Source organism: Polyodon spathula, chromosome 1 (genome assembly GCF_017654505.1).
Source record: "Polyodon spathula isolate WHYD16114869_AA chromosome 1, ASM1765450v1, whole genome shotgun sequence".
NCBI classification, from domain to species: Eukaryota; Metazoa; Chordata; class Actinopteri; order Acipenseriformes; family Polyodontidae; genus Polyodon; species Polyodon spathula.
The window spans coordinates 91989887-92054650 of record NC_054534.1 but is presented as its reverse complement, the minus strand read 5'-3'; the positions used below and the strand labels follow the sequence as shown (position 1 = coordinate 92054650).

Genomic DNA, 64764 nt, shown 5'->3' with positions numbered 1-64764 from the left:
AAATAAATTCCATTTCTGTGTCCTGGGTCCATCTTAAAGGGGCAACGAAAGTGAAAAGTGCAAAGAATCTTCACTATATATATATATATATATATATATATATATATATATATATATATATATATATATATATATATATATATATATATAGACACACACACACAGTGCTCATCCTTTATAACACTATAGTGGAGAGCCATAGTTACAAGAACGTGCTATTTGTGTTTTGCCTTAACGAGTATAAAAGGATACTGTAATAGCAGTATGAAGCAAACGGGATTGTTCATATATCAAGATATATAATATATATATATATATATATATATATATATATATATATATATATATATATATATATATCTATATATATATATATATATATTGATGTTTTATGGCTTCTTTATGGCTGAAGAACTGTTTAGCTAACAATCAAATTAACAAACAATTTGGAATTGAAAATCAACTGAATCGTCTGACTGAAACGAAAGACTATAATATGTAGTAATGTCTGTAACTGTTTTTTGTGTATTGCAATGAGAAGACACTTTCCAGTCTTTCTCGCAAACAGTAGGGAATTAGCCAAAATAGCCTTGTTTTAACATTCTAATCAAGAGCATTATTTATATTCTCCACCATTTAAATCAATTCACATTAAACATTATTATCCACTAATCACATATCCAGTCATGAAAGGTTAATTTTTGAGCAGAGCCAGTGGTAGTTTACTTTTACTTTTCTCTTATTACAGTAGATATGCTTCATTTATAAGAAAAGTATGGAGATATTCAGGGTCAGCCAGGAAGCATAGGCTTCCTGTGCAGCTTCAGAATTTGTGTGAACACCTTCCTGCCTAAAAAAACATTCCATTACAGGTATAGAAGGTAGCATAGCTTATACAATAGCATGAAAGCTTGTGGATCATATAATATAGGTAGGCATATACACAGCTTGTACATAAATACATGTATAATCTTTGCATTCGGCATACTGTTATTCTCAAGACCAAACAGTTGAATGATGGTGATTTCTGACTGATAATTTTTTTACCTTTTACGTGTCTGAATATCTCGTTATTATTGGGTATCTTGTTATCTTGGTCTAGGTTTTTAATAAAGGTTAGAAACAAAATCACAAAGTCTTCTGTATCATTTGATACATAAATGCCTCAAGTAATATGGCAGTTCTTCAGCCACCTATTGTGCACTTCTATTCACTACAATATGATCAGTTTTATAGGAACTATATGGGGAAAATGTATTTTCATTTTATATATAATTTATATATATATATATGGTACCATACCATCAAGGTATTTGAAACAAACCATATGTTTTCAAATGTAAAGCCTGTTAACCTATAATTTAATTTAGGTTTTACTATACTGTTGTACATTTGATTTGTGGTGTACTATATGAACATCTCTTATTTGACTCACCACATATATATATATATTTTTTTAATACAGACCTTAAAGTCCACAGAACTTGCCATAAAACACCTATAGCTACAAACCTCAGTTATACTTGGAGAAAACTCACTAGCATTAAAACCATGACTCAAGATGGCTATCTCTGTACATTTTATTCTTCCTTTAGCTATCCATTAAATCCCCACAGCTGCTCATACGTATGATTGATTCAGGATGGACTTCGTGGCAGTTAATATAATTTGGGGTCAGGGATACAGTCACAAAGCATGCAGTGTTAAGTCATCATTTGTTTTATAGAAGCAAAACAAGCCATTAGGGTTACAAATCTATCCCTATTTTTGTTTCCTGACTGAAACATATTTACTGTTATGTTATATTAACATTTTACTTTAATTACTTTTTTAAAAAAAACTATTTTTGTGTAATGATCTTGATAAATACATTTTATGTACAGTATGGCGACAGTGGTATTAGAATTCCTTGAACAGGAGTGGTCTGAAAGGGACATTTGAATAGTAATAACATTTTATAAATCAATCAGGAAAATAATTCAGATGAAGGAGTAAATAAATGACTACTGAATCCGTTTTTTTTTTTTTAAACCATTATCTGTACATTTCAACTTGTGATATTTTTCTTCACTTGGGTTCCAGACCAATCCAATTGTTCAGTGTTCTGCTGCAGTTGTTCAACGAGGTAAGAAAGAATAACCCGAATCGTCAGTGTGCTCATATGCACATTTCACAGTCAGTTGTAAATGTCTTTGTTTTTGTTGATTTGGTGCTATTGAATTTGATGTTCATAAAAGGCAGGTGGCATGATAAATCCCCCTTTAAGTCCTGTCATTCAGTCTTGGGTCACTCTCAATCAGAGATCTTGCTAAATTACATATAGTGGGTGGCGTTGGGATGTGGCTACAGATAAAACCGAACGGACTCATTTAAATTGGAATTAGATCTACTGTGTATCAGCTGGTTTTATGGAATCAGATCTTGGACAGATAAACATGTGGTGGTCCAAGTTAGAGTACGTGAAACAAGCCATATATGTGTCTAAATGCATGCACTCCACATCATAAACAGACAGGTGGAAACCAGAGTGAGTGTGGAAGAACTGACCACAATTCTCAGGCATCATGTCAAGTGTCCATAATAAATCATTTACAGTATTTGTAGACACTTTACATCAAGTGTCCCTAATTACTGTGTATTTATATAGTAGTTACTTAGTACATAAATGTTTATTTACCCATAATCACAATGTCATTACGCATAGTTACAATGTACTTAACATGCAAATCTTTTTGCACAGTATATGCAAGTATGTAGGGATAGGGTTAGGATTAGAGTTATATCATGCACAAAGACTTACACATTAAGTACATTGGAACTATGCTTAATACAATTGTAATCATGTATAAGTACACATGGATTTACTAAGTAACTACTGTGTAAAGTGTTACCATTTATTTTGCATTACTGTGAAGCAGGTGCAGAGGCAAAGGCAGGTTTGTATGAGATGAAACAAACAGCTGTAACGAACCTGTATACAATTAATAACAAACACTTTCGTTGCAGGGACAGCATTTAAGTTGTTGTTCTGAGCAATTTCTTGTATGTTTTATGAGTTTAATGATTGTATTCTTCTCTGATAACTGGACTTTGTGCTTACAATAAGGATACACCACAGAACTTATCATCACCCCCTCTGCTGAAACAAAACCACAACACAACTTGAAGATGTGTGAGAAAATAGCAGAGGTATCATTGCTGAAGCTAAAAGCCACAAAGCATGCTGAAGCTGAATGTTGTAAGACGGTTTTTTTTTTTGTTTAGCAGTACTGTAGAAGGGTATAATAGGCTTGCTACGTTTCGATATCAATCGGTTAAACGTCAAATTCCCATAAAATGCGAGTTTTACTGAAATAAATTTATATAGGCTAAACGTCGGTAAAACCACTCGCTAGTTTTTATTTTCGTACCAAAAATAGCAATTTAGAAATCATCTATAGTTTGTTTTGTTTTTATACCTACTGTCTGTCCAGTCTCCGTTCCACTTGGAATGGCTAGGGGTCATTTCACCCAGTTCTGACAGATCTCATTGACTGAAGTAGCACCAGAATGTTCTCATTTGTTTAAATGACTGTCAATCATCAAAACCTGTGACGACTGTGCACTTTAATTTGCAGCTCAAGCGCTTGTCATTCAAAGCGCCTACTTTTATCGGGTTAAGGTGTAGACAGGCCTTTGTTAGGTATACGGTGACTAGTTTGATTTAAAAATGGGACACAAGAGGGAAACACTGAATGAGTATTGTGCACAAGACGTTTCAGCTGCAGGACGAAGCAGCCCGTCTGCCTTACCTTCCTTCCACTGTGATTCCAGATGTGCGGAAGAATAAGTGCAAGTTTTTGTTCAACTTATGTTTTGTTCTATGCACATTATTTTTACGCGTAAATGTGTACTATAAAATGTGTAATACACTTTTGTATGTTTATTTGAGACAATTGCTTTAATTTGTGTAGAATCTTTATCTTTAAGGTATAGCTCTGCTGTGACCAAACGTTATTTCAATTAGAATCTTGGTAACCATGGTTTTGCTGCATGTTGAATACGATAAAAGGGCTTCGCCAAATGAAACGATTCTCAAAGGCATAAAACGTCTTTTTTTTTTTTTTTTTTTTTTTTTTTTAAGCATAAAAGTCGATTTCACCCATTCTCTGCTTCAATTGAAAATAAAGGCTGAAAAAAAAAAAACTGGTAAATTCTTTCTAAAATGTCGATATTAATCAACGATTTGGCGTAATAATAATAATAATAATAATAATAATAATAATAATAATAATAATCAAGGCAGCTTCGTTTGCACGGAGTAGCATAGTCATTTGTCTCAGTCACACAGGTTAAGACGAAAGCTATCTCCACCGCCGCCTGAGGAAGAGAAGGGAGATCAAAAGGAAGTTATTGCAATGTACGACTTTTTGGCTAAAGAGCCTACCGACTTAACACTACAGCAAGGTCGAGAATACATAATGCTGCATAAACAAGATCAACACTGGTGGAAAGCAAGAGACGTTAAATATGGGCAAGGAAATGTCTAACATATTTTACCATATAGAATTAGCAAAGCACTGAAGGATAATTGTCCAATAGACCTTTTTTTTTTTTTTAAGCCAAATGTTTATATGTAACATAACAGCTGGAAATGTATATTATTCCAGTACTCTCAATTTATAAGCACATTATTTTATAAACCTGCCGAAAGATATTCGTAATTATTCATTGTGTTAAGTACAATGGATAGCACATGCTTAAAAATAATTAGCAATAAGCCAATGATTTGTAGAAATGGAAACGCCCTGATTCTGCATTTGTAAGGTGTGGCAGGACGACTTGTGGTAACGTACCAGACAGGTACTGCCAGTGGAACCGCTGGTGCGTATATTTTATTCAAACAATAAATCAAAAGGTTGTACAAAAACCACTGATCCCAGAGCGAAATACAAGGTTTGAACAAAACAAAATCTTGAAACACAAAACAAAACCATACATAGGTCAGGCTGGGCATTCACCTTCACTGATCCCTAACCAACTATCGTGCTGGTCCAATCAGCATGCGTTGCAATGGTAGTAATGTTTTCATTTATGTTTCTTTTCTTCCCTCACATTCCTCCTCCTTGGAACACCCACCCGATCAGCAAAAGCTGCCGGTTTTTATACATATGACAATCTCCAGATTAGCATTAAGTGAATCAAACTGGAGATGGTCACATTCTACAGATGAGTTTTTACTCTGCGTGGCTGGACAGCCAATTTATCAATACTCACCAAATGCCCACCACGCATTTGAGATGTCTGGCAGAAACGAGCAGCTAACAATCGCCTGTGCCAGACCACATATAACAATACAATAATTCACCCCAGAATAAATGCCAAACAATACTTTTCAAATCTTAACAATACATTCACCAGCAACCCATTATTTTAAATAAACTCACAGTTACATATTAACCAGCAGGGCTTTGCCCTGGCCCTGTTTACACGCAGGGCTCTGCCTGCCACGGAAGGAAATACAAGTGCAAGTTGAATGGAGTAAAGGAAAATGCCATACCTACTGTACATGTCTTTGCAAATTGAGCTAAAAATGTGTTACATTTAGAAAATAAGTCATGTTGGTAGTTATCCACTAAAAAAATGTTTAGCCATACAAACTTCCAATAGATTCATTTAAATGTCTATAGTTTATATTATACGTTGCACTTGTTGTAGTTAACAGAATATATCAGGCATCCTGTGTATAACATACATGATTGAACAGCCAGGTCCTAAACATGCATCTTTTGTATAGAAACCCAGCCAAAAATCACACACACACACACACACATATATATATATATATATATATAATACTGGTGTGCTTTACATTTTCTAGGCATGAAGGCTACATCCCAAGCAGTTATGTAACAGAGAAAAATAATATGGAGGTGCATGGGTAAGTACATATTTTCAAGGCTAAGTTTACATTGCTGTCAGTGATTGTGCTATGAAATCATAACATTTGTTGATTGTCTAACTCCTAGGTGGTACTGTAAAAACTTAACAAGGACTAAAGCAGAGCAACTTCTTCGACAAGAGGTACCAGAAACACTTCTGACAATTTAATATGCATCATATTGAAGGCAATGCTTTGGATCTTGATCATAAGTAAGGCTTTAAAGAAGTTGAACGCACTCCACAGCATACAATATGGTCAGTACATACATGTACTGGTATGAGTGCTCAAAGTCAATTCAGTCAACTCTCATTATTACGAATTTCAAGGGGCCGGCAACAAAAATGGTCTTATCAGTAATTATTATTATCAGAAGTCTAAGCTAAATGCATGCTGTCAGTTTTTATTGAAGTTATAGGAACACTGAAATCAAATTTCAGTTACTGTACAGTACAATAAAAAAAAAAATATTACAAACTTTAAGTGCATTTTATTGAAAATACAGTTGTAAGTGAACTTTTAAAAAGTATGCATTGGAACTTGAAATCTGCATGTCCCATTCTGATCACAGCATTTCTAAACCACAAAAGCAAGGCATCCTGAACATCAGTGTACCAGTATTAAGCAAATCGGAAAAGCTGAAAACTTGTGTCCACAGTTTTGCTGTTAATAGGCCTGTATTATTATATCACTTTTTTTTTTTTTTGAATGGTTGAGAAAGGATTTGTGGGAATATTGAAATCTGCGTCAGCATCTTTCTTTTTATTGTACAGTGGTGCATTATCCACCGCTTTCAACATTATTTGTACAAACAGGACGTTTGTTTTAAGTGAATTCATATTATAAGAAGTCATTGTAGAAATGCCCTTGTATTAGGAAATGTGTTTGTTCCGAGTTCGTCTTAATAAGAACTGACTGTATAATGAAGCGGTATTTGTTTTCTTTGCACTCTGAACGGCATTATATCACAGTTAATGTCAGTCATCTATACAGTGTTTGTTGCAAAAAAAGCTCTTTATGTTTTCATTTCTCACAATAGCCGTTCATTAAAGCATAATGTGTTGAAACATGTGCTGCAGTGCATTAGATGAGACACAGCAGCGCAAGAGAAACAAACCTACTTTGATCAAAGCAGAGATTTTCAGTGCAATATTTGGTTCAGTCATTCAAATCTAATACATTTTAATAATGTATTTATGTAAATAGTATACAGCAGCTGCTTCCTGACTAAACCAGAGATGCATATTTAGAATAGAGCACTGCGTGGTATATCAGTTCCAAATGAATAACTTAATATGCAGTAAATATATAACTTTGGCTGAATCCACAATCATTTCTTCATATAATCTATTATTGTGTACTGTACATTATTCAGCATGAACCCACACTTATTTTAAAGTGTGACCAAAATACATTTCAGGACATGATTGTAAACATGTGCCAGTCGCTGTTCAATGCTGCCATCTAATCAGATCTGAGGGAAGTACATTTGACATGTTTGTTGACTGATGTACTATTATACACAGTATATGTATTTTAAGTATGTATATACAGTATGTATGCATTTTGTGAAAAACTGCTTAAGACTATTTACAAGCCATTACATTGAAATTAATTTATTGGGTGAGTTTTTCCTTTCTGTGCTAATGACAATTTGGAGTAAATAAAGGTGTCCAATATCTTTAAATGACTATCCCAGTGATTTGAAAAAAGTTGGTTAATGTTACAAGAGGTGAAAATGGGTAGCAAGATTTGGGGTTAATTAAATGTTTTTTAGCTGTTTCTGCTGGTCAGTTGATTGTTAGAAAGTCTTTAAAAAGTAAGCGTATGAACTAGTTTGGCCTCTAATGTTAATTAAAAGTACTGTACCAGCATATGTGACTGATTGTCATTGTCTTCTGTAGCAGAGTGGACTTCGGTGATATCAGACATTTTCAAATCAAGCAGAAGGGCTTGACACAGTTCTTTTTGGCTGAAAAACATGTTTTCAGCTCTATTCCAGAGGTCATCTACTATCATCAGCACAATGTAGCAGGTAAACCTGGCAGCTTGAATACATGCATCAGAGATATATAATTATTGCACATATTATAATACTTTATACCTCTATCATCTTGAAATACCATTCTATTTACCACCTGTGACAGGGGCAGGCTCTGTCACTTTATTTTTCTAGCTGTGTTTTCACTTTATTTTTGCACTGTTTTGTTGCCATCTCCTCTATACATTGTTTACACTCCTGTACTGTACCTTGCGTATTCAGGCAGAGTGAACTGTGCCTTAAATAAAACCAGCACGCCTGTGCAGCGTGTCAGTTTCTACATTTGGCTTCTTTCTTAAGTGAATAACCCACACCCATACCTCTCTGTTACACCATGTGATTCAAAATTAGATTTAGCATACAGTAGCAAAGATACAGCATGGTAAATGCATTATATTATTACCTGATCAGTCAGTACTGATAGTATCCTTGTGATAACAACACAGAATAGCAATGCATGTGAATTTGTCTTTTTCATTTGTTTGAATAACCACTTGAAGCAGTTGCAGGTAGCATACCTATAAAATGCTTTACAGAAATGGGATGCACAATTTTAAAAAAAAAGAAAACCATTGGTTCTATAGGGATTAAAGATAACCGTACTGAAGATAATATTCAGGTTCAGTTTTTTTTAAGTTTGTAAATTTGTTACAGCAAAGAACACAACATGTTGGCTATTTCTTCTCATTCATAACAAAGCTCATACCATTTGTTCAAATGTTTGCATATTGGCAATTCATACTACCCTAATCGTTGAAAGTACATTACACTGTTGTTTTTCAGGGCTTATCACTAGACTGCGGTATACTGTTGGGCCTATGGGACAATGTGTTCTAGCAACTGCTGGACTCAGTTATGGTGAGTTCAGTCAGGAAAATGGATGCGATAGAAAGAACAATATTTATTAAAGATTATAGATATTTTAACTACATCTTTGGCCTTTGGCCTCGCCCTTCAAGGTACATCTGTCCACAATTTAGTTTAGTGATAGTGGAGAGACTGATTGTAAGGAAGCCATGGGCAGGGGGGCAGGATAGTTGCCCTCCCCTTTAGACAAAGCCAAAAAACAGAGGGAGGCTGGGGAGGAGACAAACTCTGACAAATGGATTGAGGCAAGATATAAAGCCCTTTCTAGCTGATCATTGGACGTGTTGTTAATGGAATGACGAATGAGATACCAGCAATTTGACTGACAAATGTCTGGTAATCGAGGCTCCTAATATGGTTGATGTTTATAATCTAACTTAAAAGTGAGTTACCTGCCTAACAACATCTTTGCTAAATTTAAAAATTAACAAGTCACAATGAATTAATAATTGAAGTATCACAATACCTAATGATGCAAGCTATCATTTGAGCGCTATGTACTTTTTAATCAAAAAATACCTATAACGAAAATTAGATTTATTTTCTTTTTAAAATCTCTTCATTTATAACAGGGATGGCTCCTAGCAACTTGCCTGACTGTAACCAGTGACATATCACAGGTCTTCTTTTTTTTTTTTTTTTTTTTAGCACTAAATGTACACCACCTAAATTTCAAAATAAAATCAACAAAGAGGATAATGGAAGAACCAAAACTTTTGATGTTTATTATACACATTATTACCATTTTTTTTTTCTTCAGATAAATGGGAGATACACTCATCAGAGCTGTCCATTATGAAGGAGCTGGGTAGTGGACAGTTTGGGGTGGTACGGTTAAGAAAGTGAAGAGCACTTTGTAAAGTGGCAATCAAGACCATTAATGAAGGAGCCATGTCTGAAGAGGATTTCATTGAAGAAGCCAAAGTCATGACGTGAGAGCTATACAATATTGAAAACTTAATAAAATAAAAGTACTAAAACTGGTGGTAGGGATTTAAAGTTTATAAAAAGAAAATATATATTTTGTTTATGACAACAACAAAAAATGAAATATTATATTTCTATTAAGTTTAGGAAATGTATACAATACTGTACTGCTGTTATCCAATTGTTATCCAAGTATACAATCAACAATACAACATAAACAGTATCATCATGTATAGCATGTATGCATCTTATTGTCCAGATCAGCTAATAATGTTGTAACAAAAGTTGACTACAAATTATAAATTCTATGTTTGTTTTTTGTGAATGGGGGGATTATTAATACCTTAATGCTTGCTAATGTATGTAATTGTGCCATTGTGTTTGCAGTAAGATATCCCATCCAAAGCTAGTGTCACAGTCACAGAGTTCTTGGAAAATGGATGCCTACTCAGTTACCGTCGACAGAGGCAAGGCTGCTTGAAGGAGGAGTTCATGCTGGCTATGTGTCAAGACGCATGTGCAGGGATGGAGTACCTGGAGATCAATGGGTTCATCCACAGAGACCTGTAAAGATTTAAACTAATAACACATTTCAGAAAACTAAAACACCACCCTGGAATATAGTGTTTTGAAATTTGAGATTAAACACTAAACATTCCAGTACATTGTTTTACATTATTTTGCATGCCTGTGTCTCATAAAGGTCAAATTCTTCCCTTTGCATTAAACATCACCTAGGTGTGCATTTGGAAAGACCAGCGAGATGTAATACACTTTTAAAGATACAAATTGGCAATAAAAGATTTAAATTGTACTGGATTAGAAGTGAATATTTACTGTAGCTCCATGGCATGTCTTGTGTTGATCCAGACTATCTAGTCTTGCAGTTTGAGGTACATACAGTGCCTGAATTATCTTAAGTATAACTTGGTAGAAATGAAGAATAGGTAGCAAAAACTATTTGCAAATACATTGTCATGGAATGTTCACAGCACATTATATGTATCCTGCGTCATTAGTTCTTGAGTTTTATTCTCAGGCTAAGATTAAGGTTATCTTGTTCATTACAAGCATAACCAATAGCTGATTAGCACTAATCTTGGCCAGCTCCTGTACAAGTGTCCACTGCTAATCATGGTCTAGAAACCAGCTGGAAGAATATGCAATGATTCATGACCTTCAGATAATACTAAGTGTATGACACTGGGTGAGTCATGCTAGCAGGGAGAATAATACAAGCATGGTTTTAATCAGTTTGATATGAGCTTTGAGGCACACATTGCACTGGCCTTTGCACTCCAGCAGAGTGAGGGAGAGAAATCGGCCAGGAATAATTCACCTGATTGCGCTTCAGCGACCGCTGCCTCAAGGGTTCAGTAGCTTGAAAACATCTGACAGGGTAGCCGTCTGCCATGTGGATGTGTGCATTCACTGCTGAGTGACAGGCAGGAGATCGAGACGGAGGTGGAAGTTGATAGGCCCAGCAGGCAAACAGAATTTATTTACATATTAAATCAACACACTGAACAGCTCACGTGACACTACCAGCAATGGTAGTACACGGAGCACTTACAACACAGTGCTACGAAAACTATTTACAATATACATTTACACAAAAACCTCTCTTCATGTGCACGGCTCCTCCTGTGCCACAGTGCTGTATACACTTAAATTAGCATTGGGTAATTTACACAGTAACAAAAAGCATAGGTTTACAAAAAAAATCAAACACATGGGTGATGTTGCTGCAGAGTTTGATCATGGTGGATAAACGGTAGGCCGGATCGGATATGTGACAACAGATTTTTGTATTAGTCAAATATTTTATGATTTTTTTTTTGTTCTTCACATCAGGCAGCAAGAAATTGTTTAGTCAGTGAGAAGCAAGTGGTGAAGGTGTGTGATTTCAGAATGAAGAGGTAGGCACTCTACAGCTTTCACAACATCACATTATCATCATCTATAAGTCATTAACAAATCAAAAAAATAATAATTAGGTTAACATCTAAATATTCTGTATCTACATATATACTATTACCGTCATAAAATACATATGGAGCTTCAACAGAGATTTGGGCTGCTTTCAGAGACAATTCCTATAGTCATCATTGTTATGTACATTTACTGTAGACAGTTATTAGTTTTTTGGGTTTTTATTGTAAGGGGTATTGATTCAGTTGAAGAGATGTGCTTTCACTGTGGTCAAAAATAAATATGAATAATTGTTGTTGTGACTGTTTGTAAATTGCTTCTAAGTTAATACTGAACTACAAATCACACAATAGCGTACTAGGCAATGCACATATATAGTAGTACATGTTAGAACACATTAACTATAGTGTAAATGCATGTGACTGTTTTACCTGTATTTCAAAGTGCATCCAATTACTTATTGTGGGTCCCTATTAGCATCAGAGTGCAATTATTTAGTCAAATGAATTGTGCAGTTATCATTGGTTTGGTATTTGAAAGATCTTGCTCAATCATACCAACATAGTACAACTGTATACTGACTTTTTACGTATTCTTTTCATGAATGGTGTAAGTTAACAGACCATTGTGCAACTGAATCCAATTCAAACTGCTTAGACTGTTTCCCAAATGAACACTGGCATGGGGGAAACCAGTTTCTCGTTTTCATTTTTCAATCATGGCATCCTAAATGTCTCATATAAAATGTGCCTGTCTGAGCCTCTCTTTTTAGGTATGTCCTTGACAACCAATGCATTAGCTCTACCAGCTCGAAGTTCCCAGTAAAATGGTCTCTGCCTGAAGTCTTCCATTGCAACAAGTACAGCAGCAAATCAGATGTGTGGTCATTTGGTAAGTGAGTCTATACAATCAGGGAAAACTCAAGAGCGAAATCTAATGGGAAGTACTTACAAAATGTATTTTTCTTGCACTAATGTATGCCAAAGGAGTCTGAAGGACCACTCTGATTGGCTGTCGACAAGATGAGTTACCTGGGACCCCCTTTAACACCTGTAATAATTTCGTGGTATTTATAAGAACTACTTGTTCACAGATTGAGATAATTATCTTAATGTATTCAACCTTTGCATAAAAGCAAAAATTTCTTGTAAATCCCACTGACATTTGCCCAAATTTGAAGCAAAAGAAAATATGAAAATTATTTACTGAGAGAAATAAAACCATTGTTATGGTTTACAACAAACAAGAAAAAATGTACTGATGGGAGGGTGCAGTTAAATTACAGTTGTGAGTAGTATTTTGTTTAAAACCATCACAGTTCTTTTATGCCTTTTCCTTTCTTGGATACAATGCACTACTGTATGTATATATGACAAGGGTTTTGGAGATTTCACGGTACAGGTGCAAGGGTTGTGTGTAGGAAGAACCTCAGTAATTGAAATAGGAAAGAGGACAGGGTTACCTTTGGCTCACAGAGAGCCGTCCAGGCGGAGGTGAGACCGGACCGATTGGCCTCCTGGGATGCAAGAGTTACTTCCCCCAAGGGGAACCCAGAATGAGAAGAGAATGGTAAAACTGAAAGAGAGTTAGGTTAGATTTGGCTGGGGGTCCTCTCTGGCTCGTGGAGAACCTTTCTGGTGGAGGATGAGGCCAGCGTGGCTGGGCCTCTAAGGTTGGGAAGTGAGCTTCAATTGCCCCTAAAAGAGGACCCCCGGCTCCCCACAACTGAACCACTAATACAAAGTAAAGAATTAGAAGTTAATTAATAATAGATAGATAGATAGATCTTTTTTTAATCTAAAGACTAATCTCATTGCTCAGTGAGATAGCCCACACTCCAGGCATGCTAGCAATAATGTGTTGGGCCGAATATATATCAGGGAGAGAACAAATATAAGACTCCACTGCAGTGGAAGACTATTGAATGCCAGCTCGGTGAGTTTTGAGTTCCCAAGGAGAGATGTAGATTATCATTTGCGTGAACAAGGAAATATAGAATGAAATCTAGACTGGAGGGTGCAGGGGCCATGTATTCTTGAGCAGATGTGAGGATTGCGAAGGGATGAATTTAGTTGAATATTAGATCACTGAATTGTCTGAACCAAGAGGCCTGTAGACGAGAAAGAGGATTGGCAGCATTATTAGTGATACCTGGAGTTTCAAACTTGCAGGATAAAGTTATTGGTAACAGAAACCTAGACGAGCCAGCGGAGGAGTTGCATGATGAGGGGATCAGTGTAGTCTGAGGTGGCAGGTCCAGCAATGTCGAGGGTAGATGGGTAAGTGGTGTGTTCAGATGAAAGGGAAGCAGCAGGATGTACAGATTTCTTCAAAAATGTTTTGCTTGGATTTTGAGTTGAAGGATGTCCAGAAGGAGAAATGCAGTCACCAATCGATAATTCAGATTCTGAAGAGAAAGAGAAGTGTGGTGGTTGGGAAGCCATTTATATCTAAATGGATAATCTTGGATTTAAGTGATTGAGTAGGAGTCTGCAAGGCTGTGTAGCAATACACAAACGAAAAAAGCACGACAGAGAATAAGGGCATGACAGGGTTTAAATAGGGAGATTGGCAAATATTTTGGCAGGACAGAACAGTGCAGGAGACCAAGCTCCAGCCCCTGAACCAAATGATGGTTACAATAACACTTTCCATAGTATTCCTTTAGGGGTATTAATGTGGGAAATCTTCACAGAAGGCAGAACTCCATTTGAGAATAAATCAAACTCTGAGATTGTGGATGAAATCACTCAAGGACACAGGCTTTACCGACCTCACATGGCCTCCCAGACGATATACAAAGTCATGTACAGCTGCTGGCATGAGGTTGTAATTTCTATTCAATTACTAAGTTAGTCCCATTGGGAACACCTGAGTGCAATTCAGAGCTACTGTAAAATGTTTCTCTGTACCATAATATACAAGACGTGACTTTTTAAAGACTTTTTGTAGCCTTTGCAGATTCTGTATTTACTGTCAGCTTAAGGTTTTCTTATGAAAGTTTCTGATTGTTACAGCTGTGTTTGTAGCTAATAGCAAGAACTAAGTGTTACTTTTATAGTTCTGTTTTAAAATTGTGAACATGGAACTGTTTTGGATTGCATTTGACATTTCTTTTCTGTCTGTCATTGTACTACACCTTACACACACATACAGGGAGCTTTATATCGCTCTAACATATAATTTAATCTTTCAAACACATCAGGCAATTTACTGTGACTGATTTAGCTATGGGTTCCAGAAATGTGTACTATTTTGTTTGAATGCTTTTCAGAACCCGAAAAGTCATTCATTATTTGCTGAGCTACTGGGGGAAATCAAAGTAATCTCTGAAAATGATTAGAAGAAGAAGAAGAAGAAGAAGAATCAACTGTCAATTTCAACACACCAAGCATTAATGTGAACAATTACTTTTCAGAGAAACATTATTTCTAATAGTGATGAAATATTGAGTAACAGTTTGCTGTAAAGTGTAACATATGCAATGTAATAACACATGTACTGTAGGTAAATTGACTTGGCAAATCAGCTTACCTTAGGAATACATTTTATTTACAGTGCCTTTATAATTATAACATCTTCTCAAGCAAGAAACTATTACAACCACATGCACATACTTAATGCTAATATTGTAAAAAAATATATTGGGCTCTGTTCATTGAAATCACTAAAATTGGATTGTGGCAGGCTGGCGAGTGGAAAGAGGCCCAGAGACAGACTGCAGTTCAAAAAAATAACTATTTTATTATAAATAAACACAAAAATGAAAGGGCACAAGGGCCAAAACAAAACAATTTAAACACAAAAAAGATAAAAAGCAAAACTTACAAAAATAACAGTTTCCAGGCTGGGCAATGCCTTCACTGGATTCAAACTTTCTAAACAACCAAAAAAAAAAACACCCAACCTGCTTCCTCAGCTCCCTCTCCAAATGAGAAGCAGAGGCCTCCTTTTATATCAGGTGGCTGGGCATTGATTGATCGTTAATCAACCTAATCAACTAATCAACCCCAGCCACCTGAACATAATAAACCCAGGCAGGTAGGGGAAGTTAACCCCATCCCTGCCAATTTAAAAGGCAGAGCTTTGCTCTGCCACATGGATCCTCTCTGATTTTCTTTTTTTTACATATATTTACATGCTCTGTTAGATATTTTGTCAATATAACCTTGGTAATAAGTATTTCAGTAGTGGCAGTATTATGATCTGCAACTGTTTAGATCAACTGAATAGAGGTGTTACAACAGAAACAAATAACTATTGCACTAATAATACAAAATGTTATTACAATTATAATGGCCACCTTTGAATTTTCAGAGGGCAGTCTGGGACATGTTACCATGCCAATGTAGTGAAGGTGTACAGCTATTGCCAACAGTTTTACACCACTCTATAGAAATAACTAATTTTGTCGACTGAAACCTGCTGAATAATTTTACGTTAACATATTGAGTTGCATACCGCTTTATAGTTTTCCATTTGCTTAACTGACAAAAATTGAAAAATTTGACATTTTAAAATCTATTGTGAAATACTGTACTACTATCATGACTCCCAGTTGATTTTTGCAATATAATTTTGTAGTTTCTTTGATTACATAATGTGAAATAAAATAGCTGAATTATTTTAATGTTTTTTTTTTTTTTTTGTTTTTTTTTAATTATGTCTCAATCCTAAAATTCTAGGTGATGCAAAGCGTTTGAACAGAACTGTTTAGTAGCTCCTGCATAGGTAAAAACATCTCAAAGAACTGCAGTTTACTGCGCTCTCTTTCATAGTAACTTCATTACAAAATATGAAAGAAAAACACTGATATAACCTATAAATAGGTGTATATGCATTGGAGTGTACATCTTTATAAATATGTGCAATAAGAACAAAATATAGCACACTGTAGTTAGTTAGAAAGTAAACTAAACCATTTTTTTGTATTCCACCACAAACTGTCAGTACATCCTTTACTGGAAAGGGTTTATGTGCAATAGCTGACTCTTTTTTTATGTTAGTTTATCATAATTCATGTATTGGTAATTGTAATCAATGTCTCCATACCACAAAGCTGGTCTTTGTAGTCATTAAAAAAAGCAATTTAGATATAAAAGACTGTTTACTTGAGTGTCATTGTGATTTGTTCAACTTAGTTGATTGCGTTGGCAGCTGATATGTAAGACATATTTGATTTTTTGTTTACCACATACCATTACCGAACAGCTACAGCAGATTTGCAATGTTCTCCATTCTGATTTAAAACAATCACTCTAGGCTACCAATTTTTTCAGATGTCTCTTGAAAACCCTTCCCATGAAAATGAAATAAATTTTAATAAACATTGAAAAAGAAAAAGAACTCATAAAGACTGCAAAAATAAAGCATTATACATTTAAAAAAAATCTAAGCCATGTCCGATTCAGAAACGTGTTGCAGAGGAAATACCAACTTCCTGTTACTGCATATCACAAATCATCACCTCCGCCTCATTTTTACCTTATAAGTAACGTAGATTAAAAAAATACAGTGAATGTGAAACAGATTTTGGTAAGAGCTACTTGCAGTGACCAACAGATACATATTTGTTTTATACGTTTATGGAAATATGTTTAATCATCACTTGTACAGAAAGAAGTTCACAATAGACGTCAGACCGGACCCCACAAGACCAGTTCTCTTAGTACTGTATCTAATGTGGTGGCTCATAGACTGACAACTAAAAATGAACACAAGCTCTCTTACAGTGTGGTCATAAGAACATAACAAAGTTTACAAACGAGAGGAGGCCATTCGGCCCGTCTTGCTCGTTTGGTTGTTAGTAGCTTATTGATCCCAGAATCTCATCAAGCAGCTTCTTGAAGGATCCCAGGGTGTCAGCTTCAACAACATTACTGGGGTGTTGATTCCAGATCCTCACGATTCTCTGTGTAAAGAAGTGCCTCCTATTTTCTGTTCTGAATGCCCCTTTGTGTAATCTCCATTTGTGACCCCTGGTCGTTGTTTCTTTTTTCAGGTCGAAAAAGTCCCTTGGGTCGACATTGTCAATACCTTTTAGAATTTTGAATGCTTGAATTAGGTCGCCGCATAGTCCTCTTTGTTCAAGACTGAATAGATTCAATTCTTTTAGCCTGCTTGCATATGACATGCCTTTTAAACCTGGAATAATTCTGGTTGCTCTTCTTTGCACTCTTTCTAGAGCAGCAATATCCTTTTTGTAGCGAGGTGACCAGAACTGAACACAATATTCAAGATGAGGTCTTACTAATGCATTGTACAGTTTTAACATTACTTCCCTTGATTTAAATTCAACACTTTTGCTCAGCTGTATGAATTTGCTTTTGTTGTATTAAATATCAGTCTATGTACACCTTAGTGCACCCTATTTAAATGGCAAACTATACCTCTTTGATCTTAGCACTCCCAACTCATTTCAGCTAAGTCAGAGGTATAAGGTTAGTGCATTAATTCTGTATGCCTCCTGAAGAGTTTTCCAATGTCAGGGAAATTATGAAGTTATTCAAATGATTGAACTGCAGCGTGCTTTGTAACTGCTGATCAGCTGACAGTGCTATTAAATTTTAATTTGAGAGTCTACTAATTAGGTATGAGAGAAAAACAAATAACTGAAAGGTTGTGCTTAAGCATTACAAACGCTAATCAGTTCTAGTTTGATATGGTTAATAAACCCACCAGCCTGTTTTGTTTGTGTTGCTATGACAGAGAGTGCTCATAAAAACTGCAAGAAGAAAACAATTCTGAAGGCTACAGTGTCTAGTATCTTATTCTGAACAACGGGATTTGGGTTCACGTTTGCACTTAGGGGTGACAAGCAATTAATAGTCAATTCAGAACAGGTCATGGCAGAATATAGAGTTATCACTACATATCTACTAGTGATGCCTTGTAGTAAATACTTACCACTACAGTCCAGTGTGCCTTTGTTGCATTAACAGTACCATTGTGCTCACGTTTCACTGATATATACAGGTAGTGGACAACATAATGGAAACAGCTGGGTAAATGAGGGACACTAAGTATATTGAAAACAAGGGCTTCCATACAGGTGTGGCTCATGCGTTAATTAAGCAAATAACATCCCAGCATGCTTAGGGTCATGTATGAAAATGTTGGACAGCCTGGTTTCCTATAATTATGGCTAGCATGGCTGCAAGAGGAGACCTCATTGACTTTGAAAGAGGGTGATTGTTGGGGCGCGTTTGGCAGGAGCTTCAGTGACCAAGACAGCTCAACTTGTTGTTGTTTCATGAGCAATGATGTCTAAGGTGATGTCGGCATGGAACTCCAAGGGAAAGCCATTATCAGCAAAGGGCAACAGTGGGCAGAAGCGCATAATCCAGGATCATGATATCTGTGCATTAATTTGAAGTGCAAGGCAAACCAGACGAGTAACTGCAGATCAATTGACTGCAAATCAAAAATGGTCTGCCGAGAACTCCACAGAGCGGGATACCATAGAAGGGTTGCAATGCACAAACCGCTCATCACACCTGGCAATACACGTTTGCAAGTCCAGTGGTGCAAAGAACACAGGCAATGGACTACTGAGCAGTGGAGAAATGTGATATGGTCAGATGAATCATCCTCCATCATGATCTCGACAAACGGCCAAGTGCACGTGTGGCACCAACTCTACAGCCCTGAGTGCTTGGTTCCAACAGTGAAGGGTTCTGGTGGTTCTGTAATGTTGTGTGGTGCATTTTCCTGGCATGGTTTGGGCGCACTCATTCCCTTAGAAAACAAGATCAATGTTAATTGCTACTTAATGGTACTGAGCCCTCATCCACAGAGCATGTGTGGTCACCCAATGGTTTGATGAGCATGTCACTGATGTTATCCATATGTCATGGCCTTCTCAGTCACCAGATCTGAACCCAATCGAGCATTTATGGGATATCCTGAAATGACACCTGAGTTAGTGTTTTCCACCTCCATCAACCAGGTGTGAGATGATTGACTTTCTTGTTGAAGAATGATGCCGCATCCCTCCTGCTGAATTCTAGAGACTGGTAGACTCTATACTATGGCGCATACAGGCCGTACTGGTGGCCTAACACCCTATTAAGTGATTTTACATTGGTGTTTCCATTTGTTGTCCATTACCTGTATCTCTGTATATAAGGTGTACAGTATGTTTTACTTTATTACTGCATGTTTTCATTTTTTGTATCTGTGAATGTATCCATAGAAATATATAATTTGAAATCATTTTTATAAAGAATGATTGCTACAACTAATTAGGGAGCATTGTCTAAAGTAATTTCTTTCCAAAGGCTATTCAAAGGAAGAAAACCACAACCAAGTACTTATTATAAAATGGCTCCAGTGTATTGAACAAATGAAGAAGAAAAATACAATGGGCAGATTTAGTTCTCATTCATGTAAAAAAAGATTTTCAGAACCATAAACACGTTGGGTTCTAGTTCTAAAAGCAAAAGACTGTACAGTTATAGACCAGAGCAGTAGTACTAGAGAAATGTATATTACTAGTTTGGTATTTCAGAGGCGCGAAAGGTCCAAGGTATTGTTTAAGGGAAATTCACATTCTGAAGACGAGACCCCATATTTGGTCTTCTAAATGAACCATTAGCTTGTATCAGCAAAGAAGCACAGTTGTTATGGGCTGAAAGGACTTACCTTTAGCCAACATTCTCGCAGCAGTGTTCATAATCAGGGTGAAGGTGGATTTTAGAATACTGCATTGTTTGATTGAAATAATGGTATCATTTTATCATGTACAGTAACAAGAAGAATATAAGAACATAAGAAAGTTTACAAATGAGGAGGCCACCTTAACACCTTATATGGAACAGTATCAGTATTGGAAACAATTTAAAACTGATGCAACAAATATTAAACTCCATAATAAATAGTTGTATTATTAACTTTTTATTAACTCACAAAATATAAGCTCATTAATTTTTTGATGACATTTAAATGCATATAGAACACATACTGAGTAAAACAATGTATACCAACTAAATTAAACTATCTTTATTAATAGCTCCAAAAGGGACAATCTATTCCATGGGGTCTGGTGACTATGTAATTAGGCAGGCAGATCCCCTCTCAACAAACATGTAGCCTTTTGACTTTGCACACTTAATACTAGAAAGCCAAAATGTCAGTGCCTAACATGTTATAACAGATTTTCATCATCGAACACACTCAGCACATTACAATGCATTTTTTTTTTAATTTGGAAAAAGTAGTATACTCCAGTAAAAATGGTCTGCCCTGTAAATATAATGGTTTTTAAAAACAAAAAAGCATATGTGTATCAGTATGCAAAGCAGTGGTATTTATTTGCAGGCTTACAAGGTTAAAAATATGGGCAGGGTTAAAAAAACACAAGCAGATTCCTTCTTTTGTTCAATAAAACATACAGCATTTGAACAAGGCTAAAACACACATTTGCTATTCATGGATACTCTGTGGTAAAATGGCCATTTTATCTTTGTCTCTGTTGTAAGCCAACAGACCATTTGGCCCAATCAAGCCTTCTGATTTGCCTTCTGTTTGTTTTTCCAGGATTGACAGGGATGGGATGTCGCAATGGTCGTCCACAAGGGCAGTCTCCGCATTACCCTCAGGCCAGGCTTGGCCACTCCTGCCTTGAAAACTAACTGTCTCTGCAGAGCTGTATCGTTTCCTTTTGCATGTCCTGCACCACAGCTTGACGCAGCCGTGAAGCAGCACGATGGCAGTTATGATCAGGAGGATACTGCTGGTAAACCACACCACTGTAGCCAGGTCTAACGTCCTACTAGTGAGAACCACAGCGTCCTTGGTCAGTGTGTGAAAGATAGCACACTGGTCCCTGGAAGGCTGGGACCCCTGGCACGTGACACAGAGGATGTAGTTGGTTGATGGTTTAAGCCTTTGCAGAGTTAAAGAACTGCTACCCAGCGGAACGTTTTCCTCACGGTGAAAATTCTGCCTTGAAAAGCCTGACAAAATGCTGTTCCAATTTGGGCGATATATAAGCCTGTAGAGATTAGCTGGGCAGGCATAGGGATTGGGTGACCAGGAGACTGAAGCCGAGGTGAAGGAGATGTTCTTGATTTCAAGGTTCATCTTCTGCATTTTTTATTTTTTTCTAAAACACAGACAAACATAAGGATTATTTTTCAACACTGGGCTTGATCATTTTTATTTTGTATATAGATTATGCACAAAGTAGGTTTGACCACAAATGTAAACATTTATCTTCAGGAAAATATGTCTTAAAACACTAATAGCTTAGTATACACATGTTTCATTTAATTAAACATAATTCTATTATACTTAAATTAAGGGATGGTGAACAGAAAAAGATTGAATTCATATCTCATGATACAAGAGAGATTCCATTTGGATGACTTTTGACATCTCTATTTACAATTCAGTTCAGTTCCTTGTTTTCATCAGGCATAAAAACAAGCACAGTAATCATACATTCTCACAGAATACATGGGAAAACTGGATATTAAAGATCCAGTTATCTGTGGCTGAACACCAGCTGAGAAAGACAGATTTGACCTTAGGTAAGAAGAACTACAGTAAAACACACTGTACAGTTTGCACAGAAGAGTGGCGTAGCATATGAATCCACTCAATGTTCTCTAAGAGGCCATTCCATACTATATATTATGTCACCATGCCAATATAGCACAGCGCTGGTTGTATAATTTTGGAATCTGGACTGACAGTTGCAATTTTAAACATTTAACCTAATCCTAACCTTAACTAATAAGACATTCCTGAAAAACAGACAGATATAACACATTTATGTAACCCTTTAAATTATTGCCTGGTAAAACAGATATATCTCTTGCTTTGTCTTTTCGTGGCTTTACTTTTTTCTCCTGCATATTTCAAACCCACTCCTAAACTCTGACTGAATTCAGTTTCTGCTATTCCCTCTGTCAGCCTCTTTTTCTAGCATAGTTGTTACTATGGTAACATAAAGGCTAGATCTTACAGGCATTACACTTTCCCATGTCCATAATATTATCATTATAAAAAGAGTTTTACCAACAACAACAAAACATAAGTGTTTCTTTTAAACACAAATGTAAACACTGACAAAAAAGTCCTATAACCTAAACATTTTTCTCGTGGTTCATGCAAAGGTTTGTTGAAAGAGGACATGAGTGTTCTCCAAAAATCTGTGGCGGTGGTAAGCTCTGTCATTCAGGGGCCAATTAGTGCTCAGAAAGTGGATTTGTTTTGATTGGATGTTAGAAGAAAGCATGCAAAGCAATGCAGATAATGTACATGGTTACACGTTATTATCAATATCACCACTGTGTACTATTTGACACATGATCCATATTTCATATAAAGTCCATTATCATCAAATATCCCCCCCCCCCCCCCCCCCCCCCACACACACACACACAGAGAACATCCACCACCATCACCCCCAATGAATTAAGAATATAAAGACAGTATTGAGGTGTTTCATTATATTTCGTCTTTTTCATATTCAAATGTAATCCACATAAACTCAGACATAAACTGTCTATTTAACAGATACCATAGACACAGAGTAATGATACACATCTATTATTGTGATATTTGCATAATTTGCGGCTGCATCATTTAAATTATCATAATTGATATTAATTTTAGTTATCAGGGGAAATAAACCCTGTATTCTTTATGTTTTTTTATTTTAATTTTATTTTTATTGCATTGTTAAATACTACAGCCCATTCTGAACCACCATGGGTACTTGCACTGCTGTAGAAAGAGAAATTTATAAGAAAAGAGAGAGATATTTGCATAATTTGCGGCTGCATCATTTAAATTATCATAATTGATATTAATTTTAGTTATCAGGGGAAATAAACCCTGTATTCTTTATGTTTTTTTATTTTAATTTTATTTTTATTGCATTGTTAAATACTACAGCCCATTCTGAACCACCATGGGTACTTGCACTGCTGTAGAAAGAGAAAATATAAGGAAAAGAGAAGAGATTATGTAATTAATGTTACTTGCTCACCTCCACAATCCAGTGTTCGTCTGTGATCTTTAATAATTCTCTCACACGGGTAGAAACTACAGATGTTGCAGGAGATGAAAAATCCAAAATATTAATAATTTTATAACAGAGCTCTATTCATTTTTCCAGATGAAATATCATGCCACATCCTTTTTTTTCCCAAAACTGTACTGTAAGCAGACAGCTTTTGTGATGTGGAGGAGAGTATTTAAATATCCAACCACTGCCCATAGTGACGTCAGCTGCACAGAAATCAGCTCTTTTGAAAGAACAGTGGGGGAAGACTTCCAGAACCCATAATATATATTTTTTCAAAGGCTGTTCTGTGCAATATTGCATTAAAGTACCATATATTTCCTCATATATGCAGATTGATGACAGAGATTAGAAATGAGATGTTATTTTTAACACTAGATCCGCCTCTGTTATACTCATACCTAAAACGCTGCCAGCAGTCATTATGAAGGTTACATTTTAAACAACATCAGTATCAAACATCTGCACAACGAAATATTTAAATGAACACTTAAACATAAAAGGGTTTATTTTCTAACTTAACACATGTAAAGCACTACTTAAAAAATGAAAAATGATAAGATAGACATTTCAAAAGAAACTAGTGTGTAAACAGGTATATGTACATACAAACCTGTAAAAATTTTAAAATATATATTTTAAATGAAAGTAACATATTTTCTCTTCTGTGTATCACTCGGTGCAATACTGAATCCAGGTTTCTGCTGCAGCACTCTGCTGCTTTGCAGCTTTCTGCTTTTCTGCCGAAGCACTGTGGCTAACTACAAGATGAAATGTCCAGCTTGGTGCAGCGGCCCCGCTTCCATCAGGGACTGTACACCCAGACCAGCTCCCCCACAGTGATGCCCTGGTATCATAGTTCCTCTTCTGATGTTCCTGGCAAAACCGTGGGCCAACTCCAGGTGGTCCTGCAGCAGCCTGACATACTCCAGTCCGGGTGGCTTAGCGGAGGGGTCTGGTGGCTAGCTAAACACCATCTCAGCAGGTGTTCCTGGCCAACATCAAAAGCGCTGGGGTGCAGGAGGTGGAGTCCTGTACACTGGAGCAGCGCGCCAGGAGGACGAGGAGCAATTGGCTGTCCCAGTCACGTTAGTGAGTGTCGGAGGTGATGGCCACCTGGACCACGAGCAATGCTGTTTAACCTCCTGACCAAACCACTGCTCTGCGGGTGGAGGTGGGTCGTTTGCGTCTTGCTGATGTCAAGCCGTCGGCACATCTCCGCAAACACCCTTGACTCAAAGTTCCGCCCATGGCCACTGTGGAGCTACTGGGGGACTCCAAATGGGCTGAAAAACCCTGATCAGTAGCCACTCTTGAGGTCCATTGACGAGAACCATGTAGACCCTGCTACCAGGTCCAGGGACTCATCGATGCAGGGCAGGGGGTAGGAGTCCTTTTTGGTCACTTAATTCTGCCACCTGTTGTCAATGCAGAAGAGTCACTCTCTTTCTTGGGAACCATACAACTAGCGACGTCCAGTGGCTGTCTGACCTTCATTCAGCCATCTGTAGTCGACGCAGAAGAGTCAGTCTCTGTCTTTCTTCTTGGGAACCATACAACTAGTGATGTCCAGTCTGACAGCTCAATCAGGCCCATGTCCTGCATCTCCCTCAGTACCTACTTGGCAGCCGCTTGTCTGGCCTGGGTTATGCAGAGTGGTCGCAGCTTGATGGATGTGGCCTCCCCCACCTCAATGTGATGCTGTGCCAAATAAGCGCCACAGGCACAGCAGCGGGGTCACTAGGACGGCTACTTCTGCCTTGTCGAGGCCTCGAGTTGGTGCCTTTCCTTGTGGGAGGGGGGCCATTCTGTCATCAACTGCCCCCGCCCCGGAGCGGAGGAGGAAGGGCAACTGGAGGGCAGCTGGGAGGCTTACCTCAGCACTCTCGAGGCCTTGAACATGTGCCGTTTGCGGGGGGTGGGGCCACTTCATGGTCAACTTCCCCTTCCTCCAGGATGAAGAAGCCCCGCTGTCTCTAGTGCATGGGGAAGAGCTGCACCAGTTTCCAGCACGTGAGAGAGCTGCACCAGTCTCCATAGTGTGAGAGAGCCGCAAGTCTCCAGCATGTAAGGGAGAACCACACCAATCTTCAGAACGTGGGGGAGAGCCGCACAAGTTTCCAGTGACTGAGGGAGAGCCGCACCAGCCACCAGTGATAGACTACCTGCTGCTCCCGCCTCCACCGCTAGAGGGAGACTACCTGCTGCTCTCACCCCTGCCACAAGAGGGAGACTACCTGTTGCTCCCGTTATCAAATCCCAAGGATCAACTCCTACCTGAGCCTGCACTGCCCGTTGAGGTCATGTGTGCTGTGCACAAGGTGGGTACACTCCACCCCTGTGCATATTATGTTTTGTATTATTTTTTTATTTCTATTATTATTTAAATGCAGGACGAGCGAAGTGCCATCCGCCATTGTTTGTTATTGTTTTTTTGCTTGTGATTTAGTACATCTAATGAGAACACTGTTGGCTAGTAATTATTTAATTAGCTGACAGTTACGTGAATTTATTAAACTTGTGTAAAGTGTGTCTGAGGGGTTAATAAGATAATTGATAGGTAGTTAATCTCTCAGCCACCACTACAAGAAACCTGCAGCTTTTGCAGACAGGGGAGTGTGTTAGGCTGAGTTGCAGAGGGAAGTGTTGCATGTAAAACAAACTGCAAAGGAACAAATCGAATGCTACTTACTTTGAATCATCCTGAAAGTACTTATGTCCTTGTTCATTTGTGTTTGTTTATTTTGGCCAACGTGCCGTTTTCTTTTGTTATTTGAATGTGTGTTTATTATTTTGTAAATAAATACTGAATGCAGCCAGTGGCTTATTCAACCCGCCAGTACGTTGTTTGTTTGGATACATTTCCTGGTCTGACATTACCCCACAAGCCATTCTGCCACATATGCACATGTCATAACCTTATCTTTCTTTCTTCTAGCAAAATAACTGAATTGCAGATACCATTTATTATATACAAGCCATAGAATATAACATTCATAATATACCTTTAGAATAATTATTTTCAGTGATACACGATTAATTTCTGGGAAAAAAGTGTACAACATAGAAATTCAATATTATGATATTTAATATTTAATATTAATATAGGTTGTACATTTATAAAACTACAATATTATAAATAATACAAAAATTATGCATACATGACAGTATAAATATAAAGTTTGTTAACAAACATAGACAGCCCAATATTTAAAAACATTTTTTTTCTGTGTAATTTAGCATCAATGTCTGTCTCCCCTTGGTTCAGCAAGGTGTTGTTATACATTGACAATTTTTTTAGGTTTGGAGTCCACCTACCGCACAATAATGTTTGTACACAAGAATCCTAACAGGCTGACACAAACCTTGAGGTTTATATTAACCCACCTAACTATCACGACAGATTTTTACTGACCACCTAAATACTCAGATTTTATCTGCACTAATTTATTTTAGTTTCATCCGTGTAATATAAAATCAATTTTCAACACCCAATCGCCCTTTGACTGATTTGCTCTTCAATCACGGAACGCGGAAATTGAATTATTGGACAGTCCTCAGAAGAGCTGTGTCTTAGTGAAGTGTTATCCGAAACTCAAAAGGGAATGGGTTTTATGAGTGATTTGAATAGATTACGTTCTGACTATTAGATATTCATATACATTCACACTGACAGAAGACGTCTTATTATCATTGATTAGTACTCAACAAACATTATGGAAAAAGCATAATTTTAAAATATACATTTATTTCAGAGAAAATGTAATAAAAATGATGTGTTTGAGCAAAATATTTATAAAACAGGTACTCAATGTAATGTGCAAGCAAAAATGTATCTGGTGCCATATCAATCACATAAACAGTCATTTTATAAAGGGACCTTTTAGTGGCTATCTTCCAGCTGTTCTGTTTTACAACAATATATATTTTCATTCTCATGCACAATGCATTGGTTATCCATGTTTTCCAATAGATTGTGTTGTTGGTCATCAGGTCCTCTCGTTGTTACATGATAGCTGACCTTGTTAGTTGAAGTTGGTAGCAACTCCCAGGTAAAGTTAAAGTCTTTACAGGCTTGCAAGAGAAATATGCCAATGATTATGATGCAGAATCCACTGAGGTTGCCAACGATGTCTGCCACACTCATGCTGTTCCATTCTTTGAAAAGAATTACAGAACAAGTTATCACTACTGTGGTAAAAAACCCATAATACACTGGCGTCACTACTGACGTGTTGAAGGTATCCAGCGCTTTGTTGAGATAGTTGATCTGGGTGCTAACTGAAATCACCAATGTCGCTAGAAGAATATAGGCCAATGGGTCTTTGTATACTGGCTTTTCTTCAAGTAGCTCTTTGACAGCGAGACCAAGGCCCTTCACAGAAGATACAGAAAAGGCTCCAATCAGAGAGCAGATGGAGATGTAAATCAAGAGGTTGCTTTGTCCCTTTTTTGGAGCAATGACACACATCAATACCAATGAGACTGTGATTACAATGGTGGCGAAAACTATAAAACCTGTAAATAAAAGCAATGCATATATTTAATGCCCACACCTTTAAAACAGGTTATTCAAGCAAAAGAATATGCTATTATCCTACCAAAGCTTGAAGTGTACAGCATGTCTTTATTATGTAAGTTTCTGAATTTACTTGACTGCCTGCTTGCAATACCAACAGTCAAATATTCTGCACTCCATTTTAAAGTGGCTACACCTAGTTATATACTGACCTGTGTCTTTCAGCTTGATTTCCATGTCATGTAAGGTTTTTATATCTTCTTCTTGTGGAGCGTGGATTACCATTACTGTTGATCCCAGAAGACTCAGCATGCAGCCCAATTTACCATGAATACTGAGCTGCTCATCCAAGCAGTAGGAGGAAAGCACTGCACTGTTAAAAATAAACATTATACACATCACCCACTCGATATATCGCGGGTGTCAGGGTCCAATGTAAAGCTGCTATATATCGAGGGCTGCGATATAGCGAGAGACCCATAGAAAAACAAATAGGCTAACAAATAAATACTGTACAACCACTCCCTCGTTTTATCGGGTGTGTCAGGGTCCAGTATAAATCCTCTATGCACCATTTTTTTCATTTTTCATATAAAAAGCAGCACTATTCTTTAATTTGTACAGCGGAGGGTCATTGCTTCATCAACTACAGTCTCCAATTAATGTCATGAGTCTTCCTCGCCTTTCTCAAATGCACAAACCCGCTGTATTGAAAGAATCCATTCCCAGCAACATAGGAGGCTTGTTGCTAGGGAGCTGAAGTCACTGCCTTGTGGCTTTTGCTAGTGCATTCCTGCCACATGTGAACACCTTGTTGGCTAAAATAAAAACCGCTTCAGCAAACAGATATTTAATTTGCTTTGTGTTATTGTGCAATGTGTGTGTATATAACCGTATGACATTAACAGTATAGCGAGGGGCGATATAACAAGGGGTTGGTATATATATATATATATATATATATATATATATATATATATATATATATATATATATATATATATATACCTAAACCACAATGTGCATGTAGCACGTTTAAGCCATTTTTTATAGGGTCCAATAATTTGTGACAATATTAAACAGTGTCTCTGATTTTCACTGTGAAAGAATCAGTTGTTTCTAGATTTCAGTTTGAGTCATTAAAATAGCCCCCTTTCACAGTCTCCTAACAAAATGAGTGGATTTTTTAATAAAATAAATTGAATTGAACCTGTCTTGCCCACTCAAACTATCTGAACATCAACTCACATTTATAAATGTGTTCATACCTTACGAGAACGCTCAGTGCACCTAAGGGAGTGACCAGTGTAGCAGGTGCAAAGGCATAGGCAGCAAAGTTGGCTGCTTCTCCTGCTCCCACTGAAAAGAAAAAGGAAAGCCACTGAAGTGAATACAAATATATTATATATGGTTTGTCTTTAACAATAGGGGTCCTATGTATCACAGTATTTGCCTTTATATCTAAGTATTTTCACTTCATTTTTTCAACTTATTTGTATATGATCGTTTCTAGGTTAGTATATTGGATTTAGTCATATGAAACAATTTTCTATGATTAGCATGACATATCTATTTTTATAATTTGACTTTAATATCACAAAATAACAAGGTGTTGTTTTAAAAAACTAAATCACACACATTTATAGGGTTCAATTTATTTTAAAAGTATAAATCATTGTGCCGAAATAACATGAATGTGTTTTTTGTACACATTATATTATGTACACTATAAATCTGAACAGTAGGCATATACAGTAAACAGTACAGTAGTAAAATCAAATGAATACCTAGCGCACTTTGTATTTACTTTAGCCTATAGAGTACTGGTAACACAAAATAAATCATGCTGTTGCATTGTACACATTAAGTACAATATGGAAATAATAAAAGATTATTGTTAATTGAAACAAAATCATTTTAGTGCATGCTCTTCTTTACCACAGCCTTTTTAGTACACAAATGACATATGTTACAGTGTATGTGTGGCTGTAAATAAAACACATAGCCTACCTGCTACTTTTGTTTTCTGTTGGTACAGAAGTCAAACTTTCTTTCCTTTGCAAAAATCAATTGAACACTTCAAATGTGACTAAATCATATGATTCAAACCACTGGAGCCCACCTGTATTTTTGAAAGCTTCTTGCCCTTTTCCAACCAATCAATTTTAGTAAGTTTTACGATTTAGTACTCTACCTGTATCTGTTCTTTTGTTTTATTTTTCTGTTTATTTTCTATTCTTGTCTTGGTTGTCATATAGCAGATGTATTTTTTCCCAGTGTGTCTCTTTGGATCATGATATTCCCTCTGACCTAGCATCACACTTAATTAGTTATTATCATGTGACATATGTTGTGTCCGGCACATCCGAATGTAAGACATAACAGTATCTGTATTTGGGAGGGACTATTGTATTACATTCGAAAGACAAAAGAACATGCAAAAAAAACATATCTGCCTCTGAAACCCCCTGGAGGGCACCTTTCAAAAGAGAGGCGTGACACTCTTCCTTAAGTCACCAGACTTCTTGATAGAAAAAATGTCCAACATGGTGGCTGGAGCTGAGGGACTGTTAAATTGAAGCAGGGCTACAGAAACAGTACAACCAGCCATCTACGGTATGAAACTCTCGCGCCGTTCAACACAGCATCAATACATTAACCTGGAGATGATCTTCCTGAAACAGACCTTGTCTGTTTAAACCACAAATTTGGATTTACGTGAAATGGAATTTAAGCAAATATAATCTATAGTAATATTTTAAATTACAATTGTATTTTTTGTTATCTGTTTTAAACACTGCTTGGTGTTTATATTTTAATATGACAATGTACTTTTCTATGAACGTTATTCGCCTCTGTAGAGCTGGCAAGCTAAGTTCCCATTCATTAAATGCATCTTAAATATTGTATCATTTTCAATACATCTTTTCTACACAGTGTATTTATATATAAAAATAATACATCACTTGACATGACAATCGAAATGAACAAAATCACAACAAACATAATGATACATAGGGGCCAATATCTTTTAAGATTCAATTTTCTTGTGGAAATAACTCTTTTGTTCAATGTTTGTACCCTAATATTTAATTAACATTGTATAATATTGTCCTTTATGTAAGCTGCATCTCTACAGAAGGTGCCATTTTCTGTAGTTTTTACTAATAATAATGGAAAGCCACTGTTTGTGTAAATGCCATATTACACCTTATTCACACAGTTATTATCCACAACTTACTAGTAATAAGTCCAGCCCACCACATCCATTCCTTGAGGTAACCTAGACCCCCCAGTCCTGAAAAACAAACAAACAAACAAACAAACAACTCTCCACACCTAGCATAAATTACAGGACTGTTGCATTAATGTGTGTTACCTTTTTATTTATTTTACCTTGGTTTTTTACACTGGTTTTCTCCCCAGTTTGGCCCAATTATTATTTGTATCCTGGTTCACCGCTGCAACCCCCTGGCATCTCGGGAAATGAAGGCTGGAACACGCATCCTCTGAAACGTGTTCCTGCCAATCTGTCATTTTTTGCAGTGCTGGAAGACAACACAGATCTGCTGGCTCCACTGCAGAATCACAGGCACCCTATCGGCCACAGGGGTTGCTGATGCACGATGAATTGTGGATTCCCCTGACGACCTAAGCCCTCCGTGCCAGCCGCCCCCTAGGAACCCCTGGTCACAGTCGGCACTGACATAGTCTGGATTCGAACCTATGATCTCCAGGCTATAGGATGCATCCTTTACAACCTTTACTAGATGTGCCACTTGGGAGCCCCTGTGTGTGCTACCTTTTTGATTCAGGGTGGAACACTATTCTACTTTACTGTCTTTCTTTAAAGTGTCCAGTTATTTTACCCCTGATTTTCTCTCCAGTTTAGAAATTCCCCACAGTATGGTCTGCTGCAGCTTGATGAGAATTGGTCCCTGCTGTATTTTTCCTCCCTAACCCATGGAAGTGCCAGAGCCAATTTGACATTCTGTTTGTAATCCCCAGAGAGACTGGCGACTCCCCACAGCCAGGACGCGAACCTGCGCTGTACGACCCTGCACGCCACGCGGCTGTGGTTTTACCAGATGAGCCACTTGGGGACCCCAAAGTTACATTCTTTTTAACACAAGCAAAAAATACAATATGAAGTGATGGTTGTAATAAAACTAATTTGTACAAATGTAACATGCAAGTACTATTAGTTTTCTTAAGTAATTTTGCTGGAACATTTAGTAGGCATGGCAAATAACGATCTTAGTAGAAACAATAATGGGATTACACAGAACACACGTGAGATATTACTGAGAAATGCAGATGATTAAAATAATCATATTAACAAATCAGGAATGCTTACCTGCTCTAGTTGTTTCCCTTTTAGCCAACTGCAAGAGACCCTTCTTCTTGAGTATAAAGCTGCACCCAATAAAAACACTTGAGCTCATTGCTAGGACCAAGCCAATGTAGATGTTGTGGAATTTATCATTTGCTAGCAATGGTTTGTCCAGGTTGCTTCCATTTGAAATGTTCATTGCCTTCAGGACAGATACATTGGTAACTTGACACAGGGCTTGTGCAAAGGAGGCTGGGCAGGCAACAGATAAAATAGCTCCTGTGGAAAAAACAAAAAACAAAAGAATCAAATGCCAAGAATAGTATTGAAAATATACAAAGTACAGAGAACAATGTTTGTAATGTGAGTGTTGTTTATAATCTATTACAGCTATAATCTTTTGGATGGCTGTCTTTAATAGAAACCAAAACAACACAGGGAAGGTAGCCTTAATTTTTGTTTATTGGCTAGTTTTGGGTCAATGTTAAATGTTAGTTTTACTCTTTGTTTACTCAGTTTAACATGCAGTTTCTTTGGTAAGGTGAAAAACCCTCTGTGGCAAAGTGGTTTGTAGTGCACAGGTGCAGTGGTGATGCAGTGCTCAGGAATGATAGACACAAGACAGTTCATGGTGAAAAAGCAGCTCTTTATCTGCTGACAAATAATAACACCTGGCCCTACGCAATGCTGTGTATCACTCAGGCAAACCACGGGGTTCAGTCCCAAAATAATAATACAGTAAACAAGACACACACAACATTGTCCCAAGCCCAGAGTGAGTGCTCTTTGTGAAAGTGGTGGTTTACAGGTTTATTAGAGTACAATGGTGAAGTGGAGTCTGGGTTTAAATGCTGGTGGTTTAGCTACAGCTCCCGAGGGTTAGCCTTCTTTAAGGACAAGCACAGACAGTTAACAACAAACAAAACACTTAACACTCACAGTAATTAATCACTTACGTTTCCCAAATGGGCCCTTTCAGTAACCACATCAAAGGAACAGATTACATCGTCACATCCCCTATTATCAATCAATCAATCAATCTTTATTTTATATAGCATCTTTCATAGTGGACCGCCATCACAAAGCGCTTTACAAGATGCCGTAACAACAAGAAAATGCATAATACATTAAATACAGTGGAAAGTGTCTAATACATGACAGTAGCATAATACATGAAATAGTACATTAAATACAGTGGGAAGAGCATAATACTTGATAGTAAAACAATACATGAAATTGTAGCAACAACACAGCAGCTAATAGCAGATATCAGGCTAAAAGAGCATGGAAAGCAAGAGAGAACAGGTGTGTCTTGAGTTGATTTAAAGCAAGCAACGGTGGGGGAATCATGCACCAAAACTGGAAGAGAGTTCGAAAGAGTTGGAGTCGTGAAGCTAAACGAGCGTTCTCCAAGTGTGGTGCACTTATGCTTGCGGATAACAAGCAGGCCAGAGTCGGAGGACCTCAACTTGTGGGCAGGGACATAGTGTGTTAACAGGTTGAGGAGGTATTCGGGACCTGTGTGATGAAGGGCATTGTAGGTGAGCAGAAGAGTTATACCTTCAGTCACACCCCCTGTGATAGCTAGTTCAATCACATCTCCTCCAGTCCATGACTGACACATCGCTTACCGCATTAGGGCGATGACTTTGGGCATTGTGACTCTGCCCCTTTCCTGGACATCTGGCTCCCGAATTACCCTGAAATGAACTGCCAGACCATCCAGTACGAGGCACACTGTTCCTGTTATACAGGAGGGAGGTTGTTGACTAGGATTCATTTGCTCTCTGTCACACCCTCATATTTAGGTTACTGGATTATTAACAACTTTGAAATACTCAGGCTACTAACATCATACACTAGTTTTGCAATTAGTCAACAATACTAACTTTAACCCCTACTTATAATTTACTTTTGTGGAGCAATAATTGTTGTGATAGTTAGAAATGTATTTGACTTGGCCCATAAATGATCTTGAATTCGTGGAAAGTGGTTATCTTACAGTTCCCCGTGGTTACACCAGTCACCTAGCAGCAGTGTCTCCACAAACATTAAAGTCCTTGGAGGCTTCTTATGAAAATGTTATTTCAAGTACATCTCCCAACTAAAACCTTAATTAACAGCATTGACAAAGAATAACATGTCACCCTCCTTTACAGGAGGTCAAAAATGAATTCTACATGCCGTTTATTACACTACATTAAGCAAAGTGGTGGTTCAGGCAGGGAACTCACTTTTAATCAATCAATCAAATCAAACTTATTAAGTGTTGATAACCAGCAATCGAAATAGCAGTACCTTATCGCTATCAACATAATAACATCTCCAATGATGTGAAGGAAAGGCTTTCAATCTTACCTGATGCATTACCTTCCTGCTGTGAGTTAGAGTTTGCCTCCTCCTCCCAAGCCTCCACCTGTTTTTTTGGCTTCTTCTAAGGGGGAGAGCAGCTATCCTGCCCCTGCCCATGGCTTCCTACAGTCAGCCTCTCCACTTATCAGGAGAAAAATAATGGGCTTCCTCGAGGCGAGGCCAAAGATGTATGATACAGTATGTTAAATATGTTATCCAAGAACATATAACATGCATAAATGTGTTATCATGTTTAATCTGTAATAAATATTCTATCACATGAGTTCCCTGACTGAACTTTTGTCATATCAGTGACATACAATAACGTATTACATTTTGGAAATGGTTGAACATTCCTAACTATTCTGCAAAATAAACCACTCTGGTCTGTATAGGTGGCAGCTATTCCTAAAATTATCCGATAGTGAGGATTAAGAATAGGGCAGATGGGTAATTTCAGGAGTTGATATTTCAAGAAGTAAAACAAAGAGGGAACACTATCCCACCTACACCTGAAAGCGCTGGATGGATCTTGCACAGAGCAATCTGCATGGCAGTTTCTTGCATGAATACTGCAAATATTGTCTGTTAAGTGCTTGTAGCATACAAAATAATTCCATACGTTTTCCCAGCCATGCACATCAATGCAATAATACTAGAAAATAGACGAAAATACTTTTATATTTTATTTTAGAACATGATATCTGATCCAGAAATGGGTTTACTGTTAATGACCTTGTTTTTAGATTGTCTTGCAATTCCTTGGTCATTTCTCCTGGAGAGTAAAAGTGTCCCTATCCCTATAGGACCTTTGTCCTCTGTCAGTAACCAACCAGTTGCTCCCCCTAGTGACTGACATGCTTTGCAGCCGGTAGGATACATTGACCCAACAAAATATTTCTGGGGTGAAATGACCTAGGAAGTGAAGCAATAACAAACTTCATGCAAAGCAAGGCAAGAAAACTAAGAAGTTTCTTTTAAGAGTAGTTGCAGGGTTCTGAAAAAATATACCTTTAAACATCCCCACATGTTGATAAAACTGTTTAAATAACGCACCTGTAATTTTTCTTTTCATTGCTAACATCCTGACAACTTTTTAACGTATAACTTTAAAGTCTGTTTCAAAGCGCTTTTCAAAATGTCCGCTCTTGTGCACTGGGGTTTGAGATCTGTCGTCTAAATCACTGCAGGAAGAGTAATTTAAAAAAGATAACACATTTAACACATAACACATAGCAAGTTCTCCTGCTGGCTTTTCTGTTCTGTACCACATCATGTTATTACTGTGTTACCTGTTTAACAATGTGGGCAATGATCCTTACACTATCAGTGCGCTAGAGCGGACATTTTGAAAAGAGCTTTGAAACAGACTTTAAAGTTATAAGTGTACAAAATTGTCAGGATGTTAACAGTGAAAATGACAGCAACATTATTTAAACAGTTGTAAAACACATGGGGGTGTGTAACACTATAATTTTTTGGAACCCCACTATTTACTCTTTAAAATACTGTAGTACTCGATGTTGTGTTTTAAAATGAAATAAAATATGTCTTATTGCACATTTGAGGTCTATATAATGCATGAATGTAAACAACAGGTGAGATACAATTATTTTGTTAAAATTATTTGTGATTCGTAATCATAAATTAGTGTCTCACGATGTCCTGGAATGATAATGCATAGTGCTGGCGAAAAAAAACAATACTTCAAAACAGACTATATAAAGATAATTCATGTTAAACTTTAGAAATAGGGCTCTAAAATATACCTAAAGTACATCAATGGGATCATCTGAAGATATTTCCAGGGACGTCCTACTCCTACTGAGATACCAAGACCACAGTCTTCAGCACCTAATATCCCATCCAAAATATTCCCAACCTTGGTTAGTCAAGAGCATCCTCCAAATTTGTGTTCGCTGGTTAGAAATAATACACTGGGCACTGGGGCTAGGTTATGACTGCATCCATTCTATCATTAACTTATATTGTAAGTACATTCAACAAACCAGTGTCATGAACAAAAGGAAGAATGCACAATGCTGACATAAACACAGGTGCAGTTTCAATTAAAGTAGTTACTATGGCAGCACAGTCCTCCTTAAGCTAGCTCTTGTAAGCATACACCAATTATGTATCAGTAATAACTATCTCTTTGATATTCCCTAGCTTACACAGGGCTAAAAATATCAGATGACATTTTATTATTTTCCTTTATTCTGCCAAACAAAAACTTTGATATGAGGGACCGTTAAAAGTGCTTACAGTGGTCATACCACTTCCAAATACTTCCTTTGACACATTTAAGTTTCATGCATGACATCAAAGAACAACATTACAAGATTCTGAAATTGTGGTTTTGTAAAATGTGTTAAGAGGTTCTTGCACTGAAATTGGTACCTTAAATATTGTTCACCATAACTATAAAAACACTTAATAGTACAGTATGTAGTAAGACATGGAAAAATAGTCAAAGCATTTCTCAAATAAATTTATTAGGTTTCTTTTACTACATTGCATGGGTTTGATATCATAGTAGTAATACTAAAAGGAACGTAATACAATTATCTTACAAATGTTTTTCTGTCTTCAAACGTCAGATCATTGTGTGTATATATATATATATATATATATATATATATATATATATATATATATATATATATATACAGCTCTGGAAAAAATTATGAGACCACTGCAAAATTATCAGTTTCTCTGGTTTTACTATTTATAGGTATGTGTTTGGGTAAAATGAACATTTTTGTTTTATTCTATAAACTACTGACAACATTTATCCTAAATTCCAAATAAAAATATTGTCATTTAGAGCATTTATTTGCAGAAAATGACAACTGGTCAAAATAACAAAAAAGATGCAGTGTTGTCAGACCTCGAATAATGCAAAGAAAATAAGTTCATATTCATTTTTAAACAACACAATACTAATGTTTTAACTTAGGAAGAGTACAGAAATCAATATTTGGTGGAATAACCCTGATTTTCAATCACAGCTTTCATGCGTCTTGGCATGCTCTCCACCAGTCTTTCACATTGATGTTGAGTGACTTTATACCACTCCTGGCGCAAAAATTCAAGCAGCTCGGCTTTGTTTGATGGCTTGAGACCATCCATCTTCCTCTTGATCACATTCCAGAGGTTTTCAATGGGGTTCAGGTCTGGAGATTGGGCTGGCCATGACAGGGTCTTGATCTGGTGGTCCTCCATCCACGCCTTGATTGACCTGGCTGTGTGGCATGGAGCATCGTCCTGCTGGAAAAACCAATCCGCAGAGTTGGGGAACATTGTCAGAGCAGAAGGAAGCAAGTTTTCTTCTAGGACAACCTTGTACTTGGCTTGATTCATGCGTCCTTCACAAAGACAAATCTGCCCAATTCCATCCTTGCTGAAGCACCCACAGATCATCACCGATCCTCCACCACATTTCATAGTGGGTGCGAGACACTGTGGCTTGTAGGCCTCTCCAGGTCTCCGTCTAACCATTAGACAACCAGGTGTTGGGCAAAGCTGAAAATTGGACTCATCAGAGAAGATGACCTTACTCCAGTCCTCTACGGTCCAATCCTTATGGTCTTTTGCAAACCTCAGCCTGGCTCTTCTTTGCTTCTCATTGATGAAGGGCTTTTTTCTAGCTTTGCACGACTTCAGCCCTGCCCCTAGGAGCCTGTTTCGAACCGTCCTCGCCGTGCACTTCACCCCAGCTGCCGTTTGCCATTCTTTTTATAGGGCACTTGATGTCATCCTACGGTTGCTGAGTGACATTCGAATGAGTTGGCGGTCATCCCGGTCAGTGGAGAGTTGTTTTCCCCCTCTGCCGGTCTGTAGCTTTGTTGTCCCCAATGTGTGCTGCTTGACCTTGTTCTTATGAACCGCCGTCTTTGAAATTTTAAGGATGGAAGCAACCCGACGCTCACTGTATCCCTCTGCCACTAATGCCAGAATTGAACCCTTCTTTTCCTCACTCAAAACGTTCCTTTTCAACTCTTTGGGCATAGTCAATAGTTATTTTTTGATTCCAATTACTTTTGAGGTACTACTAGTACTGTTTTGCCATCCAGCTGGTCCTATTGCAAGAGGATAGTGATGACCACAGGAGTGGTTTTTATACTTTTCCTCGTTAAATAAGAATTGGTTCAGGTGATCCCCTAATCGGTACCTCATTCAGTAGAATGTGGTGGAATGGAATGGCTACCATACATGTAGAGATGCTGATTTAAGAAAAATTTGCAGTGGTCTCTTAATTTTTTCCTGCGCTGTATATATATATATATATATATATATATATATATATATATATATATATATATATATATATATATATATATATATACATACAGAGTTTTAATACCTCACTGACATCCGCTTTTGAGTTCTTGGGTGTTGAAGAGAAAGCTGGCGTGGTCGTGGTTAAATCAGGTTAATACATTTTAGGGCATTATTCCAAAGACACATACAAACTGATTTTTATAAAGGGTGAAGTTAAAAAAAGGGGGCAATGGGGGCTGGTTCAAACCTAAATGCCATAATTCGCTTTAACTGATTTTTCCATATTGTAACTTGTCAGAAGTTGTTTCATTGCATAAAACTAATTCGTAATATAAATGAAATATTGGGTAAGGATGAAAAGGGGAAATGTTGTCTTTTACATCTGCATTTTAGAAACTCACTGCTGTTAGTTTTTGCATTTTATTGAAATGCCCTGCATAGTTTTTCTCTTGATTGGTTGTTACTCTGACTGGTTACGGATTGAAACTTTTTATGGATCTACTTTTTTTGTGTATATATATATATATATATATATATATATATATATATATATATATATATATATATATATATATATATATATATATATATAAACACACACCACCCACTCGACATATCACAGGTGTCGGGGTCCAATATAAATCTGTTATATGTCGAGAAATGAACATTGCTAAGGGGGCTAAAACCAATTCCAAAATGTTTTTCCATTATTACAACAGCAAGAGAACATTCAAAGAGGAGGTTAAATGTTTAAGAGATACAAATGGCAAAATCGTAGATGAAGAAAAAAAATAGCAAATATATTAAATGATTACTTTTCACAAGTTTTTACAAAGGAAGATACGGACAACATGCCCCACATGTCATCCAGTTCCTATCCAGTTTTAAATAACTTTAGCATAACTGAGGCAGAAGTGTTAAAGGGACTAGGAGCTCTTAAAATAAACAAATCCCCTGGGCCGGATGAGATCCTCCCAATAGTACTCAAAGAAATGAAAGAAGTTATTTACAAACCGCTAACCAAGATCATGCAGCAGTCTCTTGACACAGGTGTGGTACCGACAGACTGGAAAATTGCAAACGTAATACCGATCCACAAAAAGGGAAACAAAACTGAGCCAGGTAACTACAGACCAGTAAGCCTGACTTCTATTATATGTAAACTTATGGAAACTATAATAAGATCCAAAATGGAAAATTACCTATATGGTAACAGGGTCCTGGGAGACAGTCAACATGGTTTTAGGAAAGGGAGATCATGTCTTGCTTGATTTTTTTGAGGATGCAACATCGATAATGGATAATTGCAAAGCATATGACATGGTTTATTTAGATTTCCAGAAAGCTTTTGACAAAGTCCCGCACAAAAGATTAATTCTCAAACTGAACGCAGTTGGGATTCAAGGAAACGCATGTACATGGATTAGGGAGTGGTTAACATGTAGAAAACAGAAAGTACTGATTAGAGGAAAAACCTCAGAATGGAGTGTGGTAACCAGTGGTGTACCACAGGGATCAGTATTAGGTCCTCTGCTATTCCTAATCTACATTAATGATTTAGATTCTGGTATAGTAAGCAAACTTGTTAAATTTGCAGACGACACAAAAATAGGAGGAGTGGCAAACACTGTTGCAGCAGCAAAGGTCATTCAAAATGATCTAGACAAGATTCAGAACTGGGCAGACACATGGCAAATGACATTTAATAGAGAAAAGTGTAAGGTACTGCACGCAGGAAATAAAAATGTACATTATAAATGTCATATGGGAGATACTGAAATTGGAGAAGGAATCTATGAAAAAGACCTAGGAGTTTTTGTTGACTCAGAAATGTCTTCATCTAGACAATGTGGGGAAGCTATAAAAAAGGCTAACAAGATGCTCGGATACATTGTGAAAAGTGTTGAATTTAAATCAAGGGAAGTAATGTTAAAACTGTACAATGCACTAGTAAGACCTCATCTTGAATATTGTGTGCAGTTCTGGGTCACCTCGCTATAAAAAAGATATTGCTGCTCTAGAAAGAGTGCAAAGAAGAGCGACCAGAATTATTCCGGGCTTAAAAGGCATGTCATATGCAGACAGGCTAAAAGAATTGAATCTGTTCAGTCTTGAACAAAGAAGACTATGCGGCGACCTAATTCAAGCATTCAAAATTCTAAATGGTATTGACAATGTCGACCCAAGGGACTTTTTTGACCTGAAAAAAAAAACAAGGACCAGGGGTCACAAATGGAGTTTAGCAAAGGGGCATTCAGAACAGAAAATAGGAGGCACTTTTTTACACAGAGAATTGTGAGGGTCTGGAATCAACTCCCCAGTAATGTTGTTGAAGCTGACACCCTGGGATCCTTCAAGAAGCTGCTTGATGAGATTCTGGGATCAATAAGCAACTGACAACCAAACGAGCAAGATGGGCCGAATGGCTTCCTCTCGTTTGTAAACTTTCTTATGTTCTTATGTTCGTATGAGGGCCGTGATATAGCGAGAGACCCATAAAAAAACATATTGGCCAACACAAATACTATACAACCACTCCCTTGTTTTATCGGGGGAAACCCACTTTTTCTCATTTTTCGTATAAAAAGCAGCAGGCCATTTATTTTATTTTTTTAAATTTAGTCATTGCCCATTATTTTTTTTTATTTTGTCCCAATTTGAAATGGGCAATTATTATTTATGCTCAGCTCACCGCTACCACCCCTGCGCTGACTCGGGAGGGCGAAGACTGACACACGCTGTCTTCTGAAATGTGTGCACTCAGCTTTACACACTGGGAGGGCAACGCAGCTCCTGGGCAGCTAACAGGCAAGCCCACAGGCGCCCGGCCAGACTACAGGGGTTGCTGGTGCGCGGTGAGCTGAGGACACCTGGCTGACCTAGACCTAGGGATATGTTTCTGTTGGATTTTTTTTTTTTTTTTTAAATTGTAGCAATGTTTGTTTATGTTATCTTTTATGTGTTCTTGGCATTTAAATAATAATTATACATTAATTAATAAAAACATGCCTGAGGGCAGTGTCTATTACTCATGTTTTCATTTACTAATGAAAAACGCAATTCGCCACATATGGATTCCCAATTCGCCTCATGTGGCTATGGCAACCTATTCGACACACGTGGCTAGTGGCACCAGGGAGCTACAGTAATGCAATGGCTGTTTTTAATACATACCCACCTCTGAGCTGCCACTGCCTCTACAGCCTCTTTATCACGAAAACTATCACAGAAACCGGTGCAGTCCGGATAACTACACTGGAACCTGAGGGCCCTATGGGTGTCAGTAAGTTTGGAGGAAAACACTTAACAGTGATAACATCCTAAACATTTATATCTGCAGACGTTACCTTCATATTCATGTCGCTGTGCCAGTAGCTCTTTTTTTTTTATTCTCCCTCGTTTCAGACGGCACTGCTACTCTCTTAATTATGGGGCATAGGTCCGCAGAGGTGTAATATTAATAAAACTATACGCAGAGTATAACCGCAACTTTACATTGTGTGGTATGCCTGTACAAATGCAATTTGACATACAGTTTTAGTTACGTTGTTTTTTTTAGAACAATAATTAGGTTGTAAAACCACATATTTTATTGTTTTATACAGTTTGAAATAAGACCGAGATAATCCGAGATAATGTAATCAATGTCATTTCAAACATTCTCAAATACAGTAACGAGTTAAAAGATAAAAAAAAAAAAAAGAAAAAAAAAATAGAATGGGTATGTTAGCTTTTTCTTTCTTTTGTTTTCATGACATTTTAACAATAATATCGTCCGCCCGCCCCAGGTATAATAAATAATAACTATGGATTGAATAATATTCATACTTGTAATTACCAATATATGTTTAATAATTAACGACACTTAAACAAAAAACACCTACCTTGTGTACACTGTTGATGTGCCTGGACTGCCAAAGGTTCTTCCATTTTATTTTCCAAGGTGATCTCCAACATCAAACTTCTTGCGTTTTATTTAAAAAGCTGCAATTGCCAGATCGCGTACTATAATTTCATTCCTTTACTGAAGTGATGTACAGAAACTAAAGGTAAGTGCAGGTCGGTGTAATTACTGACTCAGATGCACCTCTCTACAAGGTATTGTAAAGTCTTCATATTTTAAACTTACAGCTAAGCAAACCGTTTTTATTATTATTATTATTATTATTATTATTATTATTATTATTATTATTATTATTATTATTATTATTATTATTATTTAGCACTCGTTCCCTTTACCTGCTGTTGTAATCTGTCTCCCCACCCACTTTACTGTAGTGAAGGTGGTGCTGAAAAACACGCAGTCTTGCGTAGGATAATTATCGAACAGAGACACCCATTTAAAACAGTCAAGCCTAATTTAAAACAGGCAAATGAATGTCAGGCTCGTGGTTATATGTTTTTTTTTTATTATTATTATTATCATTTTTTTTCTCCAGGCAGATGTGTTAAGTTAATGTGCATGATTTGCATGACGCCAATGTTGTAAAACGAAGCCAGTGTGGTTTTTGATACCCTTACAAAATGCCATTATCTAAACAGTACGGCAGCCAGATGCAGCAGCAGTAGTACTGACTGTATGTCAAAAGTATTCTACAACATATTCTTCAGTTATGTTTTACAAATATCCCTTTCCATATGCACAATATAAATTTTAAAAATAGCACAACATTATATATGTGCCTCTACTGTTATTATGTTAACAGATTGTTTATAAATGTAAAACTTTGGTATGGATTTGAAATGCTAGTATTAGAGTTATTTTAACTGATGTATCCTTGTTGTTAAGATGAACTTTGCATGTTCTGTTTATGTTCTACCCCTTATGAAAATGAAATATATTTTAAAATATATTTTTTGCCTCCAAATATATTGCAAAATATATTACCAGACCATATATTTAACAGTCATTACAAAATATATAAACCAGCTGAAACAAAAAATATGTGTCAATATCATTGTTAAAATATATACATATATTGTAATGTAATATATAGCATATATTGTATAATATACAATATAATATATTGTCACGCTTGCTGCTGTCCTCTAGAGTAGGTTTCGGATCCATGCGATCTAGTTAAATAGAAGGCTTTATTGAGGGATCCTTAACCATTCAAATATGACAAAGGCATACATTTTGGTTTAATATTGACGATATTTAATTACAACTTTTAATTATTAATGTTTACCACTCTTGTTACAACAAAATATTTAAGAGTTTCACAATGTTTAATTAAAAAAATATGATAGCTATTCGTGGTGTAATTCAATATTTAAATGGAGACTTGAAGGAAATTAAAGAAACAGTACATTTTTTAATTAGTAGTTGAAGACAAAGTTACAATGAAGGCCAGCAAATATATCTGTGGTCAGGACAAAGACATTACTTCATGTTATCCAGAAATTCAAGCTAAGCCAGTTCATTGTATCTGGACATTACTGTATATGGCTTTTGAATTATGGGTTTTCTTTTGAAACATTGTTCTACTTCATTGTAGTTAATTCATTTAATTGCATCTAATAACAACTGGTGCAAAACATTTTTGAGTAATCTTGAAATTGATCTGTATTTTACAGGGACCACAGTAACAACAAAAAAACAGTGTATTACATGCACTGCCATATCTGTAAAAACAAAAAAGTTGCCTTAACAGCATTTATTTTAATCTGGACTGAAACAACAAAAATGTACTTGTATGAAAACCATTGCTTTACTTAAATATATTTTCAAATGGCAGCAAATAGTGTATGCAGTACAGGAAACACAATTCCATCACATGAGGAGCATTCTTCACATGAACTATTTCATCAAAGGACCCGAACATTTTGCTCTTCACAATGGAAGTTAGCTGCACCCCCACATACAAGCATTTTTGCATAGGCAGATCAATAACAAAATATTTCTGCTTAAGTAATTAAACTTCTATCACTATGAGAATATGGTTGCTTTTCTATTGCTATTATATGTGAAAATTTCACGTGTCAGATCATTTTTGGCTAGTAATGGAACAGTTGCTTTTCTGTACATTTAATTAAGGCATAAGGAGTATTTTGACCTTCCACAACAAGGAATCAACAGACACCATCTACTCTTCTATCCAGAAGCAATACAGTGTAGCTTTTGCACTTTCTTAAGTTTAAAGAGCCAGGATCACAGAGTTATAACCACCTGTGAGATGTATTGGACCTTGCTGCGATGTTTCCTATCATCTCGGATAGCTTGAAATAACAGTACTTTTGGGAGATTATGAACAGCTTCAGGCAACCCCAGCTTGACCCAGAAGGTTGGCTGCAGTGATTACATTCTTGCTCCCATCCCAGAATTAATGTCTTCATTCTTTCCTGTCAGACAGCAGCATGGTGCACCCAGATAAAAGGCAGTGAATGCATATATCCTCACTCGAGAGTTCCTCTGAGCTAAACAGCAAACAGTAGCCACATGGGCTGAGAGAGGACCATATTTCCTCTATGATGCCAAGCAATACAAATTCCTTCTGGCAATAGTTGTCAACTAAGATGCAATGGTAATATTATGTAATTCAAATACCAAGAAGACATTTTTGAGAGCACTGTTGATGCTGAGAGATTCTGAGTTGTGATGAAAAAGAAGAACAAAAGAAGAACATATTAGTTAAAATAAATCTTATAATTCATACCCATACCAACTTGGTCTTTAAAGAGTTAGTAGCGGGGCTCTGACAAATATAGTGTCATACATCCCCACATGTTGCAACAACTGTTTAAATAATGTACCTGTAATTTTTCTTTTTATTGTTATCATCCTGGCCAATTTTAAGACTTCTAACTTTAAAGTCTGTTTGTTAGCTCTTTTCAAAGTGGCCCCTCTAGTGCACTGCGGGTTGACATCGGTCCTCTAAATCACTTCAGGAAAAAAAAAAACCCCAAAAAAACAAGTGCTCTTACTTTTCTGTTCTGTACATATTGCCGTGCAATCACTATGCTTTCTACACTTTAGACTGATTTTACTGTGGTAAACTTTTTGAAGGTGACAAGATACTTTTTCAAAATATGCTTGTCTACTAGCATAAGAAGATTTATTTGTTTTTAATTCTTAGCACTTACACTTACCAAATGTGCAAAGGTTCAAAACCTATAGTTGGAAGACTAGGGCCCAGATATTTAAAGCGATGTGTAATCCTCTCTCAAAATTTGTGCCTAGTAAAAAAATGTGTGCTTTTGCACAAAAAATTATATTTTCCAACATGGCACATAACAGTTGCGCAAAGTTGGAAAATAGAAGTTTTTTTGTTCAATTCACAAATGTGTTTGTGCCTCGTAAAACCATCTGCACATTCATTACCAATATAGCAGAAATGCACAAGAGCTACGCGTGAATGTGCAGAATTGCACAACAATGGACTGTTAACAATACCCTGCCAAGCAGCTATCATAGGAGAGTACATACCAATATTCCTCAGATGAATCTACACTCAAATGTAACCTGTACATGGAATGCAGAATCAAAGCTCAATACGCATCAATAGCATTGGCACCCCCAAAGTTGCATGCCCACCCTCACAAATATATAAATAAGCTACTAAATGGAGAAATTAAACAATTGACCACAGGACAGTGTAGGCTATTCAGCATATAATTTAAATAAAAAATATTTTGAAACAACTTACTAACTGGATAAGTGTCAACATCAGGGAGACAGACAAAGTATCTATGTAGCATCAAACTGAAACGCGCCTGTCAGCCGGTATTCTGAGCAGCTCCGATCCGTGCTCCTTAAACTATACATAACCATATTTACAGTAGTGCAGACTGTAAACCAAACTCACAATGCTGAAAACACTACTCTATTCGGAAGCCCTGAAGATGGGAATCTCAGTATGGAGCCAGCCAAGAACGCTGCCTGTGGATGCAGCCTGCACATGTGTATCCCAAGCTGCTTGTTGAAGCTAACACCCTGGGATCCTTCAAGAAGCTGAGATGAAGTCGTCGTAAAATAGAGAGAGACCGTTACAGTGGGAGAGTAATGTAGTCCACATTTTTATGTCTTTCCGAGCGTCAGATGATATGCTCATGTGGGAATTTAATCTTGACTGTAGTAGAGAGTGTGAGGAGGCAAGAGATGAAGCTCCTACCCTGGGGAATGATGCGTAAAGTGAAGTTGAAATGGCCAAGCAGAGCTAGGAGGTCTTATTTCTTAGTGGAAGAAGAGAGCTGGAATGCCGCAATGAGGGAGCAAATACGTTGTAGTTTGACGGGTGGAAGTCTGGCTTCGAACTTTGATGTATCGAGTGTTGTGCCCAGGAATTCCATAGAATGGATGGGGCTAATGGTTTTACCCCAGTTTTCTGCCCAATTTAATGTGCCCAATTATTATCTGTATCCTTGGCTCACCGATTGCAACCCCCACACCGACTCAGGGAACGGAGACTGGAGCACGCGTCCTCCGAAACGTGCTCCTGCCAATCCTTCATTTGTCGCACTGCGGACCCACAGCGAGGCCACCAGACCTATAGTGCCGGAGGACAACACAGATCTGGTGGCACCACTGCAGAACCACAGGCACCCTATCGGCCACAGTGGTCACTGATGCGCGGTGAGCCGCAGATTCCCCTGCCGACCTAAGCCCTCCCTACCCAGGCAGTGCTCGGCCAATTTTGCGCCCCTAGGTACTCCTGGTCATGGTCGACTGTGACGTAGCCTGGACTCAAACTTGCGATCCCCAGGCTATAGGGAACATCCTGCACTCCACGTGGAGCCCCTTTACTGGATGTGCTACTTGGGATTTTGATTGGAGTGGAAACTATGAGCATCTTTGAATGTCATTTAGGACATACTGGACAGAGAGACTTGGAGTAGGCGTCACTGCAAAAACATCAGATGCGTAAGAATTTGCATGATGGATGATAGCAAACTGAGGAGTTGAAGTTATTGCAAACCTGTTTGTACCAGTGAACTTGATATTGCGACCGTATTTATCACAAGTTGAGGAACGATTTGGTGGAAATGTTGCGTATATGGGATTTGGAACTGATGATCTAGAACTGAAGTGTGGTGGGGAGGGTCGTGAGAGTGGTCTGAATTAAGTTGATGCCGCTTTTGGACAAAGGGAGGTAGAGTGAGCTGTAGATGCACAGACTCTGCAAGCATTGGCTCTCATTATGCTGAAAATGCGGTTGAAGAGATCCGGGTTGGGAGAAGACCAGTCAGCTGATAGGATTGTGGCGGCTTTAGCTGAGAAAGCCTTGTGATATTCATAAAACATGTTCCCCCCATAGCGAACAGAGAGCTCTACTATGTAGAACAGATACTTATTCCATTCTACACTATTTGCTAAAGTGTTTGGTACTGGTACTGGTACTGGTACTGGTACTGGTCCTGGAAGCCATAAAGTTGCTGGCAACTCTAGTTAGACATAAACTTGTTATAAATGAAAGAGCTATACAACAAAGGTGCAGCTGAGCTACTGTATTTTGCTTTTAGTTGCCATGGAGCTTTTTGTCAACAGTACTGCTACTAAAGTGTAAGCGTCAACAGTGAAGACATTACACCTGAACACAGTGAGTACCTCTGCTCTAAATAATGTTAAATTCAGATAAATGTAATGAATATAGCCATGAATTATAAAGAGAAAATTATTTAAGTCAACATACTTTTTAAAGCTATTTTTTACTGTTTATGACACTGCCGTAATTTGTACTATCAGGTAACTATTTGAACTACCATTAATATATGATCACATTTTTTTATTGTTCTGAACCAAATCTTTTCTTCAATCTACTATAAAAACAAAAACATTTATTTAGCTAATGGACATGATTTCTCACTGAACAGTGAACTTTACACATGACTGATTAGTACAGATGACACCATAATTACAGAAGAGAGGCCTTTGGAAATAGGAAACAGGTGGTGTGGCAACTATTGAAAAACAAAATTATTTACGGTGGAGCAGTCAAGAGAATAATTTTCTAATGTCAGAATGTATGCTGCTGGACTGCTTTTGTCATAGGATTGCCTTTGTTTAAATAAAAGTATATTACAGTACATTCCTGAAGCAGTATGGGTGTAGTGCATGCTGATCACATTTTATTGACGTTACTGTACAGTATGCACCTACTACAGTATGCATTCAGAAATATTTCACTGGGTCATCTTGCACCTAAATCTGTTCAATTTATTTTATGTTTAATTTAATCCCATTTGGAACATGTTATCACAGCCAGTGATAAGCAATTAAATATCTGCAAAGTGCATAATCTAGCAGTAATACTAGTGATGCTGCATTGCATTGAGCTCTGGAAGCAATTAGGAGTCTAAAGGATATACAACGGGCCTAAGTCATTACAGATTGTAATAGGCGTCAAGCAAGTAATTCAATGATGAGGTAAAACTTTGAGAACCTAAGGGGCATATTTTTTTAATTTACTCAAGTCTTTGTCTCCAAACACTTTAAAGTGGAAAAACAGTGTCAATAATGGACCAGGATAACAATTTTCAAATACGGCCCCATTAATGAACCCATTCATAATCTATCCTGAAGAGGGCAACCTAGCCAAGCATTAACATGGAATCAGCAAAGCATTGTGCTGTCAGGGGTACTTTAAATGATTAGTTCCATATCCCTACCCTTGGCATCCCCAACCTATCATAACTTTTAGCTATCATTTTATTATTCCAATTCTTATATTATTCCATCCAGATACATTTCTTCATAACAACAGTAATGCAGTTCACCTTAAGTATAAATACCTAGACTTATCATTCGCACAGTTGACACTATAGTATAACCTCGAGGTTTGGTGTATAATGGAAAAAGGACTAGCTATACTAATCTTCTATTCAAAACCATATACAAATATGTTGTTGTCAATGTGTAGTTAGACATATACTTCTCATGTTAGTTCATTTAATTACTTTACTCTGGGTCCAATTGTGTTTATGTATATGGTAACATAGACAAAATGCATTGACCTCCAGCAGAACTATGAACCTCAGAGGATTTAAAATATTATGGGCAGCTTTTTAAAGTCTTAATGAAATCTAATTAAAAGAGCCATGAGTCCTCATGCTAGGTACTGTACACCATTCAAGAGCAAAATCAAATTTGGAGAAAGTCCTGTGAATTCTGAATGCAGTTTACACATTAAAAACTGTCGACGAGCTTTGTTTTGGTTCTTTCATCTCGACCAAAAAAAACACAATCCTTATACTGTATTTAAATAGACCAAAAACTGAACTAAACATTATTGGTTAAAACTTTTAGAATTTGTGTATTAAGGTTATGAAAATCAAACACATAACAGTGCATGTGAGTCTGTAAAAATATGTAAAATGTCAGAGAGGGTCTTTTTAAAAGGATAATAGTATTAATATCAACCATTAATCAACATATACTGATTAATCATATTACTGCCATCCTAAACTGTATAGAACTGATGAATCTTGTTTCACAGTAATTTTAATGTATGTAGTAAAGTTGGTCAGTAAGCACCAGCTGGATTAATATACAATAAATAGAGGCAATATTTAAACAACACTTAAAAATACAGTAGGCTATATCTATAGTTTTCTACAGTAGAACATATATATGTTACTGATTCAAACAGGGATTAGTTTGGCATTTCTACTACAATGGGTATATGATATACACCCTTTGAACCTCTTGCATGTACAATGAATTCCAGAAAAGCTGAATGGTAGGTTGATGCTACCCTATTAGGCTAGTAAGTCAGGATAGCCAGGCCAACCTCTACAAGGTCCCTTTGAAACTTCACAAGGGCCACAAAGAGCTAGGAATACAGAATTGAATTACATTTTAACCTTATTTGTTATTAGTATTTCAGTGCAAAATGATTGGAGATGGTGAAAGAGCTGTGTGCAGATGGGAGGTTGATGGATTTTACTATCCAGGTACATGACACACTACACACCACAGCATATTTTATTAATTGTATTAATTTATTTCAAACTGGACCCTCTCACTTACTGAAGTAAACCACAATAAATACAGTGCTGTAATCATATTAAAATCATGTGAACTGCAAAATTACTGTGTAAATTTACCTTTGAATTTTGCCGCGTTCTGTAGACAGATATTTTCTATAAAAACATGTCAGATCATAGGTTTATTTGTAAAAGAAAAAATACTTTCTTCGTGAGTATAAATACAATTTGTGAAGAAAGTACAATTTGCTGGGGTATTCATGTTTTTCTTTTATTACACTGGTCAGTCAGGTGAGATCTGTATGTATTGTTTCCCATAATGTTGCAAAACTCTTATTTTACATACAATTTCAACTGAATATACTGTACTAACAATTAAAAAATATGAGAAACAGCTTTTACATGAAATAGAGCCACTCAACTTAAAATGATAACATGATTTAGTGAATTTGTTTTGTAGCAACGGTAACAGCTCTAAACCAACATGAAGTGTCTGTCTGCTTCGACATGGGAGTCAAGCAAGATACAGCAGTGTGCTTTGTCATTCCAGAGAGCATGTGTCATCCATCTTCTCGTCTCAAGGCTGGTATTCATTTTATAACCAAAAAAACTTGTCTGTTTACATTTCCTTTACCAGTGGATTGCATTTAATTAGCATTCTGTTAATGCATTATAAAGTATAGTATATGTATATATTGAATATATAACTGTGCTGAAAATTAACACCAATCTGTAATTTCCTGAAGGTTGGTGATTTTGTGCTTGTAAAAAAGATCTTTGGGAAAAGACTGCAACACGTGTGTTTCATCCCTGGGTTTACTGTTGGAAAGAAATTCAAAAGTGCATCATCAGTCCTGTACCCTGTTATGACATACAATTACAAAAAGGTACTGTTATCTAAAACAATACATTTTAATACACTCTTAATAAAAATGAATATACTGCACTATGATTTCTGTTGGCTGACTCTTTCTGCTATTATTTTCAGTACCATGTGACTCGCAGTGACATCATTAAAATCAGTCAGAAATCATACAGATTTATTCTGAAACAGAAGAATGAAGCTCAAAAGCTGGATCATGAAATGTAAGATGACAGTGATGGTATGGCTTACAGTCACCTACTATGTTATTGATACAAAAATGGGTTATTTATTTAATCTTGGAGTAATAGGCCTACTCCTCAAGCAATTAAGCTGAAAATGTCATTTACAGATCAGGATCTTTCATTTCTTCTGTAAGATTGAAAGACTCACCCCTGTATCTACTGTACAGCTGTAGGGGAAGAAAAAAAACAAAAAAACATGACGTTACCACAAATTAAGAAGTTTCAAGTTATAAATTTTTGCCAATAATGTTTAAATTCTCAACTGTAGTTAACTTTTCTTTCTTAAAAAAACTACAGGATGTTTGGACCAACACAATATATAGACAGACACGAGAATACAGCAAATAAAGGGAAAGTGGAGCATGAAGATGACTCTGAATTCAATGTTTACCCATCAGACAGGGATGAAAACGTGTCTCAGATGTCACAGAGAACGTCTTTATCTGGTTAGTAAATTGGATTGCATGGAGATATTTTTGTATATAGCGAAGAATGGAAATTAATACAAAAAATGAAGACAAAAAACGAGCAAGAACTGTTTTTAATTATTAAAGTCTTTTTTATAAACATTTATTCATTTAAACAGTCCTTTGAAAAATAATAATAAAAAGACAATAACCCTCTAAACAAGTAGCTAAATGTTTGCATTAAATCTCCCTCTTGAGGCTAATGAATTAATAATGCAAACATCAGCATAGGAACCTTATTTACCTCTCAACTAGAGAGCTTGCTCTTCAGTTGAATGATAAGACTTTGAACCATATAGTTTATGGTTTGTGTCCAGCCATGCAGTTCAATGGGCTGAGATCCTAATGTATTACAGGTTTCTTGAACTATATATAAACAAGATATATATTTCTTTCATTTTTAGGTTCTATTTATAGTATTGGTAGTTCACCGGATTATAAAACAAGTTATGTTCCAACCCCCTTACCCTCACCACCATCTTCACCTCCTCCTACACAAGATGCACCCACAGGATGTGAGCCACGTGACCCTGAAGACTCTAAAGCTGAGATAAGGGTACTGCCCCATCTATTCAGAATAGTTGAAATGATTTAGGATTTAGCCAAGGTACACCAGGGCTAATATCTATAATCTAAAAAAAAAAACCCTAAGCTTAGCTCTTGATAGTAAATGAGATATGGCTGCAAAATGATATAGCAATAAAACTATTTACTAAGCAATGAGGAGAAAGCTCAACTGTTAATTCAACACATTCAAAATGTTGAAGTTTTTTTTTACTTCCTGCTTAAGTTCTTTCACTGATTAATGTTTTTTGATTTTGCATGTAGTTTAAAAAATTAAAAGTAGAGTATGTCACATCTTGATGCAACGGTAAATATTAAATTAGTATCAAACAGTTATTGTAACATTTTACATTGTACATTTGGAAGGGTGGACAGAGGTACTGACTACTGTTGTTGTCAATTACTGTTTAAAATAATAATGCATTTTGTGGGAATTATGGCAGTTCATTTACTCCCGAAGATAATGATTGTTTTTCATATTTATGGATGACCTACGTATGATGACTCAACAGAACTATCTGCTAAACGTGTTAGAAGAACAGAAGAAACTAGTGGAAGCACAGAAAGAAGTGCTTCACAGACTTGACCAAGAAACCAGTCTCTGCCAAGCAGGTCAGACTTGTTGAGATGTCAGATGGCTAGAAACTAATGAATGATGCTTTTTGTGCCTAATTACATCTTAGCACCCTCTTTTAAATAGGGTGAATATTTCTATTGCATTTGAAGATGTCACTATCATCAGAGACGTCACTGATATATGTTGTCATGAACCTTCTACATTGAAATTCTAAAGAAAGGCTCAAAATTTCAAATCTATTTCCACGTTATGTTTGTTCCACTCAATGCCTTTGAAAACTCTCCTTCTGTAAGCATACTTTATTTACTTAAATGTATGTTGTAAGTCATATTAGTTACTTCAGGATTGTGTGTCATCGCTGCCATTCCACCAGGTAATATCTCTGTATGTATTAAATAAATAAAATAAAATAAAAATAAAAGGATATGTTTAATATTTGCACAGGTCTGACTTTGGATCAACATACATTTCCATTTAGTCCTGGGATGCAAGTTCTGGTACAAAACCCTGAAGATGGCTGGTATTTAAAAGGTACATATAGGATGTATGCTTTGAATAAGTGTCTATAGTGGTCTTAAAGAGACACTTATTATGGGAATGTATTATCAGAGTTATCTTCTCTAATGCATTGTTGTGGTTTTAATTCACCTCATATTCTCTTTCAGTTATCACATCTTAGCTCCTTTTTAAAAAACATTTAAAAAGCATTATTAAAAAAGAAAGGGACCATGACTGTATTGTTGATAAAATTGTATATAATAGCCTGCCTTACTGGAATCTGAAAATTGGAAAATAATGATAAATTCCCTTTGAGAATGTTTCCAATGGCTAACTTTAATAGGATTATGGAGAATTACAGAGAGCTGACATTGCAGTATGGGAGAAAAGATTAGAACTGGCCCAATAAGAATAATCCATGCTGTTACACTGCTATGCACTCAAGGTTACCCTGCTTAGAGAAGGGGAACCATTAGAAACACAGACGAAGATAAAGCTGATGGGGGTGTAAGGATCTCATATAAATGCTAGGGGATGCTTTTGAGAAACCTGCTAAACAGTCTTTGCAGCCCAATGGTCTGTGAATGACATGAAATACTGGGCCCTATTAACAAAGCTTTAAAGAATGTGTTCTTTTATGAATAAAATACAGATTGATATTCACAAACTGCCCTGTTGATGGCTTCTAGTATCAGTCTATAACTTTTTAATTGTTATGAAATTGTATTTTATTTCTAGAAAGGACTTTGAAAAAAGAAACCTACTTTGGCTAAGATTTATTTTGGTTAGTTAATATATAACATATGTATGTATGTACTTATTTAAACTCTGCTTATCAGTTCTGTGAGTTGTGTATTTATAAACTATAAAAAAGTGCTGTTTTTAAAAATACCCATTTCACTAATAGTTCGGAATCATTAGTCAAAACACCATTTTGTGCTTTACAAGTCACCGGGGGTTGACAACTTGTCTGTACACAAACACGCATATCTGTGGCAAGAGTTATCAATGTCCGTGACAGTGAATACGTCTAAGACACACACACACACACACACACACACACCTAATTATATAGAACTTACATTTAGTTTGTCTGTGGCCAAGATGTTGTTTTTTTTTGTTTTAAATGTCCGTCACCACTCGACATATGTAGTCACTATACACTGTAGTATGCAAATGTATTACCATTGTTATCCTTTATATACCTCCTGCACGAAAAACCTCAGGGTTTGAGACTTTAAATTTTCTGTCAGAAATTAGTGATATAGAACAATAAGCACCAGTGTGAAAATGTTAGTCCACTTTGTGCATTTTACCATTGGTGGCTATCAGTTCCTTTTCACATACTATTTCAAATTAATCGCATGTGTGACCTATTAAAGTCATCAATTAAATTAGACAATCTTTAAGTTGTATTTTAACAATTTTCAAAGATTTTCAGTTTCAATGGTTTGATTTCATATGCACAACAAATCATAACTACAGAAGCAAAGGGGTGTTCTAATAAATTTGCACATTACTGTAAACTATTTAGCTGCTAAGTTACTGAAATAGCTAGTAACAGGTAATAAACAAAAACAAACAAAGTAAATAAAGCATTAAGTTTCTGTATTTCTGTACACAAATGTGTAGTCATTTTAATCCTTTGAACGCCGGTCATAAATGCATATATGTTGTCTTACATTATTTGTGAATTACCATTCCAATTATCAATTACCAAGGAAAGCCTTTCACAAAAACATACATTTTTTTTAGGTGTACTACATACAGTATGCAGTATAATTTGGAATACCCTAACCAGACACAATCTAGATTGTTAATGGTGGATTGAATTGTTCTCATTCTGAGACTTCCATAACATTAAACATTCCCATAAGTAATACAAAAAAAAAAAAAAAAAAAAAAGTCCTTATTCCAAGCTGTGATCAGTTGGAATAATGAGATCAGTGCTCACAGAACTCTTCTGTTCATACCTGTGATAAGGTATCGCCACTAATTGACAGTTACAGAGTTGGGGGAGGGGGTGTTATATTAACAATATCAGCAGCTGTGGCCTAACTTTTCTTATGCTTTTTGTCAAGACACAGAACAATATTAGTAAGAATCTATTAGCTGAAACATGTTTCGGTCCGGTAAAATTGTCTACAGATCAACAAAAAAGAAAAACATATATTTCAACTAATAAATAGGCAGTTTTCTGTTTTAATAGTTATATGCCTAAAGAGTTTGAGAGAGGTTAAACAGTGTTTTGAAGCCATCTTTTGAAAAAGTTTATTTGCAAAATTTCTCCAAAACAGGATTTTTTAGAAAGTAGAATCACAATATAACGCTTGTGATGAGGTGACCCCGTGGTGCAATATATCTTGTAATAAACACAGGTAGGAGACTTCAATTGCAGTACAACAACACTTGTGGTGTTCTTTATTCCGTTCACAAATGTTGTAATAAAACAAAATAAACTAATCAAAAAGCTTATCTTCCTTAGAAGGTGCTAGCTATACTTTAACAAAACCATGAATGTGTTCAAGTTCACACAGAACATAAACAGCCACACAGACTACAGATAACCTCTTTACAATTGGTATGGTGGTATCTTAAACAACAGGTCTGTTTCATTAATTTCTCTCTCTCTCTCTCTCTCTCTCTCTCTCTCTCTCTCTCTCTCTCTCTCTCTCTCTCTCTCTCTCTCTCTCTCTCTCCTTATGTACTCCTTCCCTGATGAGTTCATCCGGTCCCTTTTTAAAGGGCTCACAATCACCCCAATTGTCGACACCTGTCAAAACAATTAAACAATTAGGCCATCTAAGCTGGTCACAAAACCCAAGGCCTTCTGGGCATGGGAGTTGTCTTTCCGACTACCCCTCCAGAGGAAGGATGGTGAAGTACAGAGCATAAGGCTCTCTGCATTCTCAGGCTTACATAGCAGACCTTACTGACTTTATTACAATATCTTTATAATTGAATCCATTGGATTTGTTGTATGTTGTAGGAATCATCATCAGTGAATTCAAGCATGGTGACTATTTGGTGGAATGTAATGACAATACAACCATAAAAACATCCCGAGTGCATATAGAAATGGGCCAAAAGGAAGAAAATAATATAAAGGTAAGCTACTTCAGGGAAGGTGTCTTTCAGAATAAAAACAAATTGGTTGAAACCCATCCACTGTACAGTACAGGAAAATATGTACTGTTTGATATTGTAGACCAGTGTGGTGTGAACATTATTTTACTTAACATGTTGTTATAAGCTTGCTAAAGCCTGTTTTGTTTTTAGCTTCCAGACCACGTTGGTCCTCACACATTTTTTGCATTCATAAATTGACAGAAAGTTTCTCTCCATTTCAGGAATGGGATCATGTGCTTTGTCTCTATCCCAGGGGTACTGGAAGATATTGCCCTGCAGTTGTGCTCAAAGTCATTTCACAGACAGAAGCTCAGGTATATATATATATATATGTCAGCTACACACTGTTTATGTGTATTGAACACCTGGATTGGTCTCGTTGGCTGAGCTGTAATCCTAAAAAAATGGTCACAGCAATAGTGCTGTTAAAATCTGCATGTACACTGTTCTGTACTGCTTGTTCAACACCTGGTTGTTGATGCCTTTCAGTTGTCACAGACCTCTGGGTAGTTATTTTCTGAGAGGTTTGATGTTGAGTAAAAACAGATGACACTACAGTACTGTGGGGCTTCATATCCCAGTTGCAGCCTGATACAGACAATATAATTAGTTTGGCACCCCTTTCAAACACTTCTATATATGAATTTGGACCAAATTTCACAACACTTGACACACCAAAACACTAAATCATGATGTGTAGACATAATCTAACAGATCCTTATTAATTATGTGATTGTATCCAACAATATTAGTAGCAATAAAGCAGTGTATTCTAGGAAGTGTTTTTCCTGCAGGTTTGGGATTAATAGCATTAATATTTAATGACCAGACAGTCCTAATAGTCCTTGTGACTGTTTTTAAGGTTCTGTTTTATGATAAAACAGAGGGACTTATCCCTCAAGAGGAGATTTATAGAATTGATAACAAACAAATGGAGCGGATCGTGAAAGAAATCACTTCTTATGAGTGTGGAATGTTTGGTCGTACTGTAGTTGCAAGAAAGGACAGCTGTGGAGTGTACAATATAGGTAAGACATTACTATTTTGCATTAAATTGCTGAAGTTCTGTGTAAAGTCGCATGACTTATTTGTACAAAAGTAAGTGTCCCAGAAAAGAAGAAACCAAGTTGTGTTATTCCTTAAATGAATTGTTGTTTTATTACCTGGTGTTGTAGACAGCATTCACCATTACACAATCCATCACTGAGCTTATTAATGGGTACATTTTGGGCCAAATGGACAAGAGGCAACTCTGTATAACCAATACAGTCATGCACTTCCTGTTAAGTATTTTGGAGGTGCAGGGACATCAGTAAAGTTAATTGCAAAGGTCCTCAGCCTGAGAACTGGCAATTGTCCAGTCACTTTCAGGCTAAAATCTTTTCTTACGCCCCAGATTGCTGAATTGGTTTAAGAAAAGGAATAGTCTTTAATACATTTTTTCTTTTCTTACTTCAGGTAAGATTATCAGGAGTGACTGGCATGGCCCACGATATCATCTAAAATGGACAGATGGATCACAATCTGTACAGGAAGCAGTCCATATCTTTGGTTGGTTTTCTCAACAACATGAATTAAAACCAGGGAGCCATGTTCTGGCTCTGGCCAGTGCCGAACCGACATCTTTCACTTACCTACCTGGAGTGGTCATTGACAGGGGTGAGAGGTTACTTGTCCAGTTTTGCAATGGTAAAAGGTATGTATAAAGTAGACTAAGAAAAAGTAACTTTTATGATTTTTTTACTAAATGTTGAGCCTAATGACTATAGGGGTCTATTTTAATAAATCAAACAGCCTAATAATACTAAAATGTCCAAAGGTGCTATACCTCTTTCCAGTGTATTATTTTATTGTCTTTAATGAAAAGTTGCCTGCATATTTTACCCTTTAGTATTTAGTTCTGCCACTGCTTAGATCATTAAAATTCCTGTACACCCCAGACATGCTAATCAAAATATACTGGATTAAAATGTTTATTTAGAGAAGCAAAATATGCATTGCATTAATGTTTAGCCAAAACTTAAATCATAAGTCAAACTGATTACAGCTTTTTAGACTCAAACTCAAGTTATGGAATTATTGTTGAACACTACATATTTTAAATCTCAAAAGTAGAAAAACAACGAGTGCCTTTGACTTTCACAGTTTTGGGTAGCATTTGCTCTTGTTCTATGTATTTGTGGCTGGAACTTTAATTATCTATTAAGAAATGACCTTATTAAAGCTCCAGCCACATTCCATGGATGGTGTATTTAACCCCATCCACACCAATTACACTTTAAGAGACCAGCCTTTCGCCAGTCTCAAATAATAAATACAATGACAGATGGCTTTCATCCACCCGCACACAAATACAATATAATACACAATAATAATAAATAATAATAATAATAATAATAATAATAATAATAATAATAAAAATAATAATAATAATAATAATAATAATAATACATAAATATGCACAAGGGGAGGGCACCCCGTCACACTACCGTAGCTCAAAAGCTATCTCCATATCAACCACTGCTCCTTGTTGTCTTGTTAACTTCCGAATTCAGTAACTGTACCTTCACATCACAATTTTCAGCCTATGCATCTCTAACCCTCCATTTCCTCAGTAGTTTTAGTACACATTCTATATAACGAGTTGGCACAAACATATGAGGACATTACATTGGTGATAAAAGTAACTGTTTGCTTGTTTTTTGTGTTTATTTTGGTTTTAGATCTTTTCTGAACAACACCAAGCTTTGCTACTGGCTATCTGAAGACTATTACAAATCCTCTGTTGATTTTTACAAAAGAAAGCAACAGAAAATCCTTTGAGATCTCAATAGTTCCTGTAAACTACACTGTTATATTGAATTGTATTTATTTTTGAAGAATTTGAAAGCAAAAATGATTGTACATGAAATCTGTTTGAAATAGTATAAAAATTTGTATTAGAAACATAACTGTTTTTTCTGATGGATGTATCAACCAGCCTTCTTTATCTTGGGTTCTGGGACCCAAGGACCCCATACAATATTGCAGTTGTGTGATTATTGTTAGAATTTATGGATTTGTTGTCTTGTCTTGTGGATTTTTTGTCTTCAGCACAATTTGTCAACACATTTTATGTATAATAGCATATCATTAGATATTTCATTTACCATAATTATTTTGGCATGGCTTGAACACTCAGAGCTCTTCAGCTTTACTGTGCAGTTCGCTTACCCAGACTGCACAAGATGATATCTGTTAAACAATTAGATAAACTTTGCTGCACATGGCATATTAAGTTATATAACTGGTCATGTTATCTTGTTGTTTCATGATTCAATAACTGTTGAATTTCCAGTTAATTTACTGTTAGGTCATGTTTCATGATCTATAAAACCATTTATAACCCACACTCCCTAAACTAAAGTGTCAACTGACTTCTTTTTTAAATGTGTATCTAAAAATGTAATTTGTTTTATACAGTATACCTTATGATTTAATATGTTATAGTGATAGATGATCATTTTAATTAAACAGCATTATTAAAATTAATGGAAAGCTGTATAAAACATGTAGATTAATTCTACACTGTAACGAATTTGTCACTGTAACTGAATGCGTAAATCCACTATATATATATATATATATATATATATATATATATATATATATATATATATATATATATATATATATATATTTCTCGCTTTGAAAAGACAAACTTTAAAAAGATATGTTTTTACAGCACTGGTGGAGAAAAAGCTGCTGTTACATCCACAACAAGCAAGTAAAGTACAGATGAACATGTATGTAATAAACTTTATAATAATGAAGCCCTGGATGTGACTTCCTCTTCTTTGGCACATACAGCCAGTTAAAATAGCAGTAATAAATCCCATTCATATTTATGAGTCCCTACTCAGGTGAGGGATAACAGTGACTTTGCCACTGTCATTTACATCAGTCCTCAAATCCCCCAATCCTTTCACAGGGTCAAGGAAATCCTTGAACAGTCAATCAGAACCATGCTGAAACCCAGGAACATTATGCTAAATTAGTAACAATTGACAATATTTGGGGTTGATTGTTAATGATCTGGAGGGCTGTGTGATTTTTGTCTGTGACAATGACGTCTGCCTACAATTCTTGCCATTTGGAAATGTTTTTCACATATAAGTCCTTGTATTACTAGGAGCAGTCGATAACATTGATTACTAACATTAGGTAAGTGAATTGTACTCTTTTTCTTTATTGTTTATTGTTCCAGTTGCTATCAATATATTTGTGTATCTAATTTTAAAATGTATTACCACATATTTTTTTCAACTAAGTGTTAAAAATGACTAACACAATTTAAAGCAACATTCATTCAAAATTTGGTTCACCTATTGTTATTATTATTAGACACATTTCAAAAAGTTTTTTTTGTTTTGTTTAATATATATATATATACTATATATAATATATATAAGATAATATAGATCTATATATATTTGGGATATATAATAACTCAGTTTTGGATTTCCATTTATTATACCAGAAAATTGAGACTTCATTTATTATATACCGCCTATAATAAAGTATAATAACCAGATGGCTCTTTGGAAGCTGGACACTAATCTTTAATACATTATCCCAGCACGTAATAATACTCTCCTTTCATATCATACTTTGTACAGCATTATTCCAAAAGACCTTTGTGTTGCAGAAGACAAAGCAACATAAAGAACAATATTTTATTTGACATGCATTCTTTTCAGGTGGTGCCAGTCTTGCTAATAGGGTTCCCACTACTCAAGATTCCATGCTTGCTTGATCTGGGATTTTCTAGGTTGACAATGAATTGCGCTATTCTCTATTCCCTGGGCAAAAGCTGTTTTTACATTTTGAAAGGAGTAATATTGGAAGGAAATACAAAAATGAAATGTTTCTGATTCACAGGTCTAAAACAGTATGGCATACATGTATTCCTAAAGGCAATCCACATTTGTTTTACACTTTTTAGGTCAGTTTTGTTAGTCTAATTTCATAAACATCTTTCAAGAATTGAATGTGCTTTGGCATGTAGGTAAATTGCATTTGAAAGGTAGGTAAATTCCATTTGAAAATACCAGGATTGGTGTTCCACAGTTACCCACTTCATTACCAACATTAGTGGCACTGTAAATTCCAGTCAAGTATAAATAGAACATAGATGGGTTTTCATTACAGTTACTATGGGGGTATCAGCATTTCAAAGAAAATCAAGCTCAAAGAAGTTCAAAGAAACAATTGTTCTGTCTGTATTACCTATTTAAACCAATGTTTAAAATTGGTTTAATTCATTTGTATGCATTGTATTTATGTAAATCTTTGCAATTATTAGCCAATGATGTTAAGCTTTAAGTTAAGTTACCAGGTTATATTGTATAATAAAAACACAGTGTTGGAGAAAGGTTTCTAAAATATACTATGAAAACTGCATGGTACCAGTATTTACATTTTAACCATTTAAAAAATATTACTTAGCTATATTAAAAAACTGAAGTACATTTTTTGTTTACCAGTTACCTATACTGCAACCTATTGATTTGAATATTCAAAGTTGAAAATTTGCACCACACCTACGCTGTATGTCACAATTATATCACACTGCAGTAAAAAGTACAAATTTGGAATGTTCTGAGTTTAAATGACAACTCTGCTTCTCTTTAGCCTGGACAAATGCTACAATGTTTTAATCAGACTAACTGCATTTTGTCTACAGTACATCCCCCTACTGGCAAGAATTTTACATTACCATGTAAATATAATACTTTGTCCCCACCTACTGGGTATTTAACACATTACACCTTAATTAACACATTGTTTGCCAGATGCTTCAATGAGAAGTCTTTATCAATGTCTGCATGTTAGATACACTAGTGCTACAGTTCAACGTAACAAATGCCTTTTTATTAAATTGTTACATTTTCTAAAAGTCGTTATATATGTGTTACCAGTTTAACTGCGTAAACGTGCAGATGCTATGTAGTTGCGAGTATGTATTGATCTTTGTTGTGTCAGCTAGAACCAAGCCAGTCCACAATAATCACAATGATCTCTCTTTTGTCAGAGATTATTTGGATCATTGCTTCATTGCCCTGTACATATGTAGTAAATTAGCTGGTGGTGAAAAGACAGCAGACATACTAAAAATAAGCCACCACACAAAGCTGTGGCAATTTGAAGATCTGAATTTTTTTTTTTTTTTTTTAAATGGTATCGCTCTGTGGCAAAATGGTTTGCAACGTGCAGGTGTAGAGGTGATGCAATGCTCAAGACAAGGATAAACATCAAAGTACTGGTGAAATTATGGTATAGTTATAATCCAAAATCTGATGACAACAGTAAACAGTAAATAGAAGAGGCAATACACAGCGATGCGTACTAGCTCCGTTAAATCCATGGGTTCAGTCCTGAACTAATATACATGATATTTTTTTTAAACACACACTAATACACAAAGCATGGTCACAAGTCCAAAGTAAGTTCTATAGTGCTTGTGGTGCAAATACAATTTATCATGATCAAGGTGCAGTGTTGTCCGGGTTTTGTGCTGGCCTGTAGCGACAGCTCTAGGTCATGTTAGCCATCTAATAATAACAAACAAGTAGATTTTAGAGAAACAAAACACAATATATTTTACATTCTCCTTCCGGTTCAGCATTTAACCATACAAAGGAACAGATCACCTCGCTACGTCCCCTTATATACCGTCAGTCACGCCCCCTTGGTTAACTATTGCAACCACTCCTCCAATCCGCGGCTTCTACACCATTTCCTTTCCGGGACGATGATTTACTGTACCATGGCACCACCCCCTTTCTAGTTGGTCCACTTCCACCTAACCCTGGGAATGAATTGTCTGGCCATCCAGTCCAGGGCATTCTGTTCCCTTTACACAGTGCCCTCACAGGTCGGGAGGAAGATTTATCACCAAGAATCATTCTGTCTCTGTCACACGCTCATGTTTAATTTTGGAATTGTTTTCAACTGTTGTTAAGTCAATAGCTGTCTGGAAAAGTTTTATTAATATAAACTGAACTCAATAAGTTAAAGCATTACCGTACCTCTTAATACTTATATTGCATTTTTTGTCAGTGAGAAGTGATCTATAACATGTTCTTTCTTCCTTAGCGAGGAGAAAAAGAAAAGGAAAAAAGAGAAAAAAAGGTAAACAAGTTCAAACTTCCAGAATCACACATTTTCTCCATTACAAAAACCTTAATTCAAATACACTGCCGTGAGAATGTGATTTGGTGTTTTATTTTCAGAAAATTGGAAGGGA

General features: G+C 36.4%; 6 protein-coding genes and 1 pseudogene across 6 annotated transcripts in view; 4 read left to right on the top strand and 3 right to left on the bottom strand.

The window, feature by feature from the left end:
- The first annotated feature begins 5906 nt into the window (after positions 1–5906).
- Positions 5907–15438, top strand: LOC121327144 (annotated as a pseudogene).
- Positions 15439–20712: 5274 nt separating this feature from the next.
- LOC121300977 (fibronectin type III domain-containing protein 9-like) lies at positions 20713–24127 on the bottom strand. The gene is made up of 2 exons (XM_041230062.1): positions 23686–24127; positions 20713–21792 (listed from the first exon to the last, which is right to left on the bottom strand). Exon 2 carries the CDS (start codon positions 21777–21779, stop codon positions 21111–21113), a length of 669 nt encoding a protein of 222 aa, XP_041085996.1. The 5' UTR covers positions 21780–21792; positions 23686–24127; the 3' UTR covers positions 20713–21110.
- A 3378-nt stretch (positions 24128–27505) lies between these two features.
- On the bottom strand, positions 27506–31718 carry LOC121327084 (magnesium transporter NIPA3-like). Its single transcript, XM_041270908.1, has 5 exons — positions 31700–31718; positions 31482–31538; positions 29509–29599; positions 28453–28613; positions 27506–28239 (listed from the first exon to the last, which is right to left on the bottom strand). Exons 1-5 carry the CDS (start codon positions 31716–31718, stop codon positions 27605–27607), a joined length of 963 nt encoding a protein of 320 aa, XP_041126842.1. The 3' UTR covers positions 27506–27604.
- A 751-nt stretch (positions 31719–32469) lies between these two features.
- Positions 32470–43297, bottom strand: LOC121324244 (magnesium transporter NIPA3-like). Its single transcript, XM_041265918.1, has 2 exons — positions 43094–43297; positions 32470–32852 (listed from the first exon to the last, which is right to left on the bottom strand). The coding sequence occupies exons 1-2, from the start codon at positions 43164–43166 to the stop codon at positions 32584–32586; spliced, it is 342 nt and encodes a 113-aa protein (XP_041121852.1). The 5' UTR covers positions 43167–43297; the 3' UTR covers positions 32470–32583.
- A 7753-nt stretch (positions 43298–51050) lies between these two features.
- LOC121327011 lies at positions 51051–53303 on the top strand. The gene is made up of 5 exons (XM_041270799.1): positions 51051–51101; positions 51881–52021; positions 52123–52220; positions 52539–52687; positions 53113–53303. The coding sequence occupies exons 1-5, from the start codon at positions 51051–51053 to the stop codon at positions 53301–53303; spliced, it is 630 nt and encodes a 209-aa protein (XP_041126733.1).
- Positions 53304–53390: 87 nt separating this feature from the next.
- LOC121300910 lies at positions 53391–58578 on the top strand. Its single transcript, XM_041229934.1, has 5 exons — positions 53391–53884; positions 54294–54380; positions 57337–57455; positions 57698–57790; positions 58339–58578. Exons 1-5 carry the CDS (start codon positions 53755–53757, stop codon positions 58576–58578), a joined length of 669 nt encoding a protein of 222 aa, XP_041085868.1. The 5' UTR covers positions 53391–53754.
- A 5691-nt stretch (positions 58579–64269) lies between these two features.
- Positions 64270–64764, top strand: part of LOC121326952 (cyclic nucleotide-gated channel rod photoreceptor subunit alpha-like) — a 7771-nt gene continuing 7276 nt past the window's right edge. The window contains 3 exon segments of the mRNA XM_041270663.1: positions 64270–64304; positions 64614–64649; positions 64751–64764. The exon segment at positions 64751–64764 is cut by the window's right edge and continues 82 nt beyond it. Coding sequence (XP_041126597.1) covers positions 64270–64304; positions 64614–64649; positions 64751–64764 — 85 coding nt within the window.

What these genes read in the sequence shown, in the direction of transcription:
- LOC121300977 (XM_041230062.1), bottom strand. Translation starts at nt 21,779, where the DNA reads ATGCAGAAGATGAACCTTGAAATCAAGAACATCTCCTTCACCTCGGCT.
- LOC121327084 (XM_041270908.1), bottom strand. An exon ending in GCACTGAGCGTTCTCGTAAG is followed by an intron (nt 28,614 to 29,508) that starts GTATGAACACAT and finishes TATTTTTAACAG; the next exon opens with TGCAGTGCTTTCCTCCTACT. An exon ending in AATCAAGCTGAAAGACACAG is followed by an intron (nt 28,240 to 28,452) that starts GTCAGTATATAA and finishes TTTTATTTACAG; the next exon opens with GTTTTATAGTTTTCGCCACC.
- LOC121324244 (XM_041265918.1), bottom strand. Translation starts at nt 43,166, where the DNA reads ATGTTGGAGATCACCTTGGAAAATAAAATGGAAGAACCTTTGGCAGTC. An exon ending in ACATCAACAGTGTACACAAG is followed by an intron (nt 32,853 to 43,093) that starts GTAGGTGTTTTT and finishes TTTTTTCCACAG; the next exon opens with GAGCTATTTTATCTGTTGCC.
- LOC121327011 (XM_041270799.1), top strand. Translation starts at nt 51,051, where the DNA reads ATGGTGAAAGAGCTGTGTGCAGATGGGAGGTTGATGGATTTTACTATC. An exon ending in TGACATACAATTACAAAAAG is followed by an intron (nt 52,022 to 52,122) that starts GTACTGTTATCT and finishes TATTATTTTCAG; the next exon opens with TACCATGTGACTCGCAGTGA. An exon ending in CAAAAGCTGGATCATGAAAT is followed by an intron (nt 52,221 to 52,538) that starts GTAAGATGACAG and finishes AAAAAACTACAG; the next exon opens with GATGTTTGGACCAACACAAT.
- LOC121300910 (XM_041229934.1), top strand. Translation starts at nt 53,755, where the DNA reads ATGGATGACCTACGTATGATGACTCAACAGAACTATCTGCTAAACGTG. An exon ending in AGATGGCTGGTATTTAAAAG is followed by an intron (nt 54,381 to 57,336) that starts GTACATATAGGA and finishes TGTATGTTGTAG; the next exon opens with GAATCATCATCAGTGAATTC. An exon ending in TTTCACAGACAGAAGCTCAG is followed by an intron (nt 57,791 to 58,338) that starts GTATATATATAT and finishes ACTGTTTTTAAG; the next exon opens with GTTCTGTTTTATGATAAAAC.